This window comes from Arachis ipaensis, chromosome B10 (assembly GCF_059453495.1).
Source record: "Arachis ipaensis isolate K30076 ecotype BB chromosome B10, ASM5945349v1, whole genome shotgun sequence".
NCBI classification, from domain to species: Eukaryota; Viridiplantae; Streptophyta; class Magnoliopsida; order Fabales; family Fabaceae; genus Arachis; species Arachis ipaensis.
The window spans coordinates 18,509,199-18,581,287 of record NC_142435.1 but is presented as its reverse complement, the minus strand read 5'-3'; the positions used below and the strand labels follow the sequence as shown (position 1 = coordinate 18,581,287).

The following is a 72,089-nucleotide window of genomic DNA, read 5'->3' as shown; positions in this document are numbered from 1 at the left end:
AGCACCGCTGCGTTTGTCCTTAACAAGCTTTGCAACGCCATAGTTGCCAGACCCAATATCTTTGATAATATCATACCGTTCTTCCATTCTAATACACTCTTCAAAGCTTTGATCTAACAACAAAGGTTTCTACTGTATTGTATTGCGCGTGATGAGTGAACCGAGCTAACTAACTTATATATATATATATATATATATATGTATATAAGTGGGAGCATATATCATCTTTTTTTTTTTTTTTTGGTAAGTAGCATATATCATCTTTTATTATGCCATCCACGTAACAATGCAAAGCGATGAGAAGGGTTGCAACTTGAAGGAGTTTGATGTGATGGGTTTTGGTTTGGAATTGAAGGAAATAACATTAAAAATTACAAATGGTGAGTCAACCTTGCCCCCATAATGAGGCATATTGAAAGAAGGGCAATATAGTCATTCTAAGACGTGGCTCCGTTTATACATGGGACAAGCCAAGAACACGTTGGTCTGACGTGGCAGCTGAATAACCGTCTACGCGTTAAGGACTTGTGTACATCGCTATTGAAGGGAATGAACGTGTCCAAATTCATATGTCTAACAATTCAACTTAATTAAGATCCTTTGCTTTGTTATATATTTTAAGATCATTTGCTTGGAAATAGAATTTTGTTCTTTGTTAAGAAAAAGGAAATATTATTATATATTAGATATTATTATGAAGATTTTATAATTGTTTTTATGTAAAGATGTATCTTTTTTATCATTAGATGATGAATTATAGGGTTTAATTTAATATATTATAAAAGTGTTATCTTTTTTTAAAATGTGGTCAAATAAATAAAATACACTTTTAACATAAGACTTTTCATAAAAAGATGTTTATCATTTGAGTAGGTGCCTTATTACATTGTGATAGAACAACTTATACAGTTTTACAGACAGAAGCATGGCCAAATTAAACGTTTATAATACAAATTGAAGAAAATACAGGATGTAAAAGAATGGTAAAATTCATGGTAGCAGGTAGAGCTTTAGGAATAGTCATTGATGAATTGATATATTCCATCATTGCAAAATCTTTTCAACAGAATCTTCTTGGTGAACTTGCATTTTACAAACAACCATAAGTATGAAATTCAAAAAAATATTTACGATAAATTTAAAAACAGTAATTAAGTTTTGAACAATTCTACGATGAAGAGAATGAAAAATATTATATAATTTACTTTAAAAATTTAATAAAAATAAAATTGAGTAAAAAATAAGCCTAAAATTGACATTTTTAGGTTTGCAAAATGCCTCAACCTAGATAGTGTAAAACAGTTTGATAGTGGTTAGTAACATTTGATAAACCTCATTAAGACTTTGAAGCAAAGTTTCAGCCTGTTTCTAGAAGAAGAGAGGGGACTACCAAGAATAGCCAATAAATTAGTAACTTATTTCATCTTGAAAACATAATTTGAGGCTTGTAGAGTTTGAATGAGACGAGATTATGCAGTCACACTAGTGCTAAGAGAAGAGAATGAGAGAAGTTTAGAGACTACATGGAAACTATGCACATTGGTTATTAGAGATGGATGATACAAGCCTTATATATATATATATATAGATCGCATAGACTCCAGGGAACTAGATACAAGAACCAAGAATCAGTTAGTTTGGGTAACAAGCTACTGTTAACAACTAACAGATTTTAACAGAATGTGTTTTAGGTGGTTATGCTATTATTCTCTACAAAGGCTAAAGGTCCTTGTGATAGACTTCAATGATATCTTGAATTGTCAGTTTATATTTAGTGGATTTTATTTGAAAATTATCTTTTATAAAATATCATGTCTAAAAGAATAATTTATTAAAAATGTTATATGTATATTAAAAATTAGTTAATAAATTTAACTTCTGTATATTTATGTATGAATATAAAAATTAAACCTAACAATTATAACTATTTTAACTAATTTGTTGTCAAATGAATGCTACTTAATTACTAAACAGTGCAACTAAATATCCTTTAAGAATGATTTTTTTATTCAGCTTTTAGAAGAGAGAAAAAATAAAAAATAAATAACTTTCTTAACTTTTTGAATAACCAATATCATAAAAATATTTAAAAAAAAATAATATATTATTAAATTTAAAGACGGAACAAAATTAAAAGAGAAAAGAACAAATCGATCTTTGACTTTTTGGTCCGCCAACATTTAAATTTTTGAGGATTTAAAAATATATTTAAGTCTCTGACTCTCTTCAAAATCTGGGCATATTGATCCTTGAATCTGATTTGTTCAATTTTAAAAACTCTCTCACGTGTGCATTCATATCAACCAGGTCAGTATAAACGGAATTATGTTTGATTTTAATTTTTCTGTTGAGTCTGACAGAACCAAGTGAACATAAAATCTTAATATATTTAGATTTTGAAAATGTTAGAGACTTAAATGTATTTTCAAATTTTCAAGACTTAAATATCTGCGGATCAAAAGGCCAAAGAACTTTTTTTCCATTTTTCTAAAAATTTAAAGAATAAGTAATATTTTCATTACTAAAAACATTGATTTGGTGATAGGTTCTTCATTCTGACTCAGTTCAAAATTTTTTAGTTTTTGTTCCCAATACATATTATTTAATATTTTTGTTGTCTACTAAAGGTTGTCGTTAGATGTGATATTGTTGTTCAATAAAGATAACTTGAAAAAGACAACTTCACCATACATTATACTCCAATAACTTTTCTTTTCATTATTTTATTTTTCTTAAAGTTTTTTTATCAGAACAGAACACCTGATTATTATACTTAGAACTTTTTACTTCAAAAAATAAAAACTAAAATTCAATTATTAAATAGATTACAATTATTTACATATTCGTATTTCACATACTTCCTACCGAAATTATCAACTATGAAAATAACGAATTTGTAAGCGAGTAATCAAAAAGAGTACTCCAATCTTTTTAACATATAGCATGATCTAAACTTATAGCATAGTGTAACCCCACTATGTACATTACACAATTTAATAATAATAACATAAAACGAATCTTAGCTTCATTCTATAATTCATAACATGGAAATCTAGAGTTATGAGGTGCAACAAGATCAAACCAGAGGCATGCAGTTCCAGCAATACCTTGGAAGAGGGAATAAGCATTTCCACCATCAGCACCAGCAATAAGAGAACTTCCATTGCGGTACAAGAAACATGAGAAGACTTTTGCTCTCTCTTCGTAGATCTGTTCTTTGGTTAGTCTGAAGAGCGAAAGGAAGCCGTAGGCGTTTCCGGCCACGCCGTCCGCAAGTCCTACCTTCTTCACCAGGCCACTCTTCCACACTACTTCCCCCGCTTTGATTGCCGCGTCTCGGAGTTCTCTGTCATTTGGAAAAACCTGCACACACTCGAGCACATAACTTACTATCCATTTCGACATTTCTTTTACTAAGATTAATTTCAGACAACTGTGCTAGTGGAAACCAAAATTAGCAATCCGTATAGAATACATATTATTGAAATAAAAAATACACATTAAAATAGGTTAAATTACATATATTTATATACAAATACATAGTCTATGATTTTTTTTTCTCCCAAGCACTTTTGAATTTCAGATGCAGTTATGTGTATTCAATAGCAACAATAAAGAAATCAAAAATGAATTATATTATCTAAAATGGTTGAATTCAAAATAATAATGATAGGGAGACGATAATCCAAAATTAATTTATTTAATTAAACATCTGTAATTTCATATATGTAACATTTGTAGTTACATACTTATTACATATAAATTATTTATTTCGACAATAATTAAAAAATACAAAACAAAAAAAAAAATTGGACTGATTTTTATTCTCCCGAAACATTTTTGAATTCAAAAAACACAATTATTTTTCATTCACAAGAATTTGAAACATTCACCCAAAAAAAGAGTACCACACCACTTGTTTAAAATTGATTGAATGTTGTACTAGAAAGAACCTATAAAAAATTCACAGGATCAAACAAATTTTAAGTTAAGGAAGCTAAATCTCATATAGGAAATCATTTTCGGGCATAGTAAAAGTTTTCTAGAGTAACAGATTACTCAAGCATGATTCCTCTCGATGCTTAATTAACTTTTACAAGTTCCAACAACTATTCATATCACACAAATGTTATACCAAGTAGGAGTAACTCTCTTAGAAAAGGTTAAATCAAATGAAATCAAATCCTATTACCTCTGCTGCTTTGGACAGAGTAATGGCCATGCCGGTTGCGCCATGACTCCATTGCACCAACTTATCCCTTGGATTCCCTTCGCTCGACGGATAGTTGCCACTATGAGGGAACCGTTTACTCATCAAGTACCTTAAAGCTCCCTTCACATCTTCGGCATCCTCGCCGGGAAGTGGAAAATGGAGCAGCACATGCAGGATTCCGGCTAGGCCATTCGCTGCGCCAAGGTACCTCGTCCCATGCCATCGATACATCAATGGACAGTCCTTAATGTCGGAGGCTCCTGCCCTACCTCCGGCCAACATTGCATCGATAATTGGCATTAGAATATCGCTTGGAACTGCCTCGTCTCCTAGGTACTTGTTTATGAATAGCGCGGCCCATAAGAATCCGGCGCGGCCGTATAGAAGATCGTATGACATTCCAAAGCCACCTTCCTCAGGTCCAACAGGCAGGGCTCTCTCTTTTGCAACCTATGAATTGAACGTATGTATACCATGCACATGAATATAGAACAAGTAAATAACAAATTATTGTGCATAGCATAAAATTTCACTAATTTACATATACACTAAGGTAAGGTAGTTAGGTAGATTCTAATATGTTTATGTTTAAGTGACTACTGTAACTATGTAAGTCCTGTTAAAATTAAAGTCACATCTTTTTTTATATTTTGGTAACTTTTTTTTTCTTAGTAACACTTTTTAAAAAACGTCGTCTAACGATATGAAAATGTTACTTTAACTTTAGCGACACTTTTTAGAACACCATAATCATCATAACATAGTCATACTAGAATGATCCGTGTACTTAATGTGTAGTATATATATAACAATTCTACTATGGCTAGTATATATGGTGATTATAAAATTTTGATAACTAGTATATCTAAAATTAAAATCACACTTTTTTTTATTTGAAAAAACTTTCTTAACTTAAAAATAAAAAGAAATAAAAAAGGTAAAAAAAAATGTAATCAAATTAAAAGTGTTACTAAATAGTAAAAAAAAATGTAACATTAATTTTAACCACATTTGTTAAGTATTGTTAAAATTTCATAGTCACCATATTCACTATAATAATAGTCCCCATAGAATTCATGTATAATATGACTTTTAATGATGTGATTGCAAAGCTAATCAACGAAAATATTTTTCGGATATTCAAAAGTGTGTCTAATGTTTTGTTTTGATTTTTTTTTCCTACGATATTCTCCAACCCAGCAGGTCAAGAACTAATCCGTCACGGAGGGAACCCAGCAGGTCAAGAACTAATCCGTCACGAATTGGAGCTTTGTTTAAGAGTTTGTCGTTGGTCAATGAATTGCTGTATGCACAAGTCGGGATACAAAGTGTGTCTAATGTAACCGAAGAAGATCCAAGTATAAAGACAAGAAACTGTGTTGACATTAAAGCCACGCTAAAATTCAAAGGTGGTAAAGTGAATGCAGAGTTAGAAAACACTAGTTTGGATCGTCAAAGATAATTTCATAACGATGTATTTGGAAGATAGAGCGATATGATGGGAAGAGAATTATCATGATGAATTCTATATATATATCAAATTCATGCATAAAATTTCCCAACCAAACATATCTCTAAAAATTACGCGCAACTATAACTCTTGATATTATTAAATCCAAAATAAACAACTAACTAAAAAAGACTCAATAAATTACATGTTATGCGAACTAATTGTCTAATTAAATTTACTTAGAGGCTAGAGCATGCATGATGCCAAGAAAATGAAAATTACTATTGTGGACCATGCTTTCTACCTACCTGCTCTACTATGAAATCTTATATGGTCCTCCACGTATCTTTTCTAAATCGAGAAAAGGACAACGACTCACTTAAAGAGTAGGCCCCAGTATCCAGAAAACAGAAGGTTCAACAAGTGTATCAACAATTGAAAGTTTGCTAATAATGATTAATGAATGTGGAAAGAATAAAGATATCGACTATTATTCATACACAAAAAATAAACAAATAAATAAATTATGCTACATTGAAAAAAAAAACATTATCAATTAATTAGAGTATCAGTCATCGATATCATTTTTCATAACAGAAAATGTAAGAAACCAACTTTTAATTAATTTACATTAGCCAACTTTAATATTTAGATTTATAATTTAAGATTTAAAATTAAAAAAATTTAATTTAAAATCTAAAATTTTAATATAAATAAAATAATTTAAAAAATTAATAAATATTGACTGAAAAAAATAAATTAACTATCATCGTTCAAAAAACAAAAGGCAAAAATATTTAAAAAGGAGTGCTAGGGAGCCAGTAACTTTTGTGATTTGTAACTATCAAATAATCATCAATAATGATTTTAATAGTGTGAGATTGTTGTGAGATTTCATCCAATGACTGACTTTTTTTTGCTGGTTACATGCTGGCCAAAATTTAAAAAAGTTGCTGGTCCGTATACTTCTCCATATTTTAAAAATGATATCATAAAAACGTGGCGGAATTGTTACCTCAATGAATAGACCCAAAAACAGGTCACGCTTCCGAGAGTCCCCCATGTAATTAGCGACAACCGCACCAAGCGCATAAGCTCCTCCTCTTCCACATAAAAACGTCACGTGCCTGCAATAGTATCAGTATCTTATATTATATCTCTCTGAAATCAGTTGTTTTGTTTCTTTTCCTTTTTTTTTCCCTCTTAAAATAACATGTCAACTTCACTTAATTTTAACTAACGTTGCATACAATTACTTATCTTAATTTAGTAATCAATTATGCTAGCATAAGTTCCTGTTTAATTAACTTGTGCATGTTTTAAGTGCGGACAAAAATTGAACTATATATATATGGTATTACTCCTGTTTGGCAGTTTATATATATATATCCACACGGGGAGTTTATTTGGCTCTCATTTGCTGAGTATGTTATAGAAATCATTTTGCTCAAAAATTTAAGTTAATGACAGAAGATTCATGGATGATTATATTTTTAAAGAATAATATTAGAGAATTAATTTTTTTTTCAGCTAATATGAGTGAACTTTATAAGATCCTAAATCATAAATTCTTAATTTTAAATCTTAAACTATAAATTAAATATCAAAGTTGACTAATATTAACAATGTTTCATGTACTTTCTCATTTCTAATAGACTTGTTTGTACAAAATAATTTTTTCTTTGAATTTGCGTAAAATTTTTCATAGACTTTTTTTTCTTCTTTAGGTTATAAAATTTTGATATCATATTATAAAATTATTTTTTTTAAAAAAATTTAAACTAATAAAAAAAAGTACATAATAATTATATGAAAAATATTAAAAGATTATCAGAATTTATTATTTTTAACAATCAGTTAACCATCAATATTTAAAAGTATGAGATAAAATATGATATTGGATCATTAGACTCAAAGAATTAGACTAAAAGAATTAAGTTGATAAGTAAAAATAATAAAATCTAATAATTTTCTAATATTTTTTTAATTATATTTCTAATTTTTCTCCTAGCAAAATATATTACAACTAAAAATCTAAAATAATTCTTCCAACATCATGTGCTTAACAAAGACCAACTTCCGATGTGCTTTCTGTTTGGTGTACGGGGCGCATGGGAGGGAGGCAAAGAGGGGGGTGTGGGAGGAACTGAGCTATATGTGGCGGGGTTGTGTCAGATTCCTTTCTGTTTTCTCGGAGACTTTAATGAAATTTTACAAGTAGAGGATCGTAAAGGAGCTACTAGCTTGATGGCGTCATCGGAGGAATTTAAGGAATGGGTGCGAGACATGCAGTTGATAGATTTGCCTCTTACTGATAGGAAGTATACATGGTTTAGGGGGCGTTCCTGTAGTCGGATTGATAGGGTGATGGTTAATGTTGAATGGACTGAGGTGTTTCCGGATATTAGGATTAAGGGTGGTCCAAGGGGATTGTCTGATCACTGCCCAGTGATCATGGAACTAACAAGAGTAACGGGGCCCCCTAGACCATTCAGAAGTTTAGACGCCTGGTTTACGCATGAGGGATTTCTGAGAATGGTGAAGGATGAGTGGCGAAGCCTCGGAGAAACGCAGTTCCCGTGCAAGCTGAGGGCTCTAGCAATACAACTGCGGCAATGGCACAAGGATAACTTTCGGGACATGGATAAGAGACTCATGAGGTTTGAGGAGGAGCTCACCAAGCTGGACAATTCAGTCAGTGATGGAGTTTATGATGGTACAACGGAGGCTAGAAGGAAGGCGCTTGTGAGCTTTTGTTCAAAATGGTATATTAGAAAGGAAATGCACTGGAAACAGATGTCTCGGTCTAAGCATGCTGCAAACATGGATAGGAATACCAGATACTTTCATAACATTGCTTCGGCCAGAAGACGGAATAACAGGATTGATGCTCTGATGTTACATGGAAGACTTGTGCGGAATCAGGAGAGAATAAAAGGTGCGATTAGAGGGTTCTACAAGGATTTATATCGACAGGAATATGTTCCGAGGATTGGAATCAGAGATGGTTAGTAAAGTGTATCCATAGGGATGAGGCTGAAGCTTTAGAAGTGATGCCGACGGATGGGGAAATTAAGGAGGCTGTGTGGGACTGCGAATCTTCCAAGGTCCCAGGGAGTGATGGGTTTAACATGAACTTCATAAAGAAATGCTGGGATGACATTGGGCCGGAATTCACTGCTGCGGTAATGGGGTTCTTTCAAAGTGCGAAATTGCCAAAGGATGTCAATGTAACGTGGGTGACACTAGCTCCAAAGTTTGAAGGTGCAAAGGAGGTGAAGGATTTTAGGCCGATTAGTATGGTGGGGTGTGTGTACAAAGTGATTTCGAAAGTGTTGGTGCACAGGATGCGATCTGTGATGTCGGGACTGGTTGGAGAGACTCAGACTGCATTTGTAAAGGGAAGGAAAATTCATGATGGTGCACTCATAGCCTGCGAGACGGTTCATTGGCTGAAGACTCGGAAAAAGTCAGCAGTCATTATCAAACTGGATTTTCAGAAGGCCTATGACAGAGTGAGATGGGATTTTGTTGACATTGTGCTACAGAAAATGGGCTTCGGCCAAAAATGGAGGAGCTGGGTGAAGGAGTGTGTTACTACGGCCACCATGGCAGTCTTGGTAAACGGGGCACCTTCCAAGCCATTCAAGATGGAGAGGGGACTAAGACAAGGGGACCCACTTTCTCCATTGCTATTCGTATTAGTTGTAGATGTGTTGCATAGGATGTTGGGGGAGGCTGTGAGGAATGACCGCATTGCTCTACTGCTGGTAGGGGGAGATCTTATTGAACTGTCACACCTACAATTTGCAGATGACACTATTTTATTCTGCCCGCCGGAGACTGAAACAATTGTAAACTATAAGAGACTGTTACGGTGCTTTGAGTTGATGTCTGGGCTGAGCATTAACTTTGATAAATCGAATATGATATCGGTGAACTGTGAGCAAGGATGGATTGATCAGGCATGTGGACTGCTGGGATGCCAACAAGCTTCTCTACCGGTTAAATACTTGGGAGTTTCTCTAGGTGCGAATCCGCGCTTGGTGAAGACTTGGAAACCAATCATTGATAAGGTGGAACAGAAGCTGAGTTTGTGGAAAGCCAAGGTTTTGAATAAATCAGGTAAGCTGGTCCTTATCAAATCGGTGCTGAATAGTCTCCCCATCTACTACCTTAGTCTATACAAGATGCCGAAGGCGGTAGCGGACAAGCTGATTGCTTTACAACGGAACTTTATGTGGTGCAGGGAGAACGGGAACTATGGTATACCTATGGTAAAGTGGGAGATAGTTCAGGCTCCAAAAAAGGTTGGGGGATTGGGGGTTGGTGATGCAGTGCTGAGAAACACAGCGCTTCTGTTTAAGTGGTGGTGGAGGTTTTCAAAGGAGGATTGCCCGCTGTGGAAGAAGATTGTGTGTTCATGTAATAAGTTGAACCCGAATGTCATGTTAGCAACTCAGCCTTTACCAGTAAAGGGTGGCCCTTGGAAGGACATATGTCAGCTGAATATAAAAGAACCGCGGATTCGTGATAAAGTGGTAAGTGGACTGGCAATGGTATGCAGACTCGATTTTGGGAAGATAACTGGGTTCAAGGTGGTACTCTGAAAGGAAGTCATCCGAGACTCTACTCTATTTCCAGTCAGCAAGGACTTGTCATCGGGGAGTGTGGTTTTTGGGATGGGCTTGATTGGATTTGGAATTTTCAATGGAGGAGGGCACTGTTCCAATGGGAGCTAGAGCTTGTCAATCAACTGCATGAGAGGTTAAGGCCAGTGAGGTTGTCATCAGGTAGGGAGGACAATGTGGTGTGGAAGTTTGAAAATAAAGGTATTTTCTCTACTAGTTCTGTGATCCAGGCTATACAAGCGGAGACATTATCAGCTGAGATAACGAGTTATAGCTTCACAAGTTCCATTTGGAAAGGTTTCGTCCCTCCGAGAATTGAGCTCTTTGGGTGGTTTGTGCTAGTGGGTAGAGTTAACACCAAGGAGCGGCTGACTAAACTAGGAGTCAACATTTTGGGGGATAGTATGTGTGTACTGTGTACCAAGGAATTAGAATCTGTTGAGCATTTATTCCTTAGGTGTGAGGTAACATGGCAGGTGTGGTGCAAGTGGCTGAGGTTACTAGGAAGGGAGTGGGTGATTCCAGGAACTGTTAAAGAAATGTTTGAAAGTTGGCATGGAATGCATAATAGACAACAGGGGAAGAAGATGTGGATGTCAGTGTTCTTTGCAGTGATTTGGAACATCTGGTTGGAACGGAATGCACGAATCTTCAAGAATGCAAGAGCAAGCCTGGAGGTCATACACACAAGGACGTTGATGAGCTACACGGAATGGAGTGGTGGTGATCCTGGAGGAGGATGAGAGTACTGGGAATAGTAGGGGTTGGTTTATTTGTTGGTAGCTGGTTATGTGTCTTCTTCTTTCTTTTATTTGCTCCACTTTAATGTGTTGAGCTTCCTTTGTTTCAAAAAAAAAAAAAATTCTTCCAACATCATCCGTGTATCTATAAAGATGAAAGTGACCATTAACTCCAGAAAGATAGCACCAAAATAGATACTAGAAACGCACCATAAAAAATAAAACGCACCAAAAAAAAAAAAATACTAGGTAATCTCCAAATGATTTTGCTTGAGGGTAGGGCTGGCAATATATACTCTACTCGCAGGAACTCAACCCGTACCAACTCGTTTGGATAGGGTTGTCTATCTTACCCGCGGCGGATAAGGTAGGTGCGGTACAAATTTGCCTACGGATAAAGTAGGATATGGGTTCAGAGTATACCCTACCCTACCTTACCCTACCCGCACCCCTAATATATATATATATATAGTGAAAAAAGTGAGTGTTGAATTCACAATCTTCCTCTTATAAAAACTTGAAATAACCACTAAGTTAGTTGATGATCATACTAGTTGTAATTTTATATTGGATTTCTTTTAAATTTTATTGTTTTTAATTTTAATTTGAACTTAATTTTTTATTTTCTATTTAATTTTTTATTTTCTATTTTATTAATATGTATAAAATTTGAAATGGTTAAATTCTATATTTGTTTAAAATTTTTTTATTTTTTTGTGGGTAGAATCGAGTAGGGTAGGATTTAGAACTTTAAGGTGCGAGTAGGATTAAGGTTGAGAGATTCTCAACCCGTGAGTAAGATAGAGTAGAATTTTAAGAAAATTTTTAACTCGCTGGTAAGGTTAGAGTAGAGTCCAAACCCTACCATATCCTACCCGTTGCCAGCCCTAAGCTGTACCACAACCTGAAAACGACAATGCATCCCATATTATACCATGTCTTGTGTGTTATCAATTTCTACATTAATATTGGGTTAATTACTTACACCTATTTTTCAGACAATAAAAACATAAGTCCATTTACTACTAAAAAAAATTATAAACGAATTGTCAATTTTTAGTGAACAAAATATATAAGCAAAGTTAATAAAATATTCAAATAATTAACGTTTTTGTTAATATAATAAAAGATAAAATATATTTTTATTTTTAAAATTTGACAAAAATTTTAAAAATATTTTTAAATTTTATTTTATTTAATTTTGACCTAAAAATTTTTTATTTGTATCAAATATACTTTCTGACAACTAAATTTTTAAAAAATTTAAGATTAATCCAATAATAACCATGACAACTATTTTTAATTTACTTGTGTTGATGATTGTTCTTGTAAAATTATTGTTGAATTGGTTCTAAATTTTTTAAAAAATTAGCCGTCGAAAGTATATTTGATGCAAATAAAAAATTTTGAGACAAAATTAAAACAAAATAAAATCTTTAAATAATTAATCAATTTAGATTGATTTAGTGATTAATTTACAATCTATTTAAACAAATGTTGAAAGTTCGAATGCATACATCAACATATTATTGACCTATACCAAACTCTTAAAACGAAGTTAATTCTTAAATGTGTTTTTAATATGTATTTTATTATAGTCCATATAAGTAATATCAAATGAAAGCGAGAAGGTTGTACGGTACCTGAGGGAGTCACGTGCAACGGTGGCGCACGTGTCGACAATCTCTGCACATAATTGCAAGTCCGTGTGGTTACCGGTGACCTCGTACGACCTCAAGCAAGTGAAAGCTGTGCCCAGCAAACCCTTATACACCGTTGGATCAACCATTTCCCTCCGCTTCCACGTCTCCTCCACCACCTATATATATGTATTTTACCCACAACAATCATTTTTCTTTTATTACTTTTAATCAAATTCATAATGTAAAGTTTTCGTAATTAAGGTCTCGAGAAGAAGATTTATTTAAAAAAAGAAACTACTTATCTAAATTTTCTTTTTAAAAAAATTTTTGAAAAAAATTATGTCTCCATGCTATCTGTAAAAGAACTCCCAGGCTAGCTAAAACAAGAAATGAATGAAAAATTAAGAAATAATTAAATTATTATGACATGCCTGGTCCTTGAGTGAAACCGCGGCTCTGAGAAAGGTTTCAGTTGGCAGTGAGAGATTTGTGGCCGTCAGATTCGTGTTTTCCGTGATGATCAAATCGGAGGGTTGTTGTTTTCCCTCGTCGTGTCCATTCTCCTCAAACACCCAAGATGTCATTGCTTCTGCAAATGGAGCTAGTAATAATAATAAGAGTGAAAATAGTGAGACAGTGTATATAAGGGTAAAGTAGTAGTAGTTCGTGGCAACTCAAAATAAAATTGCAACCATGAGAACATATGAAACACCACGAACTTTATATAATAACAAATAAATAAATAACGAATGAGTAATAGCTCAAGCATAATCTCTCCATACTCAATTAAGAGGTTACGAGTTTGAGTCTCTTATTTTTTGTAAAAAAAAAATAAAAAAAAATAAATAAATAAATAATAAAACTATAGGTAGTTATCAAGCACGGACACGTACAGACACAAATACAAATATGACATAATATTTATTTATTTTTTTATAAAAGAGAACAGGATATAATATATATAAAAATTTTTTTATTAAAATTTATTACCAAATATTATAATATTTTATTAATATTAAAATATAAATTAATATTTTAAATAAACATTTAAAATTAATTTTTATTTTAATATTAATAATATAAATTATTTTTAAATTTATTTAAAAATATAAATTAATAATAAAATTAAACAGATTTTTTTTATCAAAGATAAAAGACTCGAATCTACGACCTCTTAATTGAGTATAGAAAAACTATGCCATTTGAACTATAATTCATTAGCATAAAATTAAACAAATTGACCGTTGATAATATTTAAATATGTATGAATATATTAAAAAATTATTTTATTTATTATTAAAATATAATTAAACACAAAAAATATATATATTAAATAATTACCAAATAAATATGATTTATGAAAAGTAAAAATTTATATGTAATTATTTTTATTTAAAATTAATATTTAAAATTATTAAATAATTTAAATTTGATTAAATAATTATTTAATAATTTTTAATTATCAATTTTATGATACTTATATCTCAATTTTTAGAACGTAAAAATTGAAATACGAACATGGTAATTCAATTTAGGATATGTTTGAAAAGTTTTAAAAGTAATATTTTTGAGCTTTTAACTTATGAAAATTAGTAGTATTAATTTTGGTGTAATTTTTAAAACTAAATTGTAATTTTTAAGAAGTTATTTAAAAATTTATAGAAAAATTAAAAAAATAACTTTTTTTATAATATTATTATTTTTTTATTATATTTTTATAAAAAAATATTTTTAAAATTAAAAATTCAAATACAAAATAATTTATTTATAAATTATTTTTAATATAATTATTTATTATTTAAATTATTTTTTAAAAATAATTTAATTAAGATGTCTATCAAATTTTAATGCATAATATTTGATATCTGATTCTGATTCTTCAGCTTTGGGGAAATTAAAGGTGAAAACGTGTCGAGCTATTGTTCTGTGGAGTGGCGGTGTTTGGGGACACCGTACGCCTACGAGACACGTGTTCACAGTATTAGGATAGAAGTATAGAACGGTAACAAGAATATCATGCGAATCACATGCTATTCAGGATAAGATTTTTTCCCCTGCTAGTGTTATCATTGTGGGGCACAAATAATAGAATAGATACCATGTTAGTTGCTAATAGCCATGATTTTAATTATTATTTTTTTTCTTTTATATAAAATGAAATCTTAATTAGAAAGAGGAAAACGTGAGATTATAGTATATTTTCATTCGATTGTTAAAAAGAATTAAGAGTATAAAATATAATTTTTAATTTTTTATTATTTTTTATATTTAATTTTGGTCTTATTTATAAAATTAATAATAAAAAATTACATTTTAGTATTTTACTCTTTTAGTTGTTAAAAAAAAATAGAGAGAATTTATTTTTCGCACTATACTGGGTAATAGATTTGTTCAGTCTGTTTTCGCTTCGTAGCCGCATGTATATTTTAATTCTATGTTGACATGCTAGAGAGTGATTTGTTCGGTTTGTTCTGTGTAGCCGCTGGTATATGTTTTCCAATGTCCATTCAACTTGAGTTAGACATTACCATGCCTGTAATCGTGTTTAATTTGCGTCATTATGATAGAAAGTTGAAAAAGGTTTGGCATATATTTAAGTTAATTTTGTGGCAAAACATTTAATAATGGAGTATTTATTAGAATAATGTCCAAAACAGGGCTTAATGTAAATATGCAATATTATGGGCCTAAGTCCTAAGATCTTCTCGCACATGCGAGACGCAAGCTTATCAATAATTTTAATAATTCGATTTTCTTTTTTAAAACAACTCGCAAAAAATAAATAAATAAATAAATAAATAAATAGTTTTTTTTTAAGAAAAAATCAACTCGCATCACGTGAGAAGGAGAAAGGAATTTCTTTTTATTTGCGAAAATGTATCTTGCATTGTGCGAGAAAGGAATTTGGCACTTGGCAAAAGATTTTCTTTATTTTGAAGTAATCAAAATCCTTCTCCTATTGAAAGGGCTCTTTCGCTTTTGTAATTCTTTAGAGGTGTTCACTTGTAATAGATTTGTAAAAGATTTTAATTTTCCATCAAAATGATTTGATAATTCCCTTCTAAACAAACAAAGAACAACGATCTCAAAATTTTAATATAATCATCACATAATAGTGATAATTTTTCAAATCCAATATGAGTAGACATATTTGTGTATATCAAATTTTAAATTTATAAATAAATACAATTTAATAATATTTAAATTATCTCACGAATAAAATTATATAAAAAAATAACTGATAATAATATATTACAAAAATTTTTTTGCCTTTTATGCTTCGAATCTGTTCCTGTAATAACAGTATAAAAAAATTAAAAATATTCTAAACTAATTTCTTGTCTTTTTATTATTGAACATAACAATGAATTGTTTTTAAAAAATCATGAATCCTCAGCTGGCGCCGCCTCATTTTCTGAAATAAATGTGACAAATTATAACCCAAAAAAAGATAAATAGCAAGGCTTTGGTAACAATAAAAATTATGGAAGAAAGAAACATTATTTTCACAAAAAATGATCTCACCAGAAAGTGGGATAAAAAAAGAAATAATAGACAAAATAAATCAACAGAGGATAAATATTTCTGTTGTGATAGAAAGAGCCATTGGTCACGTACCTGTCATACCCCAAAGTACCTAGTGATCTTTATCAAGCATTCTTAAAAAAAGATGACAAAGGAAAGAAGACAAATTTTATTTCAAAGGATGTTACTGAAAATTACACCATTCATAATGAAATATCTGATTTCTTTCAGGATCTTGAAAGAAATATTGGTCATTTAATCAATGATGGAGAAATTTAATATTGGATTCATTAAGTACCGATGTTAATAAATAATGTAAAAAACTTCTTGTTAAGTTTTATCTTTTATGCATTTGACTTTCAAGTATGATGTATATAAATAATGTTTAATAAAATCGTGTTTAATAAAATATTATTGTTTATGTTTCAAAATCACTAAATATGTCAAGTTCTAAAATAATAATAATAATAATAATAATAATAATAATAATAATAATAATAATAATAATTTTTAGTATATATTACTATTTTTATATACAATAACAAACAATTTTAATCAAGAATACAATTTTACTACGTATATACTTTTACTTATTTTATATTATGATCTTATTATTATTATTTGTCTTTGAAGAAAATGGCAAAAACATATAATGAAAATATTTGCCTTGCAGATAGTACAAATTTACATATCATTCTCAAAAGTAATATATATTTTACTCATCTTGTACTAAAAGAAAAATGTGTTAATATAATTATTGGCTCATATAATGTGATAGAAAATTCCGGAAGAACTATAATTTTATTTTCTAGAGGAACAAAATTCATAATAAATAATGCACTATTGTCTACTAAGTCTCTAAAAAACTTGTTGAGTTTAAAGATATTCACCGAAATGGATATTATATTGAAACCATGAATGAGTAAAATTATGAGTATTTATATATCACAACTCATGATTCAAATAAAAAGGTTATATTAGAAAAGTTATCATCATTTTTTTCTGGGTTATATTATACTAAAATCAGTGCAATTGAATCACATGCCATTGTAAACCAGAACTTTACTAGCCCAAATGAATTCATAATTTAGAATGATCGATTGGGGCATCCTAGAACAACCATTATGCAGAGAATTATTGAAAACTCTCATGGTCATTCACTAAAGAGTTAGAGAGTTCTTAAATCTAGTGAATTTTGTTGTGCTGCATATTCTTATATCTAGACCTATTCATTCACCATGTGAACTTTTTAGATATTTTATGGTCTTATTAGACACATCTTTGAGATGGTCACATATGTGCTTATTGTCTTCTTGCAACCTGGTGTTTGTGAGATTACTTGCTCAAATTATTCAATTAAAAGTACAATTTCTAGAAAATCCAATCAAAATCATTGGTCTTGATAATGTTATTGAATTCACCTCTCAAGCTTTCGATGCTTGTTGCATGGCTAATGGTATAAGTGTTGAACATTCAGTAACTCATATTCATACACAAAATTGGCTAGTAAAGTCACTTATTAAACGACTTCAATTGATTGCTAGACCTTTATTTATGAGAACAAATCTCCCAATCTCTACTTGGAGGCATGCCGTTTTACATGCTGCAACACTTATTTGGTTAAAGCCAACAAGTTACCACCAATTCTCTCCTCTGTAATTAGTTTTTGGCTAACAGCCAAATATTTTTCATTTGAGAATATTCGTGTGTGCAATATATGTTCTAATTGCTCCGCTTTATCGCACTAAAATGGAACCCCAAAGAAAATTGGAGATATATATGGGATATTATTCTCCCTCTACGGTGAGGTATCTTGAGATACAAACTGGAGATGTATTTAAAGCCCGATTTGTAGATTGTCATTTTGATGAGTCAAACTTTTCAACATTAGGGGGATAGAATAAACTTCTTGAAAATGAACTTAATTGAAATGCATCATCTTTGATGCATTTAGATTCTCGATCAGGGCAATGTGAACTAGAAGTTTAAAAAGATTATACATTTGCAAAGAATAGCAAATGAATTGCCTGATGAATTTTCTGATACGAAAATGATAACTAAATCTTATATACTAATTAAAAATGCTCCAATTTGAATTAATATCCCAGTCGGACAAATAGCCACCGAAATAAGTTCATGTCAAAAGTGTGGTAGGTCTGTCGGTTTCAAAGACGAAAATTCTCAAAAAAGAAAAGAGGTAAATACTATTCCTGTTGAAAAAAATAAAGACATAGTAAAGACACATGCAGTTGTCCAAAACTCTGATATACTTTTAATGTCAGGAGACGTTTTAGTACCTAAAAATTCTGAAAATGATGAGATCTCAATAAATTATGTATTTACAGGAGAAAAATAGAACTGAAATACAACAATTGTCAATGAAATATTTGCATATAATGTGGCATTACACATCATGCATGAAAGTAATGATCTTGAGACAAGAACAATCGAAAAATGTCGACAAAAAAATTATTGGCCAAAATAGGAAGAAGTTATGAAGGCTGAGTTAGACTCACCTGCAAAACGTGAAGTTTTTGGATCTGTAGTCCGTACACCAGAAGATGTAAAACCTGTTGGATACAGATGAGATTTGTGAGAAACAAAATTAGAAAAATGAAATTATATGCTAGAAAGCTCAACTTGTGGCACAAGATTTTTCACAAAGGCTCAATATAGATTATGAAAAAACATATTCTCCTGTAGTTGATCCAATAATATTAGTGAATATTAGGATTTTTATTTTAATAAATAATCTAATTATAGTAATTACGAAAATAAATAATTTAAAAAATATTTATCAAAATAAATACTCCTCTCTTATGTCGTTTATAGTCCTCTTTTTTTCGTTTACAGTGTAAACGAGATACGTGCAAAATTATCTCGTTTACAGTGTAAACGAGATACAATTGGACAAACTTTCAACAGCTATAAAAAAGATATTTAACTCTTGGTATTCTCCACACACATTTCATATCTTTTTCTATACCATTTTTCTCACAAAAACAAGCCAACGATGACTAGTAATAATGTGTACATAGTTGTGTGTGTTTACTCCAATTGTCGTATGAGAAATGGCGACCACGGGATGATATTTGAGTGTGACAATCTGATACTGTTACGGACTCAGCATGTAAGTACGCTGTCGGAGTTAAAGAGTTTGATATTGAGCAACCTCGGTGGTACATTTGCGACGGAAGGTTGTTTGCAGGGGACGAGCATGTGCGGCTCATATTCGACATCTATGGGAGAATTATGGTGGAACAAGTGATGGAGCTTTTCCCGATGTTGGAGATGTTGGTCGTGCTGGTTCTGTACACTTGACCTACGTACAAGACGATCAACCTCTCGCACCACCACCCATTCATGTCGCCATTCCAATAGAGGAGGGGGAGGGTGACGAAGAGTCAAACGAAGAATACGTGGCGGATAATGTTGATAGTGATTCTTCTGAAGAGGGTGAGGAGGATGAGTTTGTACCAGAGACGCTCGCTGAGGCTGCGGTGTGCCATGTCTTGCCTCCACTCCACCCAATTCTAGCACCGTCAGCAGTACCAAGTCACTATCATAGTCTGGATCTGGATGCCATGCATGAGAAGACTTCGTTTTCTAACATGGGGAAAGAGAATTACAACCTAGACGGTGGGGTAGAGTTTCGGGTCGGCCACATGTTCAAATGCCGAGAGGCAGTGCTGCAGGGAGTGAAGAACTACAATATTCGCAGGTCTGCTGAGTACCGGGTGATCGAGTCGGACCGATTAAAGTACCATGTGCAATGCCGTCAAGCTACGAATGGATGTCAATGGAGTCTCCGTGTAGCCCTTCGACAGAACCTCGGATACTGGTGAGTTCAAATTTAATTAAAAAAATGTGTACTTCTGTGCAATATATTTAGTAGTTTCGAAATATGGCTGAGTCGATGCTTTTCTATTGCATTAGGGAGGTCTGGAGGGTTGGTGGAGTGCATAGTTGTTTAACACCTACCATGTCCTAAGACCATCGACAGTTGGATAGCAGTCTCATCTGCAAGGTCATATTACCGTTGATACAGTCGAACCCCTCCATCAGCATCCCGGTACTGCAAGGTGCGGTCTGCGCGAGCTATCATTTTAAACCCTCCTACAGAAAGGTGTGGATGGCGAAGCAGAAGGCAATTACACAGATATACAGCAATTGGGAGGAGCCGTACAACAAGGTGCTGAGACTGCTTCAGGCACTGTAGAGCTGTTTTTCCGGCACCATTTGTGAGCTACGGGACTCTCCGTACTACGATGGATACCTTCTGGTCTGTGACTGTAGCATGTTTGACAAAGTATTTTGGGACTTCGCATCCTGTGTTGAGGCTTTCAAGCATTGCAATCTGTTTGTTTCCATCGATGGCACGCATTCGTATGGGAGATACGGTGGAGTGTTGCTTATTGCGGTGGCACAAGACGGTAGCAACATCCTGCCTATTGCTTTTGCCATTGTCGAGTCCTAGAGCACCGAGTTATGGTCGTTCTTCCTTACTAATCTGAGACGCCATGTAACCCCACAAGACGGCCTACTGGTTATCTCAGATAGATCGCAGGCCATCAAGGCCGCCCTTAGTGCCGATGACAGTGGTTGGCATCCTCCTAGAGCGTTCCAAGCTTACAATATTAGACACATGACGGCGAACTTCATGAGTCATTTTAAGTCAGCCGACGGCAAGAGATACCTTATAAATGCTGCTTACAGTCCAAGCAAGGCTGGGTATGTGTGGTACATGGATGCCTTGAGAGGAGTTTCCTCGGCGATGGCGGGCTGGGATGGTCGTTTCAACAAAGAGATTTGGCTGCAGCATTGCAACAGTGGGAGACGGTTTGGTCACATGACGACAAATCTGATAGAGTGCATTGATGGTAAAATTATCGTCGGTCTAGAATATCTCAATAGAAAAAGAGAACTTCGTTGTAAGCATAGTTCCAAACCAACTAATAATCCTCCATCAAAGTTTAATATTTGGTTGTCACAAGTACAAACCCCAATAAAAACCGAGAGTATTTAAACCTCAGGTCGTCTCACAAGGAATTGCAATGAAGTGCTTAATTATTGGCTATGAAGGAACAAGGGGGGTTGATTTGGTGATTGACAAGAAAAGTAAATAACAAGAAAGTAAATGACAATTAACTAATAAAGGAAAGGAAAAGAACTCTTGGCTAAGGCATAGAAATTGAGATCACCATCCTTGTCTAATAATCATATATTGATAATTATGAGGGACCAAACCCATCAAGTCTACTTCTATGCTTGAAGTATGTCAAATAGGCTTGATCAACATCAACCCATAAGTCCCAACCTAGCTACTAATTAATTTAGTAGTAGGCTAGTATTAATGGGTATCAAATTGACCACAAAGGTTCCCAAATCACCAATCCAATTAGACCCAATGACTCAAGGTCACTCAATTCCCTTAGCCTAGGCCAAGAGTGTAGAAAACTACTCTATAACTAGTAAAAATATTTTATCAAAAACCTAGAGTGCAATAAAGGTAAACATCATAAAATACAAGAATTAATAAAAGCTACAACTACCCAATGCAAGAAAACAATAATAACATCTCAATTAAACAATAAAAACATGAAAACATAAATTGCATTAATGGAAATTAAAATTAACAAGAGTGCATCAACATAAAAGTGACATGAAAGGAAAACTAACAACAAGAACTAAAAGAGCAAAGATGTAATAACAAGAAATTAAAAGGAAAAACGAAATCAAAACAAGAATTGAAAGCTAAATTTAAGAGAGATTAACCTAACTTTACCCTAATTTCTACCCTAAATTCTAGAGAGAAGGGAGAGTTTCTCTCTCTAGAATTCTAACCTTAAATATGATGAAAACTAAACTATGACTACTTAGTTCATTCCCCTCCAATCCTTGGGTTCAATAGCATCAGAAATGAGTTGGATTTGGGCCTGGATGGTTCAGAAATTGCCCCCAGCGTATTGCCTTTAAGTTGGTCATGTGCTGCTTATCACGCGTACGCGTCGCCTTGACGATCTTCTTCCCACGCGCACGTGTGGACCACGTATACGCGTCGCTAGACAGATTACCAAAATCCCTTTTTTTCATGAATTCTCCATTTTTGCATGCTTTTTCTTCATTTCTTCAACCCAATCTTTGCCTTCTAAATCTGAAATCACTTAACAAACATATCAAGGCATCGAATGGAATTAAAGTGAATTAAAATTATCCATTTTAAGGCCTAAAAAGCATGTTTTCATTTTTAAGTACAAATTAGAAAAATTTACAAAACCATGCTATTTCATTGGATAAATGTGAGATAGGTTGATAAAATTTCCTAAATTCAACACAAGATAAACCACAAAATTGGGGTTTATCAAACCTCCCCACACTTAAACTAAGCATGTCCTCATGATAAACCAAGAAAGACTAGAAATGGGGTATGAACATTTATTCAATGCAAATAAACTATATGCACCTATCTACATGCATGCAACTAAATACAAAATGATTCTACCTACTTGGTTAAAAGTAAATCAATCTCCAAGAACACATATGAACATGTAGGGCTAACGTAGTATAATGATTCATGAATCCTACTAATTCAAATATCAAAATGAAGTTCAAATAGACTTGTAAGAAGAAAGCTTGTGAAAGAAGGGAACAAGGAATTGAGCATCGAACCCTCACCGGAAGTGTATCCGCTCTAGTCGCTCAAGTGTATAGGGTGGATTCACTCAATTCTCCTCTAATCATAGTTTTCAAGATTTGTTTTTCATCTAACAATCAACAATTATTCAATGCATGCATACATTTATCATGAGGACTTATTCATAGGTTGTAATGGGGCTAGGGTCAAGGTAGGATTGTATATGGTCAAGTGAGCTTGAAATTTGAATCTTTGATTAACCTAAACTCTCACCTAATACACATAACAACCCATACAATTCTAATATACCATCTAGTTACCCATGATTCCCACTTTTTCACATACTCATGCATTCTCTTCAATTCACATTCCATATGCATTGTTATTATTACTTTGCTTTGGGGCATTTTTGTCCCCTTTTTATTGCTTTTCTCTTTTTTTTCTTTTCTTTTTCTATTTTTTTCTTTTTATTTTTCTTTTTTTTTTCTTTTTCCTATTTTTTTTTCTTTTCAAGATAAAATATATATAAGAGTATCAATGCATATGGTTGAAACATTTAGTGCATGAATATGTACCCAATCCTATGATTTTCAACAATAATACAAAATACACTTTACCTCAACCAATGTTCCCAAGTTTTTCATACCCAAATGATACACACCCTCACTAGCCTAAGCTAATCAAAGATCCAAATTAAGAGACATTTATTGTTTTTCACTTAGGGGTAGTGATGTGCTAAAATTAAGAACAAAAGGGATTAAATAGGCTCAAAATTGGCTAACAATGGTTGATGAAAGGTAGGCTATTTGGGTAAGTGAGCTAAATGAAATGATGGCCTCAATCATATAAATGCATGTATACATGGAATAATTGACATAAAGAATCAAACAAATCAAAGATTACAATCATAGAAAGAGAATAATACACACAAGAATGAAAATAGTGGTTATATGATATAACCACACAATTAGGCTCAAAAATCATATGCTTATGTGTTCTTAGCTCAAAAGCCATGTTCTAAAATTAATTCCTTCAAGCAAGTTGAACAAATTTTTTTTTCAAATTGGTAGGGTGTTCTAAAACAGTTTTCTTGAAAAAAGAAATCATCACTCTAACCAAGTAGTCCTAACATAAAAAGAAGTGGTAAAATATATAAAGATTATAACTAACATGCAATCTATCATGCAATGCGACACTAACTAACAAATAAAATTAAGAATTGGTATTGAAAAAGGAAGTGGTTACCCACGGATGTCAGTCCTCGACCTCCCCACACTTAAAGATTGCACCGTCTTCGGTGCATGGAAAGAAGAGCAAGGTGGACGAGTTGCTACAACTGATGAGCTCCTTCAAAGGATTGTGCGGAAGGACTTGCTTGTTGTCCCATTTAGAAGCTTTTCCTTTCCCCTCTTGGTGGCCAACCTAAAAGAAGAGAAAAAGAAAGAAAATTAAGCCCACAACAAAGATATCAAAGCAAATAGAACATAGACGGGGCTAATGCCCAATAAAAGTAGGGTTCTCAACTGCATGGTAGTTACAACATGTAAGTGAGAGAACAATATAAGCTAAGGCATATCAACTACTACTTGATGCAAGAGTAAAGTCCAAGCATAAGTAAATGTCATGAAGAAAACACTCGGAAGTATCAAGTTCAAATAGGAAAGAGTGGGTCATGAAAAATAATAGAAGTTCACGTCAATGCACAAAGAATACAAGGGTCATAAAAGATTAAGCATTGACCTAAAAATTTCATCACCCAATAATATCAACAAGTCAAGAAGCACCAAAATGATCCAAGAAATACTCAACAGTTGAGTAAGAAAATTCAACACCAATGTTAAAATAATAAACTTAGAAAAAAAAAACAAGAACAAACTATAAAAACAAAATTAAAATGCAATGAATGAAAATAAGCAAATGCGATGGATAAGAGAAAATGAATGATAAGAAAAATGAGAAGTGAAATTTTGAAGAGAGGGAGAAGAAGAAAGTAAGAAAGGAAGAAGGGGGAAGAAGAAAGGAGAGAATAAAGAAGAAAAAAAAGAGAAGAAAGGAAAAGAAAATAGGGCAAAAACAGGGCCGAATGCGACGCGTGCGTATGGGTCACGCGTGCGTGCGAAAAGCAGAAAGGGGAAGTGAAGCGTACGCGTCATCAACGCGTACGCGTGGGACCAAGAAAAGAGAGGGGACGCGTACGCGTCAGCCGCGCGTATGCATGGAGTCCAATCGTGCTTCTCGCACAATGCCAACACAACTCCAGCACAACTCTCTGGTTTTTGTACCAGAGGTTCCAACATACGCATACGACGCGTACGCGTGGAGTGACCCCCCCTTTTTTTTTTAAAGAAGCCTAAAAACAGAATTTAACACTCTCCTAACCTATAAACATTCTAAATCAACCAAAATTCAAATTTAACAAAAATATTTTTGTTTTTGAAAAATTTTCAAAGACAAAACAAACAAAATTTGCACCTCAAGCAAAATGCAATTCAAAAACAACTATCCTAATCAAAACATGAATTTAACAAGTAACCTAACAATCAAAGCAAGGTATGAAAAAGTATGAAAAGAAGAAAACTACCTAACAATGGCAACTCAATTCATTCATTGATTATATATACAAGAGAATGGAAAGAGTTTACCATGGTGGGTTGTATCCCACCTAGCACTTTTATTTATTGTCCTTAAGTTGGATAATTGATGGAGTCCTTTCTATGGTGACTTATGCTTGAACTCTTCCTTGAATCCCCACCAATTTTTGCATTTCCAATAGCCTCCGGGATTCCAAATTATGCGTCCCACTCTTCTAAGAACTTTCAAGCAAGTAGTAAGGCCCCAAGATTGATGATTGTTGATGTGTATTCTGGGGTCTCATACTTTGTTTGTCAACACCACTTCCTCTTGATCTACATGCTCCCAATTGGGTGACAAACTTCTTGAATTCTCCTTATGACTCGTAGTCCTTATCCTAACTCCATTGAATTGAGCTTTACTCCACATATGAATTCTAAAGTTCGAGTTTTCATCCACTATGCACCTTGATTCTTATTGCCAACCAACATCCAACTCTTTTCTACTTTCTAGCCCATAAATAGCTCTAAGTTGACCATCTGTTTCTAACAAAACACATTAATATGGGCCAAAAAAATTAAAGGATGAGATGATTACCCACTCAATTTGTAATTTGGATGGTGACTTAGCAAGGAAGGCATCCGATGGCTTTGATAATGTAAGCTCCACTTCCTTTGACTCCTCCTTGATGACTTCTACCTTTTGACAACTTTCTTCAACTTCTACTTGTTTGTCAACTTCTTCCAACTCTTCCTCATCATCAATCAAATCAAATTTTAGAGGTTGTGTGAAGTTCACTTCAACACTTTGTAGCTTTTCTCCATTAACTTCCTCCAAGTCTTCTTCATCATCAATCACATCAAATTTTGAAGGTTGTATGAAGTCTACTTCAACATCAATTTCACATCCAATGGAAAAAGTTTCAACAAGGTCACCAATGTCACTTGGTGTAGAGTTGTCTTCAATGATGGAACTTGTCTTTTGCTCAACCTCTCCTAGATCTTCAATTATTTCTTCATCTTCAGGAGTTTCTACTTCCTCCACTTATTGCAAAATATACTCCTTCTCCTTGTTCTCAATTTGAGATTCTAGAATCTCCTTCATACTCCACTCGTCGGTTGATTTTCCACATTCATCTGTGGAGACGCTTTGGTTGTGGCATGAATCCCATGAGTCCAAGTTAGCTTTAGTTTTAGCAAGGTTAGCCTTGTTAGTTTTGTACGTCTTTTGGGCTTCCTCTTGCTTCCTTTGAAGTATGATTACTTAAAGCCGATCCATTAATTCCTTGAGACGATCCCATGGCCCTTGTTACGCTTGGTTGACATAATTAGGATCACGTTGCTCTTGGATTGATGGATATGGGTATTCTTCCATGGAGGGTTGTGGTGGGAAGGAGAGTTCTTCATGTGGTTGGAAGTTCTCATATATGGGAGGTGGTGGTTCAATATGGTTGTAGGGGTAATGATGTTGGAATGATGGTGGTTCAACGGGTGCTCGTTCATAATGATCACAAGGGTGTGCATAAGAAGGATATGGATTTGGATTGTGTGGAGGTAATTGGTGGAAATAGGATGTGAATTGAGAGTATGGTGGTTGAGGATTATGTTGAGAGTATGGTGCATGGAATGATGGTGGTTGAGTGGCATAATTATGATAAGGACCATCATATCCGTTGAAATGATATGCATCATAGGAGGGGTTGCAATCATAGTAGCTTGGTTGAGGAGGTTGCCAATTTTCCATGAGGATTGCTCATATAGATGTGGCTCCCTTCTCAAGAATTCTTTCCTCCCATAATGTGAGCCATCATTAAAGTTTCTACTACCTACAACATAACCATACCCAAAATCACAAGGATGAGAATTCATATGAAAAAGAGGATATCAAAACAAAGAATATCAAAAAGAAAAGAAAAATCAAACACCTAACTACTAGCAAAACCAAGAAATAACCAAAAAGCAAGATATTCACAATATGAACATAATCACAATAGCCAATAATATAACACCATTACAATTCATCGGCAACGGCGCCAAAAACTTGATAGTAGAATTGTCGTCGGTCTAGAATTCTCAATAGAAAAAGAGAACTTCGTTGTAAGCATAGTTCCAAACTAACTAATAATCCTCCATCAAAGTTTAATATTTGGTTGTCACAAGTACAAACCCCAATAAAAACCGAGAGTATTTAAACCTCGAGTCGTCTCACAAGAAATTGTAATGAAGTGCTCTAATATTGGCTATGAAGGAACAAGGGGGTTTGATTTGGTGATTGACAAGAAAAGTAAATAACAAGAAAGTAAATGACAATTAACTAATAAAGGAAAGAAAAAGAACTCTTGGCTAAGACAAAGAAATTGAGATCATCATCCTTGTCTAATAACCATATATTGACAATTATGAGGGACCAAACCCATCAAGTCTGCTTCTATGCTTGAAGTATGTCAAATGGGCTTGATCAACATCAACCCATAAGTCCCAACCTAGCTACTAATTAACTTAGTAGTAAACTAATGTTAATGGGTATCAAATTGACCACAAAGGTTCCCAGATCACCAATCCAATTAGACCCAATGACTCAAGATCACTCAATTCTCTTAGCCTAGGCCAAGAGTGTAGAAAACTACTCTATAACTAGTGAAAATATTTTATCAAACACCTAGAGTGCAATAAAGGTAAACATCATAAAATGCAAGAATTAATAAAAGCTACAACTACCCAATGCAAGAAAACAATAATAACATCTCAATTAAACAATAAGAACATGAAAACATAAATTGCATTAATGGAAATTAAAACTAACAAGAGTGCATCAACATAAAAGTAACATGAAAGGGAAATTAACAAGAACTAAAAGAGCAAAGATGTAATAACAAGGAATTAAAAGGGAAAACGAAATCAAAATAAGAATTGAAAGCTAAATTTAAGAGAGATTAACCTAACTTTACCCTAATTTCTACCCTAAATTCTAGAGAGAAGGGAGAGTTTCTCTCTCTAGAATTCTGACCTAAAACATGATGAAAACTAAACTATGACTACTTGGTTCATTCCCCTCCAATCCTTAGGTTCAATAGCATTAGAAATGAGTTGGATTTGGGTATAGATGGCTCAAAATTCGCCACCAGCATATTACCTTTAAGTTGGTCACGTGCAGCTTGTCACGCGTACGCGTCGCCTTGACGATCTCCTTCCCATGCGCACGCATGGGCCACGCATACGCGTCGTTGGACAGATTACCAAAATCCCATTTCTTCATGAATTCTCCATTTTTGCATGCTATTTCTTCATTTCTTCAACACAATTTTTGCTTTCTAAATCTGAAATCACTTAATAAACATATCAAGGCATCGAATGGAATTAAAGTGAATTAAAATTATCCATTTTAAGGCCTAAAAAGTATGTTTTCATTTTTAAGCACAAATTAGGAGAAATTCACAAAACCATGCTATTTCATTGAATAAATGTGAGATAAGTTGATAAAATTCCCTGAATTCAACACAAGATAAACCACAAAATTGGAGTTTATCATGCATCAATGCAGTTCTCAAGGGAACACGATACTTGCCGATTTCTGCCATCGTGCGCATCACATACGAAAGGTTGCAGAATCTATTCGTAACAAAGGGCAAGGAGGTGCAGTCATAGTTGGCGGTTGGAAACCGCTTCTCCCAGAAGAACAGAGAAGACATCCCCAATATACGTGTCACTCATTGTGATAGGAGGGCTTCTGTGTTCATCGTGGAGGAATTAGAGTCGTTCGAGGGTTGGTCGCAAAGTTCCTTCCGCGTGCAGCTATCAGCGAGAACATGTGACTGTGGACTATTCTAGTCTCTCCATTATCCGTGCCGCCACGCACTTGCCGGGTGTGCCGCCGCTAGCATTGAGTGGGCCCTGTATGTGCATTCAGTTTACAGACAGGAAGCAATGTTCAAGATTTACGAGATAAAGTTTCTACCGATATTGGATGAGTCTTTGTGGCCACAGTGGTATGAAACGATGTTGCGTTCTAACCCAGTCATGCGTTGGAAGGCAACTGGAAGGCTCGTGTTGACTAAATTCCGGAATGACATAGACGAGAACGAGCGATATGAGAAACAGTGTGGCCTCTGCAAACAGGTCGGTCATACTAAAAGGATTTGTCCTAATCAATCCAGGAACGATGCTTATTTTATATTTATTTCCTTTTCTTTATTTATTTATTTTACCACATCTTTGATTTAAATAGTGTTAGTATGTTAGAATTGCTCTTAGGATAAAGTTGTGAAGAAGTATAGCTTAACTACCTCAGTACCTGACATTCAAATTAAGTGAAAGGAAATTTTATTCATAATTTCTGAAGAACATAACTGAAGATAAAAAATTCCTATCCTAAACCCTTATGATAAATCCAATCATCACGACTACATGGCAAAAGTTCTATTTTTTTTCTCTCTCCTCACTTGTAAAACAATGTCTAACTTTTTAACTTTCTCTTTGTAGACAAACAAAGATACTCAATTTTTGACATTATCGTTAATCTATGCTACAGATCATTCTCATCAACCATTACACCCTTTCCTTATTTTTTTCGCCATTGATTTTTAAATCAGTAGTGCTACGTTACCAACTTTTTATCTGCCAAAATCTGCCAACTTGAGTTGGGCTGGGCATGAAGCCCATCTACTAAATAAAGTCACATCTAAGTTAACTATGGTTTAATCCTAATTTACCACATTAACCTAAATTACCATAGCCCCAAATTGACTGACGGTGGACCATCTCTCCCAACCTTCCTTATCCGCATCCAGGGCCAAATAAAATCCTTTGTTACCGTCTCCGCCATCAAGGGAAAGTCAACTCCGGCGGGCGACGAAACCACCACGTCTAGATTATCGTCCGATATTCGCTGCGAAGCAGTTTGGTTTGTTGCAGGCGCTCATCAGAGGAGCCTTGAAGACGCATCTGGGTGTCCGGCCTTGAACCAACTTGGGCACCACCGCGATACTACGAGGTTAGTGGGTATTTGAGATTTAAATTAGGTGCTTGTATAGGTGTGTAAATCTGAGTATTACATTTTTTGAATTGAGAAGGATTAAACATGTGTCTGTGTCTCTTGGCTGTGAACGAACTTGGGTGTTGGTGTATTGAAGTGTTTTTTTTGGTGATCTTGTTCCTATACGAAGGAGGTTGCTTATACTGTGTTGCATCAGTTCTTTGACAAAAATGTTGTGATCAGTTATTCAAATTTTTTTTCGTCGTGGTTATTTGTAGTTTATTCCATATGTCTTTGTTGTGTTATTTGCAGACAGGAAAACATTATTTAGTTTAGTGTCGCTGTGGTCACCCTCGTTGACAAAGTTGTTGTCGTTGTCAGATTATTTAGTACCTTTTCATCAGTTTTGAGATTTAAAATTGTTGCAGGAACTTTATTGATATAATTTATTTATGATAGAAGGATGTTATAATATAATTTTTTAAGTGTAACATACTTTAGTAATATGATTTATTCAGATGTGTCTTTATTAAATTTTGAGATAATTTTGTGGGTATGTTTGCTTTTTTGACATGTCCATTTTCGTACTCAAGTTGGTAATATTATTTTACAATTAGGCTAAATAATTGATGTAATCGTTGTTTGTGTTTAAAAGCGAATTGGGATCCAATTTTTTTATTTTAAATGGTTTGTCGTTTCTTGATCCACTGAGTTACAGTGTGCAAATTGTTTATGTGATTGGTGTGGTCTGATTTAACATGTTGCTCTTATGGAAGAAAAAAGTTTATATTATCTTTTTGTTTCCAGATTGATGTTGTAATTTTTGGGTCTATCAATTTTAGTTTGAGAGTACAAGTAGTTAACCTCAGATGTGTCTTGTTTATTTTTTCTATTTTTTTTTCTCAACTTAATTTGCTTAATGCGACTTTTTTATAGTGACTTAATGTGTCTTGTAGTGAGTTTTCTTGTGATATATATAGCAATAAATTTAGTTGAGAATGACAATATATTTTGAGCAATGCATTAAGATCCATGTGTTTTTTATTAGATATTTGCGGTTTTAGGAATGGTTAAATGAGCTTTATATTAGGAAATTGAATTTGTATTTTTTGGCTCTATAATTTTTATTTCGGAGTACAACAACTTATCCTTGCATGTGTCTTGTTCATTTTAGATCATTCACTCATATTTTTTTTTCTCAGTTTAAGTTGTTTAACGTGTGTTGTTCATAATAGGTTAAAGTGTCTTTTGGTGAATTTTCATGTGATACATTGAGCCATATATTTAAGTTGAGAATGAGTGTATAGTTTAAGCATACATAGTCTTTCTTGTTTATTTTTAGCAATACTCTGTGATTTTTTTTTTCAACTTAATTTGCTTAATGTGACTTTTTCATAGAGACTTAATGTGTCTTGTAGTGAATTTTTTTGTGATACACATGGCAATAAATTCAATTGAGAATGACAATCTATTTTCAGCAATATATTCAGATACATGTGTTTTTTTACTAGATATTTGCGGTTTTAGGAATGGTTAAATGAGCTTTATATTAGCAAATTGAATTTGTATTTTTTGGCTCTATAATTTTTATTTGGGAGTACAACTTATCCTTGTATGTGTCTTGTTCATTTTTAGTATCATTCACGCCTATTTTTTTTCTCAGTTTAATTTACTTAATGTGTGTTGTTCATCGTAGGTTAATGTATTTTCTGGTAAATTTTCTTGCGATACATGGAGCCACATATTTAAGTTGAGAATGAGTATATTTTAAGCATACATAGTCTTTCTTGTTTATTTTTAGCAGTACTCTGTGTTTTTTTTTTTTCAACTTAAGTTGCTTAATGTTACTTTTTAATATTGACTGAATATGTCTTGTACTGAGTTTTCTTGTGATACACATAGCAATAAATTCAGTTGAGAATAACTATATATTTTGAGCAATGCATAGAGATCCATGTGTTTTTTATTAGATATTTACGATTTTAAAAATGGTTAAATGAGATTTATATTAGCAAATTAAATTTGAATTTTTTTTGGCTCTATATTTTTTAGTTGGGAGTACACCAACAAATCCTTAGATGTGTCTTGTTTATTTTTTCTATTTTTTTTTCTCAACTTAATTTGCTTAATGTAACTTTTTCATAGTGACTTAATGTGTCTTGTAGTGAATTTTCTTGTGATACACATGGCAATAAATTCAGTTGAGAATGACAATCTATTTTGAGCAATGCATTGAGATCCATGTGCTTTTTATTAGATATTTGCGGTTTTAGGAATGGTTAAATGAGCTTTATATTAGTAAATTGAATTTGTATTTTTTGGCTCTATAATTTTTATTTGGGAGTACACCAACTTATCCTTGCATGTGTCTTGTTCATTTTAGATCATTCACTCATATTTTTTTTCTCAGTTTAATTTGCTTAATGTGTGTTGTTCATGGTAGGTTAATATGTCTTCTGGTGAATTTTCTTGTGATACATGGAGCCACATATTTAAGTTGAGAATGAGTGTATGTTTGAAGCATACATAGTCTTTCTTGGTTATTTTTAGCAATACTCTGTGTTTTTTTTTTCAACTTAAAGTTGCTTAATGTGACTTTTTAATATTGACTGAATGTGTCTTGTACTGAGTTTTCTTGTGATACACATAGCAATAAATTCGGTTGAGAATAACTATATATTTTGAGCAATGCATAGAGATCCATGTGTTTTTTATTAGATATTTGCGATTTTAGAAATGGTTAAATGAGATTTATATTAGCAAATTAAATTTGAATTTTTTTTGCTCTATATTTTTTATTTGGGAGTACACCAACTAATCCTTAGTTGTGTCTTGTTTATTTTTTTTATTTTTTTTTCTCAACTTAATTTGCTTAATGTAACTTTTTCATAGTGACTTAATGTGTCTTGTAGTGAATTTTTTTGTGATACACATAGCAATAAATTCAGTTGAAAATGACAATATATTTTGAGCAATACATTGAGATCCATGTGATTTTTATTAGATATTTGCGGTTTTAGGAATGGTTAAATGAGCTTTATATTAGCAAATTGAATTTGTATTTTTTGGCTCTATAATTTTTTTTGGAAGTACACCAACTTATCCTTGCATGTGTCTTGTTCATTTTAGATCATTCACTCATATTTTTTTTTCTCAGTTTAATTTGCTTAATGGTGCACGAAATTGTGATCTCCAGGCTCGAACAAATCCTGGTAATGGCTCCAGAGCTTGGTGCTCTGATCTTAATTCATAATTGTCACAACTTCGATACAACTAACCAGCAAGTGCACTGGGTCGTCCAAGTAATACCTTACGTGAGTAAGGGTCGAATCCCACGGAGATTGTTGGTATGAAGCAAGCTATGGTCACCTTGTAAATCTCAGTCAGGCAGATATAAAGTGATAATGGTGTTTTCGAATATTATATAATAAAATAGGGATAGAGGTACTTATGTAAATCATTGGTAGGAATTTCAGATAAGCGAATGGAGATGCTTTTCGTTCCTCTGAACCTCTGCTTTCCTGCTATCTTCATCCAATCAGTCTTACTCCTTTCCATGGCTGGCTTTATGCAAGGGCATCACCGTTGACAGTGGCTACATCCCCTCCTCTCAGTGAATAATATGCTCACGCACCCTGTCACGGCACGGCTATTCATCTGTCGGTTCCCGATCATGCTGGAATAGGATTCACCCTCCTTTTGCGTCTGTCACTAACGCCCAGCATTCGCGAGTTTGAAGCTCGTCACAGTCATTCAATCATTAAATCCTACTCGGAATACCACAGACAAGGTTTAGACTTTCCGGATTCACTTGAATGCCGCCATCATTCTAGCTTACGCCACGATGATTCTGGTTAGGAGATCTAAGAGATACTCATTCTAGCTTAATTCATGTAGAATAGAAGTGTTTGTCAGGCACGCGTTCATAGGGGAGAATGGTGATGAGCGTCACACATAATCATCACCTTCATCACGTTCTTGAGTGCGAATGGATATCTTAGAAGCGAAATAAGAAGAATTGAATAGAAAACAGTAGTACTTTGCATTAATCTTTGAGGAACAGTAGAGCTCCACACCTTAATCTATGGAGTGTAGAAACTCTACCGTTAAAAATACATAAGTGAAAGGTCCAGGCATGGCCGTGTGGCCAGCCCCCTAAACGAGATCACAGGATCAAAATACAATCCAGGATGCCTAATACAATAGTAAGAGGTCCTATTAATAATAAACTAGCTACTAGGGTTTACATGAGTAAGTATTTGATGTATAAATCCACTTCCGGGGCCCACCTGGTGTGTGTTTGGGCTGAGCTTAAGTGTTGCACGTGCAGAGGCCATTTGTGGAGTTGAACGCCAGTTTCTGTGCCAGTTTGGGCGTTCAACTCTGGTTTTGGATCCTTTTCTGGCGCTGGACGCCAGATTTGGGCAGAAGGCTGGCGTTGAACGCCAGTTTACGTCATCAATTCTTGGCCAAAGTATGGACTATTATATATTGCTGGAAAGCCCTGGATGTCTACTTTCCAACGCAATTGGAAGCGCGCCATTTCAAGTTTTGTAGCTCCAGAAAATCCACTTTGAGTGCAGGGAGGTCAGAATCCAACAGCATCAGCAGTCCTTTTTCAACCTCTGAATCTGATTTCTGCTCAAGTCCCTCAATTTCAGCCAGAAAATACCTGAAATCACAGAAAAACACACAAACTCATAGTAAAGTCCAGAAATGTGAATTTAACATAAAAACTAATGAAAACATCCCTAAAAGTAACTAGATCCTACTAAAAACATACTAAAAACAATGCCAAAAAGCGTATAAATTATCCGCTCATCACAACACCAAACTTAAATTGTTGCTTGTCCCCAAGCAACTGAAAATCAAATAGGATAAAAAGAAGAGAATATACTATAAATTCCAAACTATCAATGAAACAGAGCTTCAATCATATGAGCGGGACTTATAGCTTTTTGCCTCTTGAATAGTTTTGGCATCTCACTTTATCCATTGAAGTTTAGAATGATTGGCATCTATAGGAACTTCAGATTTCGAATAGTGTTATTGACTCTCCTAGTTCAGTATGATGATTCTTGAACACAGCTTCTTTATGAGTCTTGGCCGTGGCCCTAAGCACTTTGTTTTCCAGTATTACCACCGGATACATAAATGCCACAGACACATAATTGGGTGAACCCTTTCAGATTGTGACTCAGCTTTGCTAAAGTCCCCAATTAGAGGTGTCCAGGGTTCTTAAGCACACTCTTTTTTTGTTTTGGACCTTGACTTTAGCTGCTCAGTCTCAAGTTTTCGCTTGACACCTACACGCCACAAGCACATGGTTAGGGACAGCTTGGTTTAGCCGCTTAGACCAGGATTTTATTCCTTTAGGCCCTCCTATCTATTGATGCTCAAAGCCTTGGGATCCTTTTTATTTGCCCTTGCCTTTTGGTTTTAAGGGTTATTGGCTTTTTTCTCTTGCCTCTTGGTTTTAAGAGCTTTGGCTTTTTCTGCTTGCTTTTTCTTTTTCTTTCTATTTTTTTTCGCCTATTTTTTTTTCTGCAAGCTTTGTTCTTTGCTGCTTTTTCTTGCATCAAGAATCATTTTTATGATTTTTCAGATTATCAAATAACATGTCTCCTAGTCATCATTCTTTCAAGAGCCAACATATTTAACATTCTTAAACAACAACTTCAAAAGACATATGCACTGTTCAAGCATACATTCAGAAAACAAGAAGCATTGTCACCACATCAATATAATTAAGCTAAGTTCAAGGATAAATTCGAAACTCATGTACTTCTTGTTCTTTTGAATTAAAACATTTTTCATTTAAGAGAGGTGATGGATTCATAGGACATTCATATCTTTAAGACAAAGTTACTAACTACTAATGATCATGTAATGAAGACACAAACATAGATAAGCACATAACATAGAAAACGAAAAACAGAAGAAATAAGAACAAGGAATGAATCCACCTTAGTAATGGTGGCGTTTCCTTCTTGAGGAACCAATGATGTCCTTGAGCTCTTCTATGTCTCTTCCTTGTCTTTGTTGCTCCTCCTTCATTGCTTTTAGATCTTCTCTGATTTCATGAAGGATGATGGAGTGCTCTTGATGTTCCACCCTTAGTTGCTTCCGATAATTGTGTGGAAGAAAATGTATCCCCTGAGGTATCTCAGGGATCTCTTGATTTGCAGTCAAATGTTCTACCACTGAGCTATAGACCCTTGATGGAAGCTTTTTGTCTTCCCTTTCCTCTTTCTAGGGGCTTCTCTGGCCTTAGGTGCCATCAATGGTTATGGAAAAAACAAAAAAGCTATGCTTTTACCACACCAAACTTAGAATGTTGCTCGCCCTCGAGCAAAAGAAGAAAGAATAGAAGAAGAAGAAGAGGATATGGAGGAGAAGGAGGGATGTGTATATTCGGCCATATGGGTGGGATTGGGTGGGAAAGAAATGTTGAATTTTGAAGATAGGTGGGTGTATGGATGTGAGTGGTAAATGGAAGATAGAAGGGATGAGTGTTTATTGGGAATAGAGGATGATTGAGAAGAGAGAAGAGAGTGAGTGAAGGTAGGTGGGGATCCTGTGGGGTCCACAGATCTTGAGGTGTCAAGGCATTTACATCCCTGCACCAATTTAGGCATGCAAAATGCCCTTGCACACAACTCTGGGCGTTCAGCGCCAGGTTGGTGCCCATTTTGGGCGTTCAACGCCCCTTTGCTGCCATTTCTGGCGTTGAATGCCAGAACCATGCTTGTTCTGGGCGTTCAGCGCCAGGATGCTCCCATTCTAGGCGTTCAGCGCCAGAACTATGCTCTGTTTTGGCGTTTGAACGCCAGACAGATGCTCCTCCAGGGTGTGATTTTTCTTCTGCTGTTTTTGATTCCGTTTTCAATTTTTATATTTATTTTGTGACTCCTCATGATCATGAACCTATAAAGACACACAACTAAGAAAAATATAGTTAGATAAATAAACATTGGGTTGCCTCCCAACAAGCGCTTCTTTAATGTCAATAGCTTGACAGTGGGCTCTCATGGAGCCTCACAGATGTGCAGAGCATTGTTGAGACTCTCCAACACCAAACTTAGAGTTTGGATATGGGAGTTCAACACCAAACTTAGAGTTTGGTTGTGGCCTCCCAACACCAAACTTAGAGTTTGACTGTGGGGGCTCTGGTTGACTCTACTTGGAGAGAAGCTTTTTCTGCTTCCTCTCCATGGTTGCAGAGGGAGATCCTTGAGTTTTAAACACAAGGGAGTTCTCATTCCATTGAAGGAATATTTCACCTCTGTCAACATCAATCACAGCTCTTGCTGTGGCCAGGAAAGGTCTTCCCAGGATGATGGATTCATCCTCTTCCTTTCCAGTATCCAGGACTATGAAATCAGTAGGTATGTAAAGGCCCTCAACCTTTACTAATACATCTTCTACTTGTCCATAAGCCTGTTTTCTTGAGCTGTCTGCCATCTCTAGTGAGATTTTAGCAGCTTGCACCCCATAGATTCCCAGTTTCTCTATTACAGAGAGGGGCATGAGGTTTATTCCTGAACCAAGGTCACATAGAGCCTTAAAGATCATGGTGCCTATGGTACAGGGTATTATGAACTTTTCAGGATCCTGTCTCTTCTGAGGCAATGTCAGTTGATCCAGATCACTTAGTTCATTGATGAGCAAGGGAGGTTCAACTTCCCAAGTATCAATGCCAAATAATTTGGCATTCAGCTTCATGATTGCACCAAGAAACTTGGCAGTTTGATCTTCAGTAACATCCTCATTCTCTTCAGAAGAGGAATACTCATCAGAGCTCATGAAGGGCATAAGGAGGTTCAATGGAATCTCTATGGTCTCTAGATGAGTCTCAGATTCCTTTGGTTCCTCAGAGGGAAGCTCCTTATTGACCACTGGACGTCCCAGGGGGTCTTCCTCCTTGGGATTCACGTCCTCTCCTCTCCTCACAGGTTCGGCCATGGCGCTTATGTCAATGGCCTTGCACTCTCCTTTTGGGTTCTCTTCTGTATTGCTTGGGAGAGTACTAGGAGGGATTTCAGTGATCCTTTTACTCAGCTGGCCCACTTGTGCTTCCAGATTTCTAATGGAAGACCTTGTTTCATTCATGAAACTTACAGTGGCCTTAGATAGATCAGAGACTAGATTTGCTAAATTAGAAGCATTTTGTTCAGAGTTCTCTGTCTGTTGCTGAGTTGATGATGGAAAAGGCTTGCTATTGCTAAACCTGTTTCTTCCACCATTATTAAAGCATTATTGGGGCTTTTGATCCTTCCATGAGAAATTTGGATGATTTCTCCATGTTGAGTTATAGGTGTTTCCATAAGGTTCACCTAAGTAATTTACCTCTGCTATTGCAGGGTTCTCAGGATCATAAGCTTCTTCTTCAGGAGAAGCCTCTTGAGTACTGTTGGATGCAGCTTGCATTCCATGCAGACTCTGAGAGATCATATTGACTTGCTGAGTCAATATTTTATTCTGAGCCAATATGGCATTCAGAGTATCAACCTCAAGAACTCCCTTCTTCATAGGCGTCCCATTACTCACAGGATTCCTTTCAGAAGTGTACATGAACTGGTTATTAGCAACCATGTCAATGAGTTCTTGAGCTTCTGCAGGCGTTTTCTTTAGGTGAATGGATCCACCTGCAGAAGTGTCCAGTGACATCTTTGATAGCTCAGATAAACCATCATAGAATATATCCAGGATGGTCCATTCTGAAAGCATGTTAGAAGGACACTTTTTGGTCAACTGTTTGTATCTTTCTCAAGCTTCATAGAGGGATTCACCTTCTTTCTGTCTGAAGGTTTGAACATCAGCTCTAAGCTTGCTCAGCTTTTGAGGAGGAAAGTACTTGGCTAAGAAAGCCGTGACCAGCTTATCCCAAGAGTTCAGGCTGTCTTTGGGTTGAGAATCCAACCATAATCTAGCTCTGTCTCTTACAGCAAAAGGGAAAAGCATGAGCCTGTAGACTTCAGGATCTATTCCATTAGTCTTAACAGTATCACATATCTGCAAGAATTCAGTTAAGAACTGAAAAGGATCTTCAAATGGAAGTCCATGAAACTTGCAGTTCTGCTGCATCAGAGAAACTAATTGAGGTTTCAGCTCAAAATTGTTTGCTCCAATGGCAGGAATGGAGATGCTTCTTCCATGTAAATTGGAATTAGGTGCAGTAAAGTCACCAAGCATCTTCCTTACATTATTATTATTTTCGGCTGCCATCTCCTTTTCCTGTTCGAAAATTTCTGAAAGGTTATCTCTGGATTGTTGTATTTTAGCTTCTCTTAATTTTCTCTTCAGAGTCCTTTCAGGTTCTGGATCTGCTTCCACAAGAATGTTCTTATCCTTGCTCCTGCTCATATGACAAAGAAGAAGGCACAGAAAAATAATAATAATAATAATAGAGATCCTTTATACCACAGTATAGGGATCCCTGTGTGAGTGGAAGAAGAGGGGGAGACAAAGAATATAATATAATGGAAGAAACACAACTGTGAGGAGGCTAGATATGTAAGATGAGATGTTAGGATATGAATGAATAAATAGAATAAGATGGGGGAGGGATAATTTTTGAAAATTATTTTGAAAAAGAGTTAGTGATTTTCGAAAATGGTTTTTTGAAAATTGTTAGTATTTTTTCGAAATTTTTTTTTAAAAATTAAAATTAAAAATAAAAATAAGAATAATTAGTTAATTAAAAAGAAATTTTTGAAAAAGAGGGAAGATATTTTCGAAAATTAGAGAGAGAGAGTTAGTTAGGTAGTTTTGAAAAAGTTAAGAAACAAACAAAAAGTTAGTTAGTTAGTTGAAACAAATTTTGAAAAAGATAAGAAGTTAGGAAGTTAGAAAAGATATTTTGAAAAGATATTTTTGAAAAAGATAAGATAAGAAGATATTTTTGAAAAGATATGATTGAAATTAGTTTTGAAAAAGATTAGATTTTTAAAATCACAATTAATGACTTGATTCATAAGAAATCACAAGATATGATTCTAGAACTTAAAGTTTGGATCTTTCTTAACAAGCAAGTAACAAACTTCAAATTTTTGAATCAAAACATTAATTGATTATGTTATTTTCGAAAATTTGTGAAAAAATTAAGAAAAAGATTTTTGAAAAATATTTTTTGAATTTTCGAAAATAACTAAGAATTTTGAAAAAGATTTGATTTTTGAAAAAGATTTTGAAAAAGATAAGATTTTCAAATTGAAAATTTGATTTGACTCATAAGAAACAACTTGATTTTAAAAATTTTTGAAAAAGTCAATCCAAATTTTCGAATTTGAGGAGAGAAAAAGGGAAAGATATTTTTTTGATTTTTGAATTTTTATGAAAAACATGAAAATTATGCAATGCATGAAATTTTTAGATCAAAACAATGAATGCATGCAAGAATGCTATGAATGTCAAGATGAACACCAAGAACACTATGAATGTCGTGATGAACATCAAGAACATATTTTTGAAAAAGATTTTGAAAAAGATAAGATTTTCAAATTGAAAATTTGATTTGACTCATAAGAAACAATTTGATTTTAAAAACTTTTGAAAAAGTCAACTCAAATTTTCGAATTTGATGAGAGAAAAAGGGAAAGATATTTTTTTTTTAATTTTTGAAATTTTTATGAAAAACATGAAAATTATGCAATGCATGAAATTTTTAGATCAAAACAATGAATGCATGCAAGAATGCTATGAATGTCAAGATGAACACCAAGAACACCATGAATGTCAAGATGAACATCATAGACACAATTTTGAAAAAATTTTAATGCAAACAAAACATGCAAGACACCAAACTTAGAATTCTTTAATGCTTACGCACTAAGAATTCAAGAATGCATATGATAAACATGAAAAGACACAAAACAAAAAATCATCAAGATCAAACAAGAAGACTTACCAAGAACAACTTGAAGATCATGAAGAACACTATGCTTTCATGAATTTTCGAAAAATGCAAGATGCACATGCAATTGACACCAAACTTATGATATGACTCAAGACTCAAACAAGAAACATGAAATATTTTTGATTTTTGTGATTTTCTAAATTTTTTTGGATTTTTATTTTATATTTTTCGAAAAATTATTTTGAAAAAGAAAAATAAGGATTCCAAAATTTTTAATATGAATTCCAGGAATCTTATGCTCTAAAGCTCCAATCAAAGGGTCAGGCATGGCTTAATAGCCAGCCAAGCTTTAGCATATAATTACATGGACTGGAGTGATTAGTTGAATACCAATCCCAAAGCAGTTTGGTTATGGCTTTACAGCCAGATAGGATTCAACATGTTTCATGAAACACTAGAATTCATTCTTAAAAATCTTGAAGCCATAGAATAATTTATTTTTGAAAACATTATTTTTATTTTTTTTTTTTTTTCGAAAACAAAAGAAAAATTTTTGAAAGCTTTTTGAAAAATTTTTGAAAACAAAACAAAAAGAAAATTACCTAATCTGAGCAACAAGATGAACCGTCAGTTGTCCAAACTCGAACAATCCCCGGCAACGGCGCCAAAAACTTGGTGCACGAAATTGTGATCTCCAGGCTCGAACAAATCCTGGTAATGGCTCCAGAGCTTGGTGCTCTGATCTTAATTCATAATTGTCACAACTTCGATACAACTAACCAGCAAGTGCACTGGGTCGTCCAAGTAATACCTTACGTGAGTAAGGCTCGAATCCCACGGAGATTGTTGGTATGAAGCAAGCTATGGTCACCTTGTAAATCTCAGTCAGGCAGATATAAAGTGATAATGGTGTTTTCGAATATTATATAATAAAATAGGGATAGAGGTACTTATGTAAATCATTGGTAGGAATTTCAGATAAGCGAATGGAGATGCTTTTCGTTCCTCTGAACCTCTGCTTTCCTGCTATCTTCATCCAATCAGTCTTACTCCTTTCCATGGCTGGCTTTATGCAAGGGCATCACCGTTGTCAGTGGCTACATCCCTTCCTCTCAGTGAATAATATGCTCACGCACCCTGTCACGGCACGGCTATTCATCTGTCGGTTCCCGATCATGCTGGAATAGGATTCACCCTCCTTTTGCGTCTGTCACTAACGCCCAGCATTCGCGAGTTTGAAGCTCGTCACAGTCATTCAATCATTGAATCCTACTCGGAATACCACAGACAAGGTTTAGAATTTCCGGATTCACTTGAATGCCGCCATCATTCTAGCTTACGCCACGATGATTCTGGTTAGGAGATCTAAGAGATACTCATTCTAGCTTAATTCATGTAGAACAGAAGTGTTTGTCAGGCACGCGTTCATAGGGGAGAATGGTGATGAGCGTCACACATAATCATCACCTTCATCACGTTCTTGAGTGCAAATGGATATCTTAGAAGCGAAATAAGAAGAATTGAATAGAAAATAGTAGTACTTTGCATTAATCTTTGAGGAACAGCAGAGCTCCACACCTTAATCTATGGAGTGTAGAAACTCTACCGTTAAAAATACATAAGTGAAAGGTCCAGGCATGGCCGTGTGGCCAGCCCCCTAAACGAGATCACAGGATCAAAATACAATCCAGGATGCCTAATACAATAGTAAGAGGTCTTATTTATAATAAACTAGCTACTAGGGTTTACATGAGTAAGTATTTGATGTATAAATCCACTTCCGGGGCCCACCTGGTGTGTGTTTGGGCTGAGCTTAAGTGTTGCACGTGCAGAGGCCATTTTTGGAGTTGAACGCCAGTTTCTGTGCCAGTTTGGGCGTTCAACTCTGGTTTTGGATCCTTTTCTGGCGCTGGACGCCAGATTTGGGCAGAAGGCTGGCGTTGAACGCCAGTTTACGTCATCAATTCTTGGCCAAAGTATGGACTATTATATATTGCTGGAAAGCCCTGGATGTCTACTTTCCAACGCAATTGGAAGCGCGCCATTTCGAGTTCTGTAGCTCCTGAAAATCCACTTTGAGTGCAGGGAGGTCAGAATCCAACAGCATCAGCAGTCCTTTTTCAACCTCTGAATCTGATTTCTGCTCAAGTCCCTCAATTTCAGCCAGAAAATACCTGAAATCACAGAAAAACACACAAACTCATAGTAAAGTCCAGAAATGTGAATTTAACATAAAAGCTAATGAAAACATCCCTAAAAGTAACTAGATCCTACTAAAAACATACTAAAAACAATGCCAAAAAGCGTATAAATTATCCGCTCATCACTTAATATGTGTTGTTCATGGTAGGTTAATGTGTCTTCTGGTGAATTTTCTTGTGATACATGGAGCCACATATTTAAGTTGAGAATGACTGTATGTTTTAAGCATACATAGTCTTTCTTGGTTATTTTTAGCAATACTCTGTGTTTTTTTTTCAACTTAAGTTGCTTAATGTGACTTTTTAATATTGACTGAATGTGTCTTGTACTGAGTTTTCTTGTGATACACATAGCAATAAATTCAGTTGAGAATAACTATATATTTTGAGCAATGCATAGAGATCAATGTGTTTTTTATTAGATATTTACGATTTTAGAAATGGTTAAATGAGATTTATATTAGCAAATTAAATTTGAATTTTTTTCGCTCTATATTTTTTATTTGGGAGTACACCAACTAATTCTTAGATGTGTCTTGTTCACTTTAGCATCATTCACTCATATTTTTTTTCTCAGTTTAATTTGCTTAATGTGTGTTGTCTATGGTAAGTTAATATGTCTTTCGGTGAATTTTCTTGTGATACATGGAGCTACAATTTCATTTGAGAATGAGTGTATATTTTAAGCATACATAGTCTTTTTGTATTATGCATTAAAATTTTTTTCTTACTGAAATTGGGCATATGATTATACAAATACGTTAAGAAGATGCGGTAATTTTTTTTGCAACAAGAGCAATGGTCCACAATGATTTTACAATGGTTGATGCTTCTTTTAACACTTAGCTAATTTTTTGAAATATATCTAGGATTTTTTTGTTAGCAAATTAAGAATATAATTGGTGTGTCTAATAATTTGTCTGTGAGAGTATTTCTACTTATCTCAGATGTGTCTTGTACATTAGATTAATGTACTATGATTATAAGTAGGTTAAATACATGCTTTTTTTCATTATTAATTTCTATTATGTTAGAGTAGTTGACTTTGGATAACACAAGTGAAGATTATAATTGGAATCAATTTCTGCTATTTACGCAGAGATCAACTTATATACATGGGAAAGCCGGTAACAACTCATACACAATTTTGTGTTCTTGTTATAGTTCGTATTCAATTTTTTTATTCTGACTGTCCCGTCGTATATTTTCTAGAAATTACTAGAGACAAGATGCTCACCATGTTACATCGCCGACTTGTTCAAAGAACTGGAAACCAATCAGGATCAAGCAAAGCTTGATGAGATTGAAGAAATTGGTTTTGGTTTCCTGAAGCTTGTTCCGAAATGGCAAGTGAGGCAAGGCATAATGGTGATGTTGGCCAAAGCCTATGACACTGAAACGAGCACCCTCAAGCTAGAAAATAGGAACATCCGTATTTTGCCGGAGCTCTTTCAGCGTCTTTTTTGTATCCCTCCCGGGGGTGAGTATACCTTTACTTATTACATACCACTGAATTGTTTAGTGTTGTTTCGGTTTTCATGTTCATTGCTATTATCTACGTATGACACTATCCATATTGCCCTATCTTTTACATATCCATGGTGCAGTTGATGACTTTCCACCGCTCGACAGTAGCAATGCTGCTCATGTGTCAATTAAAACAAGGTATCATAGATTGAAAACTGTGCAGCTGAGGCATTTTGTCAGGCATTGTCCAATGGATACCGAAGATGACAGGATAGAGTTCAGGAGACACTTCATTCTACTGGTGCTAAAGATGTTTTTGTGCCCGACCGTGCAACATGTAATCTCCCCGTGGCACATCGACACAGTCCTTGATGTATTTGATCCGACGAGATATCGTTGGCCATTGCATATTTTTAATTCTCTAGAACAGGCAATTAAGAAGTACCAACATAAAAATAACAAATCCTGTGAGTGCTGCATGCTTGGGTTGCTGGTAATGCTGTTAATTTAAAATTCAATGTAATATGACTAAGATGTGCATCCCTGAAGCTGACATCTTCTTACAATATCTCCAGGTGTTGTACTTTCAGAAGCTAAAGCACGGTGAACTCGAGGGTTGTCAAGAACCTGAGCCGTGGCTTTCCGCATGGACTGCAAAGGAACTTAGCGCTATGGCAGAAACTATTCAACCGGAGGTAATCAATTTGTTACTTATGTGCTAAAATAGTCAAATTTTAACTCATAGCTCGATTTATGATGCGATTGACTGCAAAATGAATTTTTTGAGTGAATGAATATGATGGCTTTGCATTTTATTATTAAGCAATGGAAGATGTCGCTAACGGTTGTGTCGTTTATTATGTCCGTATTTGATAAATGCTGCGTTAGATGTATGTGTCTTCTTACTAGTTAATGGCCACCAACAGGATTGTGGTGAACCTGGCCGGAATGAAGATGATGGCAAGGAGGATGCTGCTATGGAGGAAACAAGTGACCCAAGCCCTGAACAAGTAGACGTGGACCACAGAAAAGTGAGTTAGGATTAACATTTGCTTAGTATTTTTTTCGTGGTTAAACATAGATCGTGTAAACTGTCAGGCCTATGTTTACCTTTCATTTACGTTGAAGTTGTGCTGTTGATGTGATTTAAGGAATCTTCTCGCCTGGATGGAGTTAGAGAGGTTTCCAAGGACCCGGATACACATGCAGTTGCGTCGGACGGTGATGACGATGACGACGAGCCAATTGCAAAGAGATTGCGCCGGAGATCTGTATCAAGGATGACACCTCAATCATCTATGAGGGCTGAGGATGCAGGCACGACTAATAAGACAAAGAAAAAAGAGGACCATAAGGTGATCAAGATGTTCTTTGTTAGTATTTGTTACTTGCAGCTATGCAGTTTGGAACATCTGCAATGGTTAAAGTTATTGTTAAACTGGTTATTGGTTGTGTCATCATTTAATAAACCTAAGTGTAATGCTCTGTCATTTAGCATTGGGTTCTCTGTGTACTGTGAAACCACTTTGAGAAGTTTGTGAAAAACTTGTTTGATATTGTGGTTTCAGGGATCCACCATGAAAGGGGGATTTAGCAGGGCATCATTGTGCATAACCCATCAAACAGGGACTTCAGAAGATGATGACGACGATGACCAGCCCATTGGCATTAGAATCCGCATCAAAACTCTTCAAAGGAAGACACCTCAGTGTGGTATGGTAGAAGGAAAAATCATCACAAGCATGCTGTCGCACTCAACTAATCAACCAACTGAGACAGTTGCTCCTGAACCAAAAACACCATCAACAGAATTGGTTGAGTTTCCAGGGGTTGAGGGATATTCTTCTGAATTTTTTGACAGGCAAGTTATTACTACATAACATTGTTTCCGGTAGTAGTATAAATTTTTTTTTTTTGTTTAAATAGCCTCCCAAACAATTCCTAAGGTTGACCACTGCATTTATTTTTAATTCCAAACAGGCATCCTGCCATCTTATCTCAGTGGGATCCGGAGTGCGAAATGATTTGGGCAAATATAGAAAAAGGCGTTTACCCATCGAGACCCGTTAGCATAGACCCGATCCAGGCAATCATTCCTAGAGGTTCTTCCTACCGCACTCCAAGTCCATAACGCCCCTCTTTCTCTCTTGGTCTAACGCAACTCTTTAAATCACCCTCACCCTCTCCTCCCCGACCTATTCATCCATTACTTCGGGGTCGGAAAATCACCGAGCGGGAAGAACAAAGAATTAGAGGATGGGCTGTGAACACTTCTCTTGATAGCCACGAAATTTTGGTGTCATATGAGGGTAGACCACACCTAGTGCTATCAAGGAAGGATGTGTGCACACTGAGACCACGTGCATGGCTAAATAACAAGGTATGTAACGAAAAATCATGTTTTTGCATTTTGTTTGTTGCTCACGCATTGTCGACATTGATGAGTTTACAAATCGGTTATGTAGGTTGTATACTGGATGTGTTGCGCATTCAATGATTCAGGTCTCAAAAGATTCACGCGTGACTTTTATTGCGTGTGTCCCGGGATTCTGGTAAGGAAACGTCAATATTAAAGATTTATTTACAGTACAGTTTATGAACTTTTGATAATTCGTACTTGTACAGGAAATGGTTTTGGTACCAAAGAATCTGGAAAACTATCATGATGGACCGAATCCAACGTATGTCGGATTGGGTCAAAACTTTGGTGCTGATACTAGTTATTTCGACAAGGAAATCGCTTCAAATAGAAATTGGGTACGTATGTTTGCAGTGCAATAACTTACTATAATCGTAGCACTATCACAAAAGATATTTGTTTTTCTTTGTAAATGCAAGTAATATACCTAGTTACAATGGTTGGTTGTGCAGTGGTTTTTTCCTGTATGTATCACCCGTCACTGGTTGGTGTATGCATTTGATGTATCTGGAAAAAGGATGTTTGTACTGGATAGCATATACAGTAAACCTGATACAGCACGGAGCAGGCTAGATTCATATGCGGTACCTCACCAGCTCATCCCTATTAAGCTCTATTTAACCGTTCTTCTAGTATTCCGTTTAAGTTTAGTAATTTGTGTCTTAGGCGAGTATCATTGAAGACATTGCACAAGTGGCCATCCCAACTTATAGGCCCACACAAAAAGGCCTGCCTTGCACTTATGCCTCTGTGCCAATTCAGCCAAATGGGTGACTCTTCCCTCCAAGAACTCGCAATATATTAATTGTTTAGTTACATTGGGTTGTTCCACTAATAAAATTACATTTTTTCCGTTCGCTTAGATTTGACTGTGGTGTGTATACAATAAAATACATGGAGTACTGGACCGAAGACAAGAAACTAAATGACTGGGAATATGTGAGCTCGCTAACCTATATACCTTATTACCATATTTTGTATTCAAATGTCAATGTCTGTACCGATAAGCATTTCTTTAACATTGATTTTTATATGCAAGACGTCGTCAAGTTATATAGGCTGGAAATAATATTGGATATCATCCTATGTCACAAGAATATATCCATTGGAGCTGCCTTGAATGCCCTTGATAGCCGTGCTCTACCTCCTGTGCGCCGCAACCAACCAAGGAACAAACGTATGGAGGTTAGAACTCCATTCACAGCTCTTGATACAAAGAGCATACTTCGGCGGGTTGGAGGAAAGCCGAAGAAAAAGTCCACCAAAAGGATCTAACATATGGGTAGTTGAAGGCTCCAGATAACTCCTTGTTTACATGTGGAGGGAATATCCTCACATCCTATGCTATATTTTGTTGGGACTAGACAAATTACTTTTCCTACACAATGGGACTATTTATTTTGGATTGTTAGGTTGTTTATAGGTAGTTGCACTATAGACCTTGACAAACTTTGTTGGTTAATTCAACGATAATGCATTTCATGTTTATATGGATTTTGTCTTTTGCACCTTGGTTTGGGATAATTTTGTGCACAGGCTCGACAACTAATGCATTCTCTAAGTGTAATTGTTGTCAATGAATACACCTGTTGAGGTTCCTACATGTCTCTGGATGTCTCTACTTATCTTAGTCATGCATTGTTACTCATATTTTGCACGCAGGTGACTGAAAATAGAACTCTGTTCTGGTGGAGGTGTAAATTCTAATTTATGTGTCTGTTTTAGCTGTGGATTCTTACAGGTGGCTTTCCATAGGTCTGTCACCCAATACATGTGTTTTTTACCAATGTTTTGGTTCGGATGTTATTTAAATTCAGATGTATCTTTTCTGGGAGAGGTGTTTTCTGCTGTGACATGTTGCTAGTGGCTAGATATGGATGTGTCTTTTTCAAGAAGTGTCCTCTAGCAGTGACTTTTTACGAGGTGTCTTCACAGGGATGTGTCGTCTACGTGATGTATCTTTTACGAATGTGTCTTCATAGGGATGTGTCTTGTTCCAGGAAGTGTCTTCTAGTTGTGACTTTCTAGGAAATGTCTCCATCGGGATGTGTCTTCTACGATATGTGTCTTTTACGAGATGTGTCTTTTACGAATGTGTCTTTAGTGTATTCTGCTAGATGTGTCTTCTGCGATTATAACTTTAAATTAAGTATATCCATATGGATGTGTCTTCCGCGAGATGTGTCTTACGTGTTTGTTAATCAATTTCACATAACCTTCAATGCTTAGCAAATTTTAAAGTTAACAAACTTATCAGGAGTTAACAATATTAATCAATGAACATAAACTCAATAAATAATGATATATCGTTGTTAACAATGTTTATTTATTTAACAACCTGAATAAATTGGCAATGATTAGAGTAAAAAGGTTACTCTTAATAAAGGGATATCTCCATACAAATCTATATTAAAAAATCTTTTAAGTAGGCCGAAATGAGTTTAACAACGACAGGAACCCGCCATGTTCCTGTGATTCATTCGCTCTCCTAGCAGAACAACTCGCTACATCTTGATTCAATGCTTGATGAACATCCTAAATATAACAAACATGCATAGACAAAGAGTGAATAACACTAACAACTTTATCCATTTAGTCAGGTTATCAAGTGGTTTGAAACAATGGAAAAAGGAAATGCTTACCAGCGGTGGATTCTTCTTTTTTCTTCGCATAGAGTTCTTGATTGAGGCGTCGAGTTCAGATCCAAGCCTCTTCATTCTCGGCCGACCCTTCGTTGAAACCCTTGAAGGACCTTGGATGTCAGATTCACCAAGATGGGGGTCGCCCTGTGTGACCGTGCTATTTTGTGAACTTGGAACACGCCTGGACAGCAAGTTCGCACGACAGTCAAGCAACTTTGACCTTAACTGATCAAGACCCGAATGTAACATGGCCGCTTCTTCTTCACATGTCACAAAATCTTGTGCTACATTGTAGAAGTGTGAACACAGTCGTCTAAATAAGTTGTGGCTTTCATCCGATCGCTTCTCATCATGGCTGCTCTTGATGAAGGTGTGTTTTCGCTGTACATTCTTGCTCCATTGATGGATAACATAGCAAGATGGTACTGTGTCTACTCCATAATAAAACAACACAGCAAGACAGTGGCAACAAATAATACCTCTTGAGCCAAACATGTTGCATTCGCACCGAATCTTGTGTGTCTTGGAGTCAAACTCAACACTGTACTTCCAAGATCTGGGCTCCCCATACAATAGGTATTGCTCGTTGACGGTCACCCGAAACAAATCACCCTCTTGAGTGACCCCACAGACTAAACAATCCCCTCTTTTACTGAATTCATGTTGGACTTCTCTAAACTTAGAGGTTGTGTACTCACGCTGAAATTGTCTTTCAATTGTAGAGCTCGATGAACATGGAACAACTCCTTTAGAGTCTGCAGCATCATCCTCCAGTTCTTTTTGCTTTTTGTTCCCAAGCACATTATCATACTCATGCACGAACTGAACCAGTCCACTTTTACAATGCAGGTAACCACCGAAAAAGGCGTGCATACTCTCACTCCGTTGGGTACTTCTCATACCAGCCCAAAATTCACCTTGGAAATATATTGGAACTCACATTCTCCGATCTTCGTAAAGGTCTACAAAACCAAAACATACATATCAAATCGGGAATCATCATCATGAATAAATAGCTACATCACAGTACACCACTAAAGACTTAGTGAACCAACTATACATCGACGTCTCAAATAAAAAATTTTCGTAAAAGTATCCAAATAGGTTACCCATCATCCGATAACAACGGTGGCTGAAATCGAGTAAAGTAAAAACCGAACCTTCCAAACATACCCACCATCCAAAAATAATACAAGATCACTATAAAGCACAAACCTGATAGCCATTTATTTTTGTGTAGGTTAAACTCATTAACGAATGCACACCAATCTTTCTCAAAAGACTCTTCAGAACGGGCATTCCAAACAGTGCCATGCATTTTATCATCTATTTCTCTGTATTTAGCATATCCTCTGAGCTTATGTGGTATCTTCTTCATTATGTGCAATATACACCATCGGTGTCTAGTATTTGGGAAGACATTCTTAATTGCGCCAAATATGGATTTGCACTGGTCCGTGATGATGGCTTGTGGGGAATTTCCCATGCAATTTAACCAGTTTTTAAAGACCCACTCAAAGCTAGGAATTTCCTCATTACCCAACAAAGCACATCCGAGTAGTGTGGACTTGCCGTGATGGTTGACACCAACGAAAGATGTAAACGGAAGTCCATGCCTGCAATAAAGACAGCCAAAAATTACTAAATCACAATATTGTTGGAAAAATGTAAACCCCTTATAATGGAGACAAAAACACAAACATACTTGTTCCTTCTGTACGTTGTATCAAATGATACCACATCTCCAAAATATTCATACGATGCCCTGCATCTTGCATCTACCCATATCGCACTCTTAACCTTGTTAGTTTCGTCCACATCAACTGCATAGAAGAAATTCGGGTTTATATCTCTCATTCGCATGAAATATCTAATCATTTCCTTCACATCTTCGTTTACATCAGCACAGCACAAATTCCTCGTTATATAGTTTCTAACATCCTTTTCTGAGTAACCCAACTTTGATGACCCACCAACCTCATTTGCCAGTGCGAGATAAGTCTTGTTAGGCCGTATGCCAGCCTCATCGTTGTTCTGAATCACACACTTGGCATGCATGGTCAGTTCCCTGTACTCACTGTAATGCACAGCTTGCTCGGCAGAACACGCGTGGGTGTGCTTCAATTCTAATTTGGTCACCAGCCAATTATCATTATGCCTATCAAGCATCACGTACATCCTTGCTTTGCACCCAGCTATTGTTATTCTCTTTACCCGCATTGCTACCTTCACTCGAGATTCCCGATAACCTTCACGACTACAGTGTATCGATTGATTAATAGGTACCTTTAATTCCTTCCTGGTCTTGTCAAAGTTTGTATTCCTAATCCTCGTCACAAACCCAACTTTCTTCGCATAATTAGAATAGAACTCTTGTGCCCGCTGTAACGAATCAAATCTCAATCCTACGTACGGAATTTTCTCCATTGGAATTCCAGTGTGATCCGGGACCTGCAAATCCAATCAGAAAACGCATCACTCAACACAAACCACATCAATCTAAACAATTTCCAATATGTCACTAGTTTTGCGAGAAGAATAAAATATATTTCACACCTCATTATTGCTTACCGTAGCATCATCCTTTTTCTGAATAGCGTCTTCAGATTCTTTCCCCTAAAATCGATAAACGAGGACATATCACCAAACAAGATACACATCGACCATTCAACACTAATAAAATACTTTGCCAACAAACAGAAAATACCTACTAATTGACAACCCAAACTAAACTGGTATAAAAAAGTACTATCGATAATCAAAACCATAAAAAAAATTAAAAAAATAAAAAAAAATTCATAGCTGGAAACATCATCTCCACATGCTAAACTAAGAAATAATAAAATACAATTCATGCAATAAAGTGTATCCCTGCTAACTTTTGATAATACCTACTAATGGACAAACCAAATTTTTACTTTTTAAAAAATTACTATATTTTTCCTGTAATAAATATATTAACCTACCATGAACAACACACATTAAGCAAATTAAACTGAGAAAAAAAATATGAGTGAATGATGCTAAAATGAACAAGACACATCTAAGGATTAGCTGGTGTACTCCCAAATAAAAAATATAGAGCCAAAAAAATACAAATTTAATTTGCTAATATAAAGCTCATTTAACCATTTCTGAAACAGCAAATATCTAATAAAAAACACATCGATCTCAATGCATTGCTCAAAATATATAGTCATTCTCAACTGAATTTATTGCTATGTGTATCACAAGAAAACTCAGTACAAGACACATTCAATCAATATGAAAAAGTCACATTAAGCAAATTAAGTTGAAAAAAAACACACAGTGTATTGCTAAAAATAAACAAGAAATACTATGTATGCTTAAAATATACACTCATTCTCAACTTAAATATGTGGCTCGATGTATCACAAGAAAATTCACCAAAAGACACATTAACCTACCATGAACAACACACATTAAGCAAATTAAACTGAGAAAAAAAATAGGAGTGAATGATACTAAAATGAACAAGACACATGCAAGGATAAGTTGGTGTACTCCCAAATAAAAATTATAGAGCCAAAAAATACAAATTCAATTTGCTAATATAAAGCTCGTTTAACCATTCCTAAAATCGCAAATATCTAGTAAAAAACACATGGATATGAATGCATTGCTGAAAATAGATTGTCATTCTCAACTGAATTTATTGCTATGTGTATCACAAGAAAATTCACTACAAGACACATTAAGTCACTATAAAAAAGTCACATTAAGCAAATTAAGTTAAAAAAAAAAAATCACTGAGTATTGCTAAAAATAAACAAGAAAGACTATGTATGCTTAAAATATACACTCATTCTCAACTTAAATATATGGCTCAATGTATCACAAGAAAATTCACCAAAAGACACATTAACCTATCATGAACAACACACATTAAGCAACTTAAACTGAGAAAAAAAAATATGAATGAATGATCTAAAATGAACAAGACACATGCAAGAATAAGTTGGTGTACTCTCAAATAAAAATTATAGAGTCAAAAAATACAAATTCAATTTGCTAATATAAAGCTTATTTAACCATTCCTAAAATCACAAATATCTAATAAAAAACACATGGATCTCAATGCATTGCTCAAAATATATTGTCATTGTCAACTGAATTTATTGCTATGTATATCACAAGAAAATTCACTACAAGACACATTAAGTCACTATAAAAAAGTCACATTAAGCAAATTAAGTTGAGAAAAAAATAGAAAAAATAAACAAGACACATCTGAATCCCTGTTAATAACTCATGATGTAAAACATTAAAAAAAGGTTGCTGGAAGGCCTAAGCAAAGACGCCACTAAAAGAAGAATTACCTGTTCTACATGTGGTGTGTCATGTTCACTCAAACACAGAACATTAACGTCGGTAAAAATAGAATTCTCCCTCACGTCATACGCACTGCCGGACAATGCTTCTTCAAAAATTGGTGTATCCATGGACATATTGTGATGCACTCGCCTTCAACACAGACACATACACCGGAAATCGGTGCTCCAGGAAGAGTCTATGTCGCAAATGGAAAGGCTATTGCAGATTCTTATTGATGTTACTAAAATCAGGACGGAGATATTACCTGGTATAGTTCACGGCACAACGGTTTCACGACACCACCATGCACGCACGTCGCATCTATCTTCCACGAGGCTGTTGGTGTATCTAATTGGAATCCGGGAGAGAGACGGTCACTGGCGGATTGGGCACGGCGGCGTCCCGGTGACTAAAAATTTTGGCCAATTGTACGAGAGAGACGTTTGGCGATAGTTTCTTAGAAAAGAGATTGCTTGAAAAGGTTGGGATATTTAGTTTCTCTGGTTTAAGGTTAACTTGATCCATGTTTACCATTTTCTTACTTTTTCAAAATGTTTTTCATGAACCCCACATTAAACCTAATTTAATTATTTAAATTTATTTTAATTTTTTTTTAATTTGTGTTGGTAATAGTTCACAGATTCTCTCTTGATAACGTACTTTTCCTTTTTAAATAAAAGAAAAGTGAAGTTGAAAATGCAAAATAAGTTTTCCTCGAAAAAGAACCACTGACGTCTTTGACTCATTTTTAAGTAACTTCTTCAAAGCACGTAGTTTTATATGAAGATGGAAAGTAAAGAACCCGCTTTGGAGAAGTAATTGGAAGAGAAATACAAAAAGTAATTAATGCTTTTCAGACCAGGAGAATACCAATTAAATTATTCATTATTCCTTTTTTTTCAATAAATTATATTAAACTTAGAGCTCATTATCTCTAGTTGACAACCAAGTTGTAAGACCATTTCCAATAGAAAATTTATTTTAGTTTCTATTTATGATCTATCTGTTATAAAAAGTAACTCCACATCAACTTTTACGTCATAAATAATAAATAGAAACTCAAAATATCTTTCTCTTCTCCATTAGGAGGAACTAATTTTAGTATCTGTTATGATTCCACTTAATTAATTTATTAAAATACTTAAAATTAATGTAATTAATTTTTTTCAATAATGTAATTTAAATATTTAAATTTAAAAATAATTCACTATTAAAAAATATTAATATTAAATAAATTCATATATAACAATAATACACAATATATAATTTGAGGTTATACTAATTTGTAAAATTACTTAATACAAAGAAAAACATAATTAAACTCTATAGTTGACGACAAGCATTGTGAAATTGCCATATGTATTTGGAATTTGAGGAAAGTTTTGTAAGTAATTGAAGAAAGAGTTGAGTTGGTTTGGATCCATTTTTTCGAACAAAAAATAATAGTAGCAGAACTTTGATTTCGTAAACTTGGAAGAAAATGAAGAAGAGTAGTAGAGAGTGTGAGAATAGAAGTATATCTAAGTGGTATATATAGAGTAACAAAATATTAATTTATTAATAATAACGGTAACATAGTAACGGCTAGTTTCTAACGGCTAATTTTACAACGGCTAGTTATGCAATGGCTAATTTAATATAATAATATAAATATAAATAATATTTAATATTAATTATGATATAAATAATTAATATAAATTATTAATTAAATAAAATTTAATTATTTAATCTAATTAATTATTATAATTATTAATAAATTAATTATAATTTAATTACTTAATTAATTATTAGTTAAATAATTAATATAAATTATTAATTAAATAAAAATATTAATATTTAATATAATTAATTATTATCATTATTATTAAATTAATTATTATTTAATTATTTAATATAATTATTTAATTAATTAACATAACTATTTAATTAATTAATATTTTATACAATTATTTATTTTTAACCTAACTTGCCATTTGGCAAGTGTGGATTGGCTAATGAGAGTCCCCATTGAGAGGGACTCCCTCGTCTTGAAATGAGTAAAGGAACTCACTTGAGTTCCATTCCAACGCTCCAATTCTCTTTTCTCTCTGACAAAATAGTAACTAAGTTCCAAAATTTAACCCGTTGGAGATGCTCTAAGTCGAAACTTCCTTTTTAAGTTCAACGTGATTTATTAAAAAAATCTCTCACAAATTCGGGAGTTATAATATACTCGTTATAATCCAGTCTTAATTACTCTATAATTTGGTCTTTATTATAAAAAAATATTATATAGTCTATCATAATTAATTAACAACTACTTTTTTGTAATATTTATAAAAAGATAACATCTTCAAAAAAAGTATACTTTTGAAATTCAATTTTTAATTTTTGAGATTATTCTAAACACTAATTTAAATATTAGATTGTCTTTTATAAATATTTATATTTTATATTATTTTTTAACTATAATATCTCATCAAATCAAGAAAGGCATGAGGTCATTCCAAAGTGGATGAGTTATAGAAAAATACTATGTAGCTATATAAGAACATGGTTAATATTTATTTATTTGTTTATTTATTTATTTATGCTATTATAATATTTTTTTTTATCAAAGATAGGAAGACTCAAATTCACAACCTCTTAAGTGAATATGAGAAAATTATACCATTTGAACTCATTGCCTTATGCTATTATAATACTTGATTCTAGTTTGTACATATTTCTAATTTTTTTAGAATAAAACCGCCTGTTTCGTCTAAATCTGCTCTAGACTTTTTCAAACTCAAAGTGCACGGAAGTATAGCATATACTAATATACATGAATTGATCAACGTCCAAACTAATAATCATATATTAAAGAAAAAAATTCAAAGCAATAAAACCGGAATACTCAGAAATTTCAGAGAATTTGTATGACAAAACAAAAGTCTACGAACTCTAACATTTGCCGTGTAAGATTAAATAGTCTACTCTAAAATTATTATAAATTTCCATTTATTTACATATATATGGTCAAATAATACAAGTGATAATCTAAACCAATTATTATATTTACTTTGGTTGAATCTCCAAGTGAGAATCAAAATAAATATATTTACAAAATGGAAGAAACAGTACATGTAATTCTTCTTCCACGCCATGAACTAAAAGTGAAAATAAAAAGAACAAACAAATTTGATGAAAATAGTAGAAAATCCAATTCCATACAAATATATACATAATAGCCTTATTTGATGAACCTTTTTAGCAATTCATGTTTTGTAGCTGATGTTCCTCAACAATGGATGATTCCTTTGACCTTGTGGTTGGATAATTGGTATGAGAACTCTTTCTTCTTATGAGATCACCAAACCTTCTAAGCAAAGCCCTTCTCTTCCTTGTGTTTCTCTCACTCTCAGAATCAGTAAAAGATTCATCTGCCTGATAAAGCTCCATATCTGGAGTTCCCATATCTAAATAATCATAGTGATTGGATCCTGAATCAGATGAATCCACCTCATCAAAAATTGAACCCTTTAGTAGTGAATCCTCACTTGGACTTTCTCTGTTTGAAGCATCTTCATTATTGTTATTGTTTCCTACCACCTTTTGTTGTTGTCTACTGGGACTCATTATCATATCCTTAAGATTAAGACTAAAAGTTTTGCTCAAACTCCTAGTCTGTTTGGTAGTAGAATCTCTTTGATCCATTGACAAATTATTAGTTCTGGATCTACTTCTTCCCAATTCTTTCGTTGATGACGATGACAAAAATGACTTCTGAAATTCCTCATTTCTATACTCCTTTAAGGTAGATTCTGAAAGCATTCGCTTTAACTCCCTGATGTTTTCAAATGACGCAGCTTCATGAATCTTTAGCATCTCGTTTTCTTGCACTAGCAATGCTAGGCTATCCTGCAGCCTAGCATTCTCGGCCCTAGCGATCTCCGCGGCTTCTTTCGCCACGTTGGACTCATTCAAGGCCTGTTTGAGTATGTCACGAAGTTTATGGTTGTCATCCTTTGATTTGCTCTCCGCTTCCCTAAGCAATTCAAGCAATCGAGCGTTTTCTTGTTGCGCAAGCAACCTTTCCTCTTCAGCCCTCTTAATGCAATTCACAAACTCTGTTTCCTTTACATTCCATGCTAAGAGAGATTCTTCTGCCTCCAATCTTAGCCTCTCAACCGTGTTCTGGTATCTATCTGCTTCTTTCCTTGTCATCTCAAGAGCCTCCTTATACTTCTCTTCCGTGCTTTCCATCATTGCCCTCCATCTCTCTGCTTCGCCCTTCGCGTGCTCGAGTTCAACTTGGCTCAATGTAAGCTTGGCCTTCACTTGGTTTGCCTCGGTTGCGACTTCTTTAAGCGCGAACGCTAAGTCATCCATAGCCTTCTTGCTATTCTCTTCTGCCTCCGTTGCCAGCTTTAACTCATTCTTCAATGAGTTCACTTCTTCAATAAGATCATATAACTTGGAAGAAAGTGCCTCACCATCTTGAATTCCTTGTATTGCACTCAACTTCGCCTCTTTTTCGATTCCATCCTGTTGAATTGCTTTTATCTTCTCTTTGAGAGAAGCAACTTCGATTTTCGACTCTTCGAGAAAAATCTTGCTTTGTTCAAGTTGCTTTGTCTGGACAACCAAAGTTTCAAACAAATTTGCCTCGGATTCTTTTCTCTTGTTGAGCTCGGTTTCCAATTCTAGAACCCTCCTTTTAAAATCGGAAACAGTGCTCATTGCCATCTCCTCGGAATATCTCCGATCGTCTAACTCCCTCTTCAGTTTGTCGAAGGAAGAAGAGTACTTCTTGCTGTTGCTGTTGTTATCTTTCATGCCAAATTTTCCTCTCTTGGTTCCTAGCCATGATGATTCCTCAGCTTTTCTCATTTGCTCCTCCATTTTTTGGTTACTATAAGAGTGTTGTTGCATTTTCAATATCTACCAGTATTGTTATTGATCACAAATCACATTCACAATCACAACAAGGTAGATATACCCTTTTCAAAAACCAACAACATATGTCAGAATCAAATCGAATTAAATCAAAGTCCACATCATGATTTTGCATGCAATAATTGAAGAAGAAGAAAAAGAAAGAAAACTTAATAAATAAATAAATAAATTGATAGGTGTTAAGGACTCACGAGGACTTTAGGTGCTGATTCTTCTTCTTGATGATTTTGTTAGGAAATGAATCAAGAAAGTTTTGATGGAGAAAATAAGGTAATGATATATAATTAAGATTGATCATGAAGCCGAGAATTTCGTGATATCACAAGATACTAGGGAGCGGAATCAATGGAAAAAAGACATGTAGGCTAAACATTATGAATCATCTTCATTTAGTAAAAGAAGGTTCTATACTTAGAAATTTGCTATGCCGATGAGAAGAGGTTTGGGTTTCAGAGTTTTTAGACAATTAAAAATTGGGGATCTTGACGGGTTTTAGTAACATTTTTTATAGCAACCTGCAGGTTTTAGATTCAACGTTATTCCCAATAGTAATAAATACAAAATATAAAAAAATTGGATTGTTAATTGTTACGGCAAACTATATAAATTAAACTTGTCGCTTTTGCTGTGTTGTGTTGTGCCCATCAAAAATGATTTTAGAAAACATTTTATTCCTATTGTTTACTAAAATAGTGTATAAAACACCTAAAAATGTCTATTAAAAAACTGTATAAATAACGTTGTTATTATCTTAGGACACTTTTTAATATCTTCGATTAAAAAAAAAAACTATTTATATATAAACTGCAAAGTTTTGATGAAGTTTCAAAGGTAAAATAAAATTTATAAAAATATGATTTACAATTTCAATGATATTACATGTATAAACATTTTTTAAATATTTTAATTTTTTATTTTTAACAAATTAAAATATATTTGTTAACAATTTTTTTAATAAAATTTAATCTTGATGTATTAATATATCAACAAAAGTAATAATCTTTTAAATTCATCACTTAAACAAATATATGCAGACATAAAATTTAATTAAATAATCATATAAAATAATTTTTACTAATAATATATAGAAAAATATTAGAGAATCATTAAAATTTATTATTTTTGACTATTAGTTAGCTATTAATATTTAAGACTATATGATAAACTATGATATTAAATTATTAGACTAAAAAAACTAAACTACAAAAATTAAGTTAATAATTAAATAATAACAAAAAATAATAAATTTTGATAATTTTTTAGCATTTCTCTTATTGGGGTGTGGTTATTTGAATGATCCAACCAAAGTGCTTTGTCGCTAAGACACCAAAATTAAAGGGCAAAAAACTAGAATAAGTCAAGGCAAGTTGAGAACTACGTAAATAAGCCAAATTGAAATTCGTTTCAGTAATGAGCCAGGAGCTATATATATGTAATTCGAACCAGCTCGGTTCGAATTAGAATCCTTAGTAAATCGAACCAGTCAAGTTCGAATTAGGTTGATGAAAAGTTGGTTGTAATTCGAACCAGCAAGGTTCGAACTCCTTCTCCACGTAAATCGAACTAGCTCATTTCGAATTATAGGTAAGTAAAGTCTTCAAGTAATTCGAACCACCCTGGTTCGAATTACACTTATGCTGGGTTCTTAATAATTCGAACCACCCTGGTTCGAATTACTAGTGATTCGGCTATATAAGGAGTTCGAATCAGCCTCATTCGAACCATTCTCACCTTCCCCTACCCCACCAAATCTCAGAGAAAATGACCCAGATTCTCTTCGACGAAGACCTGAACGAAATACTCTGCTGATGGGGGACGATCCGGCACGGTTATATCGCTTGGACGGAGTCGCCCATATAGCTGGGGTCATCAACGAGGAGGTTAGTACGGAAATAACTTTGTTCTACCGCTACATGTGACTTAGTGGTTTTCCATGCGGGTTAGATGGTGGTTTAGTTGGTGGTTTATGTTAGTGGTTTATGTTAGTGGTTTCCGTTAATGGTTTATGTTAGTGGTTTATGTTGGTGGTTTATCTTAGTGGTTTATGTAAGTGGTTTACGTTAACGGTTTATGTTAGTGGTTTACGTTAGTGGTTTATGTTAGTGGTTTATGTTGGTGGTTTATCTTAGTGGTTTATGTTGGTGGTTTATCTCAGTGGTTTATGTAAGTGGTTTACGTTAACGGTTTATGTTAGCGGTTTATCTTAGAGGTTGACGTTAGTGGTTTATGTTAGTGGTTTATGTTAGCGGTTTAGTTGTGGTTGTTTTATGTTAGATCTTTCATGTCAGTGGTTTATGCTGGTTTCTTATGTTAGTTTTTTATGCAAGTAGTTCTCGTTCTTGGATTTTTAAGCGGTCATATTTAGTACGATTTTTTGGTTTACGAATTATCTTGTTGATTAAGTTTGTCACTGGTAATTAAGTTGGTTCTAATAATGCGGTTCATTTCTTCCGCAGCCTCAGAGATGCATCAGGAGCATGCGTCGGCAGCAGGGCATGCTCCTCGATGACAGATACGTTCCGTACCTGCAGATGGCCGGTCTATACCATCTTGCAAGGCTGAACGATAGATGGTTCCGGTTGGACGAGGCCCTTGTCAGTGCGTTCGTCGAGCGATGGCGTCCGGAAACGCACACGTTTCATATGCCGTTCGGAGAGTACACGATCACACTCCAGGACGTGGCATATCAGCTGGGTTTGCCAGTGGACGGGCGTTACGTCAGCGGCTGCCTATCAGAGTTTCAGATATACATCCAGGGTGGCCGTCCAGCCTGGGTGTGGTTCGAGGAGTTGCTTGGAGTGGTACCTCCTCCTAGCCAGGTTCAGAAGTACGCGGTCAACTGCAGCTGGTTTCAGGAGACTTTTGGTGAGTGCCCGGAGGGAGTTGATGAGGAGACTGTGCGTCGATATACCCGTGCGTACATCATGATGTTGTTGGGCACGCAGCTGTTTGCGGACAAGTCTGGCAACCGCATTCACATCAGATGGCTTCCGTTTGTAGCTAGGCTGGAGGAGATGGGGACCTACAGCTGGGGTTCTGCAGCACTGGCATGGTTGTACCGGTGCATGTGCCGAGTGGCGAACAGAAATGTTATCAAGCTAGCGGGCCCACTTCAGCTACTTCAGTCATGGATTTTCTGGCGATTTCCTCGGTTTAGGCCTGCAGGGTTTGAGACGTTCAGCTGGCCATTGGCCTCGAGGTACTGTACTAAGCCTTGTCTATTTCAATTTACTATACGTAACTACGTGTTCATTTATAATGTATTAGATACCCTAAACACACATTTAAGTAGCGGTAAGACATGCGTATGATGCAGGTGGTCAGGTTACAACCCTTCCAGTAGCGAGAAGGGTCCTAGAGTTCAGATGTGGAGGCTCTGGATAGACCGGTTGCAGGATAGAGAGGTTAGTATGTTACTTAATAAGTTTCTTTATTTAACCACACTTTACGAGTTGGGTTCATGAGTTGCCCTGACACTGTATAGTTCTTGGTGCAGTTTATCTGGATGCCGTACAGCAGCCCCGACGTACTTCAGGTTGTGCATCCAGAGGTTTTGGAGCCTCGGCATATGGCGCTATGGCAGTCTGTTACGTCGCTTATCTACTTTACCGTCATAGAGTGGCATCAGATAGATAGAGTTCTTCCGCAGTTTGGAGGGGTGCAGCCCCGTCCACATCCCGCCCTGAACATCGACTTTCTGATGTCGAAGGACGGCAGAGGCGGAGATCGATGGTTCCCGTACCATTTGCAGAAGTGGCATCTCCAATGGGAGTCCCGTGCGGAGAGCGTGCTGAGGTTCGATGTTGTTGCTGACCCTGGTCCGTCGCATGAGTTCCTGGAGTGGTGGAGTCAGCACGGGAAGAGGTTCTTGTCTCCGGATCCGGACTTGGGGGATCCGAGAGCCGTTGCTATTCCTGTTGAGGCCTCACAGCACCCGTCCATTTTACGCCACCCGCACAGCCTGCCCCGCAGGAGGACGCGAATGAGATCGAGGATGAGGAGCCGTTTATCCGCAGAGGTCAGAGGCCACGGGTACCCCGTCGTTGTGGTACGGGCTCCCACTTGTTTAGATGATTTACTTTTCATGTATTTTGGACGTTAGGGTTCATTCATTTATGATACCCATGTGGACTACTGTTGTTACTTTAGGGCTGTTTTTCCTTGTTATTTGTTCATCTTATTGTACTTCGAAAACTGGTATTTACCTAGTGGATCAGTGAATATTTATTATCATTGAATCATATAACACTTTAATGTCGACAATTAGTTATCAACTTTTGCATTTATGGGATTTCTAGCTATACTCAAAACAACAAAACTCTCCTCACTAGCCATCTTACTCCCTCTAATGAGACCACTCACGTTTAGAAACATATATATAGGCTTCTGTCTCCAACTAATTCGAACCGGCCTGGTTCGAATTATGGTTGGTTTAATTCGAACCAGCCTGGTTCGAATTACTTTGTCAGCGTTCTCTCTCTATAATTCGAACCATCCTGGTTCGAATTATGTGCACTTGAAGTTCGAACCATCTTGGTTTGATTTATTAACAACATTCAATTTGTAATTCGAACTGCCCTGGTTCGAATTACTAACAAATGCAGTTCGAACCATGTTGGTTCGAATTATATTAATATACGTTCTGGCGCATTACTGAAACCATTTCCGGTTTGGCTTATATACGTAAATTCTAGATGGCATTGGCTTATAATGGTTTTTTGCCCAAAATTAAATGTTATAAAATACAATAAAATCACATGTTAAGATTTATTTTTTTTAATAAAACCCAAAACCATACAAAATTTAGTTTTTTAATATATTATTAAAAAAATTTAAAAATTTTTGTTAATAGTAATTTTGATATATATTCTTAAAAAGTTAATATATATTAACGAAACTCAAAAATAAAATGTGGTCAATACCCGAAAATGATAAAATAATGAAATGTTCTTTGTTGCAGTCTCCAGCCAGCCGACTGTGACTTCATCCAAAACTTAGGATAAATGATATTGGGTTCATCTTAAAATACTTTCTGTTAAGTAAAAAGTATTATATTTTTTATTAATTAAATAAATTTAAGTTTTTTATTTATTATATTTTATATAAATAGCTCAAGTTTATAGTTTATAGTTTAAAATTTAAAATTTGTGCTTTAGAATTTAAAAAGCGTTATACTTTTAATTTTTTGCATAGCACATTAGCATTCGCCGTCATACTGGATTATATGTTGTTCCCATAGAACTTTTCTATTGTGTTGATTGAATTTCTTGTTGTTTTCATAGAATTTGAGAGTTGTTCTAAAATATTTTTTATGTTGTAAGCAATGTTGTTTCAGTGTTTAACCGATTTCATCTCATTTATTTAATTTATTTAGAATACATTCTTCTTTGCAAAAAAATTTTGAAAGAGAAAAAAATTGACGAAAAATCACATGCCCAAAATATGTTATTATAAAAAAAAAATTATGGATTTAAATATCAATCATTTAAAAAGAAAGTGCGATTAGAAAAAAGAACATGAATATGCAAATTAGTGAGTTAGAGACACCAAAAAATTAGTGAGTTAGAAGAGGAAAATGTGCGCAAATTAAGTTAACACGTTTAAAAATTAAAAAGATAAAAAGTGAAAAAAAAATCAAAACAAAGATTACAAGATGAAACTTAATTTAGATTTAATTTAAAAAACGAGGATATAATATTTGTTAAATAAAAAATTAAGTATAATTTTTTTGTTGACTAATTTAAGTATAGTTAATTTTATGTAAAATTAATAACTAAAAATTATTAAATAATAATTTATTTAAATTTATTAAATTATTTAATAATTTTTTAATTATCAATTTTACATCAAATTAATTTTATTTGAATTTTTATCAATTTGTGAAAAAATAAATTTATAGACTAATGTTATATTTGATCCTAAAAATTTAGATATAGTTAATTTTATGTGAAGTTAATAATTAAAAATTATTAAATAATTTAAATTATTTAACTAAATTTTCATTTAATAATTCATTAATTTCACGTAAAATTGACTAAAGTTTCTATCCCATTTGATAGGAAAGACTGAAAGAAGAGATGACGATTCCGATGCTTGCTTTGTCAATCGTCGCACGCGGCAACATAGCATATACGGTATGGCATGACGCTTCTTCTTTTTTTTTTTTTTTAATTTTTATTTTTTTATTAACAAAAATGTTACTCCATGACCTAGAAAGCATATTCTAGAATAGAGAAAATAATAGCATATTCAGATATTCTCCTGTTCTCTGAATCATTCTCTACTTTCAATTAAATGTTAAAATATTTATAAAGGAACAACTCAAGGATAACTTAAGAAAATGCAACATATTAAAAATTAAATTAAAATCAATTTAATTATATAAATTATAATTCTTAAATGTGAAAAATAATATATAAAATCATATAATTATAGAGTGGAACGATGTTTATGTAATAGCTTGTTTGTAGTCAATTTATTTTACATTTTTTGTTTGAATTATGTTCTATTTTATTGTGTTAAGTTTTTTTAAAAATTACTAAACATCTAACATTCTTTCATGATTGGCATCAATGAGTTTTTTTTTTAAATATTTAATAAAATGAAAATTTGTTTGAAATTGTCAATTTGTCGATATATAAAATTGATAATTAAAATCATTAAATAATAATTTTATTAAATATATTAAATAATTATTTAATAATTTTTAATTATTAATTTTATATAAAAATAACCGTAGGTAAGTCTTTATTATCTAATAAATATTATTAGTCAAATCATTAGTTTCGTCACAACTATATATTTATAGAGTAAAAATTTTAAATCACTATTCAATTTAGTCCTCGACATTTTAAAATGATCAATTAAATTCCTGAAATTTGAAAAAGTGCATTTCCATTAGTCTCTGGCAAAAGTGTCGTCTAAACATTGATGGTGTGGCATTCCAACTGTATGCTTATGTGTACCAAATTTGAATTTGATTCAAATTGGTACCTGAAATTGCTTAATAATATCAAAATTAGTCCATTTTCAATTATAAAACCCTAATCCCCAAATTATTGTCTTCTCTTCTTCGATCTCTCTGTTGTCTTCTTCTCTTCTTCGACCTTTCCGCTGTCTTCTTCTCTTCTTCGATCTCTCTATTATCTTCCGGTTCATCTTGTTTTCTCGTCTGCATGAGTGATGATGGGTGGTGAGAGAGAAGTCAAAGTAGCTCAAGTAGGAACAACTAACTCTGTAGGGAGACCTTATTATGGCAGCAAAAGAATGTGCAACAAGGGAGGTAAGAACGCCGTTTTCTGTAATTGCAGACTTCGGATGGTGATGAAGTACTCAACGACGACAAAGAATCCTGATAGACTATTTTATGGTTGTCCAAACTATGAGGTAAGGTTATGACTTTAAAGAAAATGTTAAGATAGTTTCACTTTGAGTTTGGATTCACTTGCGTTTTTTACTTTGCAGTATGGAATCAATTGTAATTTTTTCTGTTGGGTTGATGGAGGTGAAGAACCAGTTTGTGCAACACCCATTTCACAAAACAGTTTGCATGAGTTCAATTGAAAAATGACAAACTTAGAAAGTGATGTTAAGACCTTGAAGATGATAACAATGGTTACCTTCTTAAAAGTGAAAAATATATTTTAGCCTAATGGACGAACCTGCAAGGATACATATAATTTAAATCTGTATTGAACTTAAAATTAATCCAACCACATTAACTTGTAATTAAAATAGTTTTTAGGTAAGTGTACTGATATTGTAGTTCAGGATGAATATGAACTGGAAGATAGGGAGATGACGAAGAAGAGAAGAAGACGGCAGAGAGATCGAAGAAGAGAAGACAATAATTTGGGGATTGGGGTTTTATAATTGAAAATGGATTAATTTGGATATTATTAAACAATTTCAGGTACCAATTTGAATCAAATTCAAGTTTGGTACACATCAGCATGCAGTTAGAATGTCACATCATCAACGTTTAGACGATACTTCTACAAGGGACTAACGGAGATGCAATTTTTCGAATTTCAGGGATTTAATTGGTCATTTTAAAAAATCGAGGACTAAATTAAATAGCGATTTGAAATTCAGGGACTATTTTGAGCATTTACTCTACATTTATATATACAATGAATATAAAAACATTTATATTTTAATTGTATTTTCTATGAAAGACATAAATTTATTGAAAATAAATGTCATTGTGTAATAAACACATTGAATTATCTTACACTATTAAGCTAAAATCAATCTCTATAACAATGATATTTAAATAAATAAGACTAATTTTCTACGCCTACAATTGAATTGAAGTCCTAAAATAGCCTATAAAATTAACATGTATTCAAATAGTTTTCAAAATTCTAGTTGCACAAAAGATATTTTTAAAATTAATCAACATGACTCAAATAACTATAAAAAAAATATTAAATACCATTGGATTTAATATTAGACTTTGGTGACGAGTTTTCTGTTAGATTTATTGTCGAATTTTGGACTAAATTCGTCACTTTCAAATATTACCCTCGGAATAATAATGTCGACGATAATGTCGACTAAATTTTGGCGCGCTCACTATCATCGGATTTATTGGCGGGTAGATTCGATAATAACGTTGTTTAGTGAAATGTTACGTTTTGAGCACACGGAAAACGTTACCGTCGGATCAATCCGACAATAAATCCGACGGTAAATTTGGGGTTAAATTCAAACGTAAAACCCTTCCCCTTACTTGTCTGACGCCATTCTCTCTCTCTCTCTCTCTCTCTCTCTCTCTCTCTCTCTCTCTCTCTCTCTCTCTCTCTCTCTCTCTCTCTCTCCCTCCTCGTCTGCTCACACCTTTGACGTCACCACCGTGCCTGGAGCACCCGTTGTTACCGCTGCTGCACATGCTCATCAAATCTACCGGTGCTGCTGCTGCTGCTTCTGTCCGCCGCATCCTTCGCCACGGTTGCTGCTCACGTCGCCGTCATCGCTGCCTCTATCACCATGATATTAAAGTGAGACTACAACTACTATCATCAGATTTGTTTGTTGGTATGTGTAACACCCTAAGTCTTACCTCTAGCCGTAAAGCAAAGAATAGCAAAGTGCCACGACAGTTCTAAAGCTTATAATATATAATATATATTCAAGAATTTTTATAATTAGAAGCCCAATGAAGGAATAAGGTTTAAAGTCGCATAAAGCGGAATTAAGAAACGCAAAGCGTTCACGCGATAACTAAATGCGTAGACACAGACAAAACAAGATATAATATATGTAAAACCTTATACATAGCTCCAAGATACAAAAGGTAAGAATTAAAATAAACAAGATATATATATATATATATATATATATATATATATAGGTTAGAGATTATTTTTTTTTATAAATTTGTTGATTTTAAACTATAAATCATGTTTTTAACCAAAGATATTTACATATTATTGATTTATGTACTAAATTAGCATTATATTTTTAAATAATCTAAGTATTAGTCTTATACAACTGGAAAAATTTATGATAACATATCACTTGGTAAATATAAATATAAAATAGTCTAATTTGTTGAATTTTTTCAATGTTTGATTATGTAATATAATTTTTATTTTAAGAATTTAATTTTATAGCTATTCAACTTTTGACAATTTAATTTTGTATTTTAATTGAGTTGATAATTAGTTTGCAAAGCATGAAATCTGCTCACTAAAAAGCACTTCAATTACAACATTTTTATATCAGTAAAATTATTAATCATCGGTAAACAGAATTGAATAATAATGCAGCAATTAAACCTCAGATTAGGTAAGTTGTTTAAACTATTTTAACATGTACATAAAACAACAACTGTGAATTTTTAATGTGCAACTACTCCTATAAACTACATCTTTCTTTTACAATGTCAACTGCAGTATTCTAAAGAAAAAAAGTGAGCATGCATTAGCAAGATATTAAAATATAAAATGGAGCTAAAATTAAATAATTATTTTTTGCTCTTGTCTTTCTCCTTTTTTTTTTTTTCATTATGATAAAAACAAATACTCATTAAAATTGAATTATATGCTTCATCAGTTCAATTGTTAAATAGTGCCTCGAAACCAGCATTTTATGTGAGATACATCTTTATCAATCAATTTTCTTCACTTTGAAATTCATAATTTGATAAATACTCAAAATTTAAATAATTTTATTTGCAGGTTTACATGCCTTTTTGAATTTCATAAATTCATCTAATAAAAGTAAGATCTCATCTCAGAATCAAATGGAGAATATTAACTCAAACATGTGTATAGTCTCAGATATTGAGTCTTGTATTGGTTCAAGAATACTAAAAAATAGAATCTAATTCACAACTTAAAAATTTGATATCTTAACTACAGAAATCATGACACATTTGCATATCAGAATTGCAAGTGAAAAGCATCAAAAGTTTGCAAAGTACTATCAACCATAGGTCATAGCTCATAGCCATACATGGAATGCAACAATGATCACAATTTACAGATGCAACTAAATGTCTACAATTGACATTTTAATCAAAAGCAATGCATTAAATCTAAAAGAAACCCAAACCCCAAGAAAAGCCTCAGTAAACATACTTTCATGAGTCCCAAACCTCAACTTCTTCACCAAATTTTATGATTTTTTGTTCAATACAGACAGTGGCAATTGCTCCTCGCTCCTTGAAAAAATTAAATTATAACGAAGTTGAGGTAATATTCTAGAAAATATACGTTAAATCAATATGTGACTTTATAATATTCAAAAATATTTTAAATTGATTTTCATGAGCACTAAACAAAGTTGATAAAAATATATAAAAAATTCTGCCGCTGATTGAAAAGGGAAGGGCAAAAAGCAAGAGTGACTATTGATGTGCAATAATTTTATAATAAATAATGAGTCACTAATAATTCAACTCAATAGTATGCTTAAGGAGAGAGCAAGGTCAGTTGAGACCACCTAGTCGGGTGTCCATAATTTGTAAATCTGACTGCAAGGGCACCTGCACAGCTCTTATTTTAACCACAATCCTTTCCCATTAAACATGTCATATTTCCTTTCCTTCCCTTCTGTCATCTCCTATTTTAATAGAGGACTTTCTTGTTTCTGATGTCTACCTAATTGAGACTACATATAATCTGCATAAAGGGATCTCTCTAAGCTCTATTTCATATGTATAATAACTTTCTATACATATTATTAATATTTCCCCTTATAAAAAAATTCGTTCTTCGTGATTACTGCAGTTATTAAAAACTTAACCACTCCTTGAGAGTTTTAAGTGATTCTCCTAAAAAAAATCTCATAAAAATTTCAAATTAACAGCAACAAATAATAAAGTAATTATTTTTTAAATCAATTGTGAGGTCAAACAGATGAGTTGATTTATAAAAGAGATGCAAGAATACTACCTTATGTTATATCTAAAAGTATTATGCATAACAAAAGTTATTAAATACTCACATTCAGCATCGGCATTAGTTTTTAAAAAATAAATCAACCAAATGAGTGTAAAATTATTCTAATTACACATAGTCTTAGGTCATATTTTCATCATAAATAAAAAATATCATTAGTAAAAAATGGTAATATATCATATTTTTTAAATAAGCAAATGTTAAAAGCATTGTTGAAGATAAATTAGCATCTAATATTCGAAGACACGTTACCTTTTGATTATTAGTGGAGATTCAAATATTTCTGAAGACTTCATGGTAAACGACATTTTCTGTTGCATAAAATTGTTAGAATTATCATGAGATATTACAATCTTAAGTCCATCTTTGGTGGTGACCCGTGAAATTGTGACATAAAGTTGTCCATGTGTAAAAACTTGTTGTTTTAGAAATAAGCCAACATGATTTAGAGACTGTCATTGACTTTTATTTATGGTCATTGCGTATGACTGATAAACCACTATTTTATGGTTTATCTTGTGCTCAATTGAGTGATTTTTATCTGCTCTTTACTCACTTATTCATACTATTTGCATGGTTTTACAACTCCTTCCTGATTATGTGCTTTGATTGAAAATATGCTTCTTTGGACTTATAATTACTCATTATTAATCCTCTCTTATTACCATTAGATGCCTTGATATGTGTGTTAAGTGATTTCAGAGATTACAGGGCAGGAATGGCTCAGAAGATAGAAAGAAAGCATGGAAAAGTGGAAGGAATACAAGAAGTTGGAGAAATTGCTAAGCTGCCCAGCCTGACCTCTTCGCACTCAAACGACTATAACTTTAGATACAGAGGTCCAAACAACGCGGTTTTAGTTGCGTTGAAAAGCTAACGTCCGGGGCTTCGATTTGATATATAATATGCCATAGTTTCCCTGTCGCTAGGCGACGCGACCGCGTGATCCATGCGGCCGCGTCGCAGTGACGGAAATCAGCGTGTTTGAATTCTTCTCCAGCAATTTCCGGGCTGTTTTCGACCCAGTTCGCGGCCCAGAAAACACAGATTAGAGGCTATAAAGTGGGGGATTGCATCCATTCAAGAGAGGAGGCTCTCATAATTCACTTTTCATGTTTTAGATGTAGTTTTAGAGAGAGAGGTTCCTCTCTCTCTCTTAGGATTTAGGACTTCTCTTAGTTTTTAAGAGTGACTCTCGATCCAGGTTCAATGTTCCTTTTTATTTATTTTTCCGATTAAATTTATGAACTTTTTCATGTTATGATTTGAATATTTTATTTAATATAATTGAGGTATTTCGGAATTATGTTTGCTTTCTTTTATAAATAATTTAGATATTTTTCCCCTTTTTTGGCTTGGGTCAAGTAATTAGTAATACTTGAGCTGTCAAATAAAACAGTGGTTGAAATTGGCAGATTCTGATTGCACTAGGATTGCTCTAAAGCTAGTCTCTCCACAAGAGTT

General features: G+C 34.2%; 5 protein-coding genes and 1 non-coding gene across 7 annotated transcripts in view; 2 read left to right on the top strand and 4 right to left on the bottom strand.

The window, feature by feature from the left end:
- The window catches only part of LOC107623033 (serine/threonine-protein kinase SAPK2), an 18,181-nt gene extending 18,014 nt beyond the window's left edge, over window positions 1-167 (bottom strand). Inside the window, exon 1 of one of the 2 annotated variants that reach the window (XM_016325159.3) lies at window positions 1-167. This exon is cut by the window's left edge and continues 36 nt beyond it. In XM_016325159.3, the coding sequence (XP_016180645.1) occupies window positions 1-87 (87 nt within the window). In that variant the 5' untranslated portion in view covers window positions 88-167. The other variant, XM_088506569.1, reaches the window with a different exon arrangement.
- A 2,743-nt stretch (window positions 168-2,910) lies between these two features.
- GCL1 (GCR2-like 1) lies at window positions 2,911-13,392 on the bottom strand. The gene is made up of 5 exons (XM_016325157.3): window positions 13,109-13,392; window positions 12,678-12,853; window positions 6,679-6,790; window positions 4,193-4,663; window positions 2,911-3,363 (listed from the first exon to the last, which is right to left on the bottom strand). Exons 1-5 carry the CDS (start codon window positions 13,259-13,261, stop codon window positions 3,031-3,033), a joined length of 1,245 nt encoding a protein of 414 aa, XP_016180643.1. The 5' UTR covers window positions 13,262-13,392; the 3' UTR covers window positions 2,911-3,030.
- Window positions 13,393-39,102: 25,710 nt separating this feature from the next.
- On the top strand, window positions 39,103-39,210 carry LOC148579309 (small nucleolar RNA R71). The gene has a single exon (XR_015896398.1). It is a non-coding gene; the product is annotated as a small nucleolar RNA R71 (small nucleolar RNA).
- Window positions 39,211-49,744: 10,534 nt separating this feature from the next.
- On the bottom strand, window positions 49,745-54,428 carry LOC148579308 (protein FAR1-RELATED SEQUENCE 5-like). The gene is made up of 10 exons (XM_088489500.1): window positions 54,306-54,428; window positions 53,787-53,852; window positions 53,324-53,389; window positions 52,522-52,581; window positions 51,671-52,416; window positions 51,231-51,581; window positions 51,126-51,180; window positions 50,868-50,927; window positions 49,966-50,787; window positions 49,745-49,858 (listed from the first exon to the last, which is right to left on the bottom strand). The coding sequence occupies exons 1-10, from the start codon at window positions 54,426-54,428 to the stop codon at window positions 49,745-49,747; spliced, it is 2,463 nt and encodes an 820-aa protein (XP_088345626.1).
- Window positions 54,429-57,365: 2,937 nt separating this feature from the next.
- On the bottom strand, window positions 57,366-59,676 carry LOC107621909 (uncharacterized). Its single transcript, XM_016323879.3, has 2 exons — window positions 59,409-59,676; window positions 57,366-59,261 (listed from the first exon to the last, which is right to left on the bottom strand). Exon 2 carries the CDS (start codon window positions 59,191-59,193, stop codon window positions 57,529-57,531), a length of 1,665 nt encoding a protein of 554 aa, XP_016179365.1. The 5' UTR covers window positions 59,194-59,261; window positions 59,409-59,676; the 3' UTR covers window positions 57,366-57,528.
- A 1,349-nt stretch (window positions 59,677-61,025) lies between these two features.
- Window positions 61,026-63,319, top strand: LOC148579307 (serine/threonine-protein phosphatase 7 long form homolog). The gene is made up of 4 exons (XM_088489494.1): window positions 61,026-61,097; window positions 61,674-62,416; window positions 62,534-62,621; window positions 62,714-63,319. Exons 1-4 carry the CDS (start codon window positions 61,026-61,028, stop codon window positions 63,317-63,319), a joined length of 1,509 nt encoding a protein of 502 aa, XP_088345620.1.
- The last annotated feature ends 8,770 nt before the right edge of the window (window positions 63,320-72,089 follow it).

What these genes read in the sequence shown, in the direction of transcription:
- LOC107621909 (XM_016323879.3), bottom strand. Translation starts at nt 59,193, where the DNA reads ATGCAACAACACTCTTATAGTAACCAAAAAATGGAGGAGCAAATGAGA.
- LOC148579308 (XM_088489500.1), bottom strand. Translation starts at nt 54,428, where the DNA reads ATGGATACACCAATTTTTGAAGAAGCATTGTCCGGCAGTGCGTATGAC. An exon ending in TATTTAAGTTGAGAATGAGT is followed by an intron (nt 53,390 to 53,786) that starts GTATATTTTAAG and finishes TGTTCATGGTAG; the next exon opens with GTTAATGTGTCTTTTGGTGA. An exon ending in GAGTCTTTTGAGAAAGATTG is followed by an intron (nt 51,181 to 51,230) that starts GTGTGCATTCGT and finishes AATGGCTATCAG; the next exon opens with GTTTGTGCTTTATAGTGATC.
- GCL1 (XM_016325157.3), bottom strand. Translation starts at nt 13,261, where the DNA reads ATGACATCTTGGGTGTTTGAGGAGAATGGACACGACGAGGGAAAACAA. An exon ending in GTTGCACGTGACTCCCTCAG is followed by an intron (nt 6,791 to 12,677) that starts GTACCGTACAAC and finishes ATACTATTGCAG; the next exon opens with GCACGTGACGTTTTTATGTG. An exon ending in TTTTGGGTCTATTCATTGAG is followed by an intron (nt 4,664 to 6,678) that starts GTAACAATTCCG and finishes TTCAATTCATAG; the next exon opens with GTTGCAAAAGAGAGAGCCCT.
- LOC148579307 (XM_088489494.1), top strand. Translation starts at nt 61,026, where the DNA reads ATGGGGGACGATCCGGCACGGTTATATCGCTTGGACGGAGTCGCCCAT. An exon ending in AGCTGGCCATTGGCCTCGAG is followed by an intron (nt 62,417 to 62,533) that starts GTACTGTACTAA and finishes CGTATGATGCAG; the next exon opens with GTGGTCAGGTTACAACCCTT. An exon ending in ACCGGTTGCAGGATAGAGAG is followed by an intron (nt 62,622 to 62,713) that starts GTTAGTATGTTA and finishes TTCTTGGTGCAG; the next exon opens with TTTATCTGGATGCCGTACAG.